Below are 60948 nucleotides of genomic sequence, written 5' to 3' on the forward strand. Positions count from 1 at the left end.
CATCCACCTCCTGCCCCACAAGTGCCAATTACTGCCCCACAAGTGCCAGCTCATGCCCCACAAGTGCCACCTCCTGCCCCACAAGAGCCACCTCCTGCCCCACAAGAGCCACCTCCTGCCCCACAAGAGCCACCTCCTGCCCCACAAGAGCCACCTCCTGCCCCACAAGAGCCACCTCCTGCCCCACAAGAGCCACCTCCTGCCCCACAAGAGCCACCTCCTGCCCCACAAGTGCCACCTCCCACCCCACAAATGCCACCTCCTGCCCTGCAACTTCCACCTCCTGCCCCACAAATGCCAGTTCATGCCCCACAAGTGCCAGTTCATGCCCCACATCATCCACCTTCTGCCCCACAAGTGCCACCTCCTGCCCCACAAGTGCCACCTCCTGCCCCACAAGTGCCACCTCCTGCCCCACATCATCCACCCCCTGCACCACAAATGCCAGCTCATTCCCCTGAAGTGCCAGCTCCTGCCCAACAAGAGCCACTTCCTGCCCCACAAGTACCTCTTCCCTCCCAACAAGTTCCAATTTCCGCCCCACAAGTGCCACCTCCTGCCCAACAAGTGCAACCTCCTGCCCCAAAAATGCCACCTTTCTCCCCACAAGTGCCACCTCCTGCCCCACAAGTGCAACCTCCTGCCCCACAAATGCCACCTTTCGCCCCACAAATGCCACCTCCCGCTCCACAACTTCCACCTCCTGCCCCACAAGTGCCACCTCCCGACCCACAAGTGCCACCTCACGCCCAACATCTACCACCTCCCACCCCACAAGTGCCACCTCCCGCCCTACAACTTCCATCTCCTGGCCCACAAGTGCCACCTCCTGCCTCAAAAGAGCCACCTCCCGCCCCACAACTTCCACGTAACGCCCCATAAGTTCCACCTTCCGCCCAACAAGTGCCACCTCTCGTCCCACAAGGACCACCTCCTGCCCCACAAGTGCCACCTCCTGCCCCACAAGTGTCACCTCCTGCCCCACAAGTGCCACCTTCCGCCCCACAAGTGCCACATCACACCCCAACAATGTCAACTTCCGCCCCACAAGTGCCACCTCACGCCCCACAACTTCCACATCCCTCCCCACAAGTGCCAAATACTTCCCCACAACTTCCACCTTCTGCCCCACTAGTGCCAACTCCAATTCCACAAGTGCCACCTCCAGCCCTACAACTGCCACTTCCAGCCCCACAAGTGCCACCTCCCGCCCAACAACTTCAACATCCCATCACACAAGTGCCAACTCCTGCCCGTGTGCCACATCCTGCCCCACAAGTGCCAACTCCTGCCGCACAACTGACAATTCCTGCCCCACAAGTGCCAGCTCATGCTTCACAAGTGCCAGCTCCTGCCCCACAAGAGCCACTTCCTTCACCACAGGTACCCCATCCCACCCCGCAAGTTTCAATTCCTGCCATACAAGTGCCATCTCCTGCCCCACAAGTGCCACCTCCTGCCCAACAAGTGCCAGTTCATGCCCCACAAGTGCAAGGTCGTGTCCCACATCATCCATCTTCTGCCCCACAAGTGCCACCTCCTGCCCCACATCATCCACCCCCTGCCCCACAAGTGCCACCTCCTGCCCCACAACGACCACCCCCTGCACCACAAGTGCCAATTCCTGCCCTACAAGTGCCACATTTTGCCACACCACTGCCACCTCCCCCCCAAATAATCCACCTCCTGCCCCACAAGTGTCACTGACCGCCCAACTTCCTCCTCCTGACACACAAGTGCAACCTCCTGCCCCACAAGTGCCAGCTCGTACCCGACAAGAGCCACTTCCTGCCCAACAAGTACCTCTTCCCTCCCAACAAGTTCCAATTTCCGCCCCACAAGTGCCACCTCCTGCCTCACAAGTGCAACCTCCTGCCACACAAGTGCCACCTTTCGCCCCACAAGTGCCACCTCCCGCTCCACAACTTCCACCTCCTGCCCCACAACTTCCACCTCCCGACCCACAAGTGCCACCTCACGCCCAACATCTACCACCTCCCACCCCACAAGTGCCACCTCCCACCCTACAACTTCCATCTCCTGGCCCACAAGTGCCACCTCCTGCCTCAAAAGAGCCACCTCCCGCCCCACAACTTCCACGTAACGCCCCATAAGTTCCACCTCCTGCTCAACAAGTGCCACCTCTCGTCCCACAAGGACCACCTCCTGCCCAACAAGTGCCACCACCCTCCCCAAAATGCCAACTCCCGCCCCACAAGTGCCACGTCCAGCCCCACAACTTCCACCTCCTGCCCCAAAAGTGTCAACTCCTGCCCTATAAGTTCCATATCCCGCCCCACAAGTGCCACTACCTGCCCCACTAGTGCCATCTCCATTTCCACAGGTGCCACCTCCCGCCCCACAACTTCCACGTAACGCCCCATAAGTTCCACCTCCTGCCCAACAAGTGCCACCTCTCGTCCCACAAGGACCACCTCCTGCCCCACAAGTTCCACCTCTTGCCCCACAAATGCCAAATACTTCCCCACAACTTCCACCTTCTGCCGCACTAGTGCCAACTCCAATTCCACAAGTGCCACATCCCGCACCTCAAGTGCCACCACCTGACCCACAAGTGCCAACTCCTGCCCCACAAGTGCCATTTCTTGCCCCACAAGTGCCACCTCCTGCCCCACAAGTGCCATTTCCTACCCTATAACTTCCACCTCCTGCCCCACAAGAGCCAGTTCCAGCCCCACAAATGCCACCTCCCGCCCCACAACTTCAACATCCCTCCATACAAGTGCCACCTCCAGCCCCACAAGTGCCACATCCCTCCCCAAAAGTGCCACCTCCTGCCCCACAAGTGCCACCTCCCGCCCAACAATTGTGGCCATAGATATGTGCCACGTCTGCCCCACAGCAGCTCCTGCGACATAGATCTTACCCAGATCTGCTCCACAGCAGCTCCTGCCCCAAAGATCTGACCAACATCAGCCCCACAGCAGCTCCTGCCCCATAGACCCTACCAACATGTGCAGCACAGCAGCTCCTGCCCATAGATCTGACCCACATCTGCCCCACAGCAGCTCCTGCCCCATAGATCTGACCCCCATCTGCCCCACAGCAGCTCCTGCCTCATACATCTGACTCACAGCATCTCCTGCCCCATAGAACTGGCCCACATCAGCCACAGCAGCTCCTGACCTATAGATCTGACCCACATCTGACCCACAGCAGCTCCTGCCCTATAGATCTGACCCACATCTGCCACACAGCAGCCTTTGCCCCATAGATCTGACCCACATCTGCCCCACAGCAGCTCCTAACACATAGATCTGACCCACATGTGCCCCAGAGCTGCTCCTGCCCCATAGATCTGAACCACAGCAGCTCCTGTCTCATAGATCTTACCCACATCAGCCCCACAGCAGATTTTGCCCCATAGTTATGTCCCACATCTGCCCAACAGCAACTCCTGCCCCATAGATCTGACCCACATGCGCCCCACAGCAGCTCCTGCCCCATAGGTCTGACCCACATGCGCCTCACAGCAGCTCCTGCCCCATAGGTCTAACCACCATCAGCCCCAAAGCAGCTCCTGCCCCATAGATTTGACCCACATCAGCCACACAGCATCTCCCGCCCCATAGATGTGACCCACATCTGCACCACAGCAGCTCCTCCCCATAGATCTAACACCCATCAGCCTCACAGCAGCTCCTGCCCCATAGATATGCCCTACATCTGCCCCACATCAGCTCCTGCAACATAGATCTGACCCACATCTGCAACACAGCAGCTCCTGCTCCATAAATCTGACCAACATCAGGCCCACATTTGTTCCTGCCCCATAGATCTGACCCACAGCAGCCCCTGCCTCATAGATCTGACCCACAAGTGCCCCACAGCAGCTCCAGCCCAATAGACCTGACCCACATCTGCCCCAAAGCATCTCCTGCCCCATAGATCTTTCCTACATCAGCCCCACAGCACCTCCGGACCAATAGATCTGACCCACATGTGCCCCACAGCAGCTCCTGCCCCATAGATCTGACCCACATCAACCATGTTGATAAACATGAAAACATACAACATGGGTTGTATCAACCATGTAATCCATGGTGTCCCTATGTGTCCCAATGTCACCCTATGGGTCCCAGTGTCTCCCTATGGGTCACTATGTGTCCCTATGTGTCCCAATGTCCCCCCTATGGGTTGCTATGTGCCTCTATGGGTTCTCTATGGGGCTCTATGGGGTGCCTATGGAGCTCTATGGGGCGTTCTGAGGTTTCTATGGGGTGTCTATGGAACGCTATAGTGTGTCTATTTGGTAAATTAGTTTCTATGGGTGGCTATGGGAGCTCTATGGGGCACAATGGGTTGCCTACGGGGCTCTATGGGATGTCTGTGGGGCTCTATGGCGCGGCTATATGTCCTTATGTGGTGTCTATGTGGCACTATGTTGTGCTATGGGGTGCTGTGAGGCACTATGGGGTGCTATGGGGCTCTATGGAGCAGTATAGGGTGTCTATGGGTCTCTATGGGGTGCAATGGGGCGCTGTGGGGCACAAGAGAGTGTCTATGAGGCTCCATGGGCTGCTATGGGGCACTATGGAGTAGCTATGGGGTGCTATGGGGTCTCTTTGGGCCCCTATGGGTCACTATAGGTCACTATGTGGTGTCTATGGGGCTCTATGGGGGGGCTATGCGGTACTTTGGGGTATCCTTGGTTTCCTATGGGGCGCTATGGGTGACTATGGGGTGCTATGGTTTGCTATGGGGCTCTATGCGGAAGAATGGGGTTTCTATGGGGCACTATGAGGTCCCTATGGGGCTCTATGGGGAGTCTACAGGCACTATGGGGCGATATGGGGTGTCTATGTGGTTCAATTGGGCTCTATGGTGTGGCTGTAGGGCCTTATGTGGTGTCTATGGGGCACTGTGGGCTGCTATGGGGTGCTGTGGGGAACTATGGGGTGTCTATGGGGCTCTATGGAGCAGTATGCTGTGTCTATGGGTCCCTATGGGGTGCAATGGGGTGCTGTGGGGCACAATGGAGTATCTATGAGGCTCCATGGGCTGCTATGGGGCACTATGGAGTAGCTATGGGGTGCTATGGGGTCTCTTTGGGCCCCTATGGGTCACTATGGGGCTCTATGGGGTATCTTTGTGTTCCTATGGGGCGCTATGGGTGACTATGGGGTCGCTATGGGTTCTTTTGGGGCATTATGGGCCACTACGGGTCTGAATTTATTCCTTATGGCTCCCAATGACTGTCTATGGGTCTCTATGTGTCCCTATGGGTCCCAGTGTCTCTCTATGTGTCCCTATGGGTCCCAGTGTCTCTCTATGGGTCCCAATGTCTTCCTCTGGATCTCTATGGGTCCCTATGGGTCCCAGTGTCTCTCTATGTCCCCCTGTCTAGGTGGTAACTATACAGATGGTAACAAAGATGGTAACAAATGTACAGAGGTTCTAAGCGAGAGAGAAACTCACCAGTGGTGATGCCTTCGCTGAGGAAGCTGGGGCGGTCTTCACTGCAGAGCGATGTCCAAGAGATGCTGCCTCACAGAATCACAGAATTCTCAAGGTTGGAAAAGGGCTGCCAGCTTTTGTAGGAGAATAGCATGGGAGACAGTTGTGAAGGCTTTGCTGAAGTCCAAGTAGAGCACATCAACAGCCTTTCTTTCTTTCCTTCATCCATCAGATGGGTCACAGGATCGTAGAAGGAGATCAGATTGGTCAAGCAGGAGCTGCCCTTCACGAACCCATGCTGGCTAGGTCTGATCTCCTGCTCATCCCACACCTGCCGCATCTCCCTCAAGACAATTTGTTCCATTCCCTTCCCTGGCACCGAGGTCAGGCTAACAGGCCTGGAGTTGCCCGGATCCTCCTGACAACCTTGCTTGGAAATGGGAGTCACGTTGGCAAGCCTCCAGTCTTCTGGGACCTCACCCGGTAACAGGGAGCTCGGAAAGATAATGGAAAGCGGCTCGAGTGAGGGTCAGCCCTTAAATGAGGTCTCAGAGGAGGTGGAGTCGAGCTCCAGCCCTCCCAGGAGCACAGCTCCATTACTCTCACCTGTGCTCCCGCAGCTGACCCCACACTTGCCTCAGCTGATTAATCAGAGGTTCAGGCTGTGATTACCAATCTCCCACACAGCCCCTGTGGGTCCCAATGTTTCCCTATGGATCTCTGGGTGTCCCTATAGGACTCTATGGGGTTATTATGCCTCTAAATGGGTCCCTATATGTCTCTATGTCTCTCTATGGGGTCCCTATGTGTCCCAATGTCCCCACTATGGTTTGCTATGTGCCTCTATGGGGTCTCTATGGGGTCTTTTATGGGTAACTATCGTCCCAAATGTATTCCTAAGGGTATCTATGGGTTTCAATGTGGTCCCTATGTGCCTCTATGGGGTCTCTTATGGGTCTCAACGAAGTCCCTATGTGTCTCTATGGGTCTCACTGTCCACCACTGTAATCCATGTGGTCCCTATGTGTCCCAATATCCCCATATGGGTCCCAGTGTCTCCCTATGGGTCACTATGTGTCCCAATGTCCCCCCTATGGGTTGCTATGTGCCTCAATGGGCTCTCTTATGGATAGCTCTGGGCCCAAATGTCTCCCTGTGGGTATCTATGGGTTACATTAGGTCCCTATGTGCCTCTATGGGGTCTCTTATGGGTCTCAGCGGGTTCCCTATGTGTCTCTATGGGTCTCAGTGTCCCCCACTGTAATCCATGGGGTCCTTATGTGTCCCATTGTCCCCCTATGGGATCCAGTGTCTCCTCATGGGTCACGGTGTGTCCCTATGTCCCCCCTATGGGTTGCTATGTTCCTCTATGGGGTCTCTTATGGGTCTCAGCAGGGTCCCTATGTGTCTCGATGGATCTGACTGTCCCCCACTTTAATCCATGGGGTCACTATGTGTCCCAATGTCCCCCTATGGGTCCCAGTGTCTCCCTATGTGTACCTATGTGTCCCAATGTCCCCCTATGGGTCACTATGTGTCCCAATGTCCCCCCTATGGGTTGCTATGTGCTTGTATGTGGTTTCTTATGGGTATCTCTGGGCCCAAATATCTTCCTATAGCTATCTATGGGTTTCAATGTGGTCCCTAGGTGCCTCTATGGGGTCTCTTATGGGTCTCAGCGGGGTCCTTATGTATCTCTATGGGTCTCACTGTCCCCCACTGTAATTCATTGGGTCCCTATGTGTCCCAATGTCCCCCTATGGGTCCCAGCGTCTTCCTACGGGTCACAATGTGTACCTATGTGTCCCAATGTCCCCGCTATGGGTTGCTATGTGCCCCTATGGGGTCTCTATGGGGTCTCTTATGGTTATCTCTGGGCCCAAATGTCTTCCTTTGGGTATCTATAAGTTTCAAAGTCGTCCTATGTGTCCCTATGGGTCTTAATGGCTCCTAATGTGTCCCTATGAGTCTATATGTGGTCTCACTGTCCCAGTGGGTCTCTATGTGTTCCTATGTGTCTATATGGAGTCTCTATCTGGTTTCTATGGGTCTTGGTGTCCCTCTATGTGTCACTTTGTGCCTCTATGGGGTCTCCATGGGTTTCTATGGGGTCTCTATGTCTCTCTTTGGGTCCCTATTGGTCCCAATAGGTCCCTATGAGTCTCTATGATGTCTCCCTTTGTCCCCATATGGGTCCCAGTGTGACCCACATGTGCCCACAGCAGCTCCGGCCCCATAGACCTGACCCACATGTTCCCCACAGCAGCTCCTGCCCCATAGATCTGACCCACAGCATCTCCTGCCACATAGATCTGACCCAAATCAGCCCCACAGCATCTCCTGCCCCATAGATCTGACCCACATGTGCCCCACAGCAGCTCCAAACTCATAGATCTGACTCACATCAGTCCAACAGCAGATTTTGCACCATAGATATGTCCCTCATATTCCCCACAGCAACTCCTGCCCCATAGATCTGACCTACATCATCCCCTCTGCAGCTCCTGACCCATAGGTCTGACCCACATGTGCCCCACAGCAGCTCCTGCCATATAGATCTAACCACCATCAGCCCCAAAGCAGCTCCTGCCCCATAGATCTGACCCAAGTCAGCCCCACAGCAGCTCCTGCCTTATAGATCTAACGACCATCAGCCCCACAACAGCTTCTACCCCATAGATCTGACCCACATGTGCTCCACTGCAGCTCCAGTCCCGTAGATCTGAACCACAGCAGCCCATGCCCCATAGATCTGACCCTCATCAGCCACACAGCAGCTCCTGACCCATACATCTGACCCAAATCTGCCCCACACCATCTCCTGCCCCATAGATCTAACTCACATGTGCCCCACAGCAGCTCCTGCCCATAGATCTGACCCACAGCAGCTCCTGCCCTATAGATCTGATTCAAATCTGCCCCACAGCAGCTCCTGCTCCATAGATCTGACCCACATGTGCCCCAGAGCAGCTCTGCCCCATTGATTTGACGCACATCAGCCCCACAGGAGATCCTGCCCCATAGATCTGACCCACATCAGCCCCACAGCAGATTTTGCCCCATAGATATGTGCCACGTCTGCCCCACAGCAGCTCCTGCCCCATAGATCTGACCCACATCTGCTCCACAGCATCTCCTGCCCCATAGATCTGACCCCCATCTGCCCCACAGCAGCTCCTGCCTCATAATTCTGACTCACAGCATCTCCTGCCCCATAGAACTGGCCCACATCAGCCACAGCAGCTCCTGACCTATAGATCTGACCCACATCTGACCCACAGCAGCTCCTGCCCCATAGATCTGACCCACATCTGCCACACAGCAGCCTTTGCCCCATAGATCTGACCCACATCTGACCCACAGCATCTCCTGCCCCATAGATCTGACCCACATCTTCCCCACAGCAGCTCCTGCCCCATAGATCTGACCCACATCTGCCACACAGCAGCCTTTGCCCCATAGATCTGACCCACATCTGCCCCACAGCAGCTCCTAACACATAGATCTGACCCACATGTGCCCCAGAGCTGCTCCTGCCCCATAGATCTGAACCACAGCAGCTCCTGTCTCATAGATCTTACCCACATCAGCCCCACAGCAGATTTTGCCCCATAGTTATGCCCCACATCTGCCCAACAGCAACTCCTGCCCCATAGATCTGACCCACATGCGCCCCACAGCAGCTCCTGCCCCATAGACCTGACCCACATGTTCCCCACAGCAGCTCCTGCCCCATAGATCTGACCCACAGCATCTCCTGCCACATAGATCTGACCCAAATCAGCCCCACAGCATCTCCTGCCCCATAGATCTGACCCACATGTGCCCCACAGCAGCTCCTACCTCATAGATCTGAATCACAGCATCTCCTGCCCCATAGAACTGGCCCACATCAGCCACAGCAACTCCTGACCTATAGATCTGACCCACATCTGCCCCACAGCAGCTCCTGCCCCATAGATCTGACCCACATCTGCTCCAAAGCATCTCCTGCCCCATAGATCTGACCCCCATCTGCCCCACAGCAGCTCCTGCCTCATACATCTGACTCACAGCATCTCCTGCCCCATAGAACTGGCCCACATCAGCCACAGCAGCTCCTGACCTATAGATCTGACCCACATCTGCTCCACAGCATCTCCTGCCCCATAGATCTGACCCCCATCTGCCCCACAGCAGCTCCTACCTCATAGATCTGAATCACAGCATCTCCTGCCCCATAGAACTGGCCCACATCAGCCACAGCAGCTCCTGACCTATAAATCTGACCCACATCTGACCCACAGCAGCTCCTGCCCCATAGATCTGACCCACATCTGACCCACAGCAGCTCCTGCCCCATAGATCTGACCCACATCTGCCCCACAGCATCTCCTGCCCCATAGATCTGACCCACATGTGCCCCACAGCAGCTCCTAACACATAGATCTGACCCACATGTGCCCCAGAGCTGCTCCTGCCCCATAGATCTGAACCACAGCAGCTCCTGTCTCATAGATCTTACCCACATCAGCCCCACAGCAGATTTTGCCCCATAGTTATGCCCCACATCTGCCCAACAGCAACTCCTGCCCCATAGATCTGACCCACATGCGCCCCACAGCAGCTCCTGCCCCATAGACCTGACCCACATGTTCCCCACAGCAGCTCCTGCCCCATAGATCTGACCCACAGCATCTCCTGCCACATAGATCTGACCCAAATCAGCCCCACAGCATCTCCTGCCCCATAGATCTGACCCACATGTGCCCCACAGCAGCTCCTACCTCATAGATCTGAATCACAGCATCTCCTGCCCCATAGAACTGGCCCACATCAGCCACAGCAACTCCTGACCTATAGATCTGACCCACATCTGCCCCACAGCAGCTCCTGCCCCATAGATCTGACCCACATCTGCTCCAAAGCATCTCCTGCCCCATAGATCTGACCCCCATCTGCCCCACAGCAGCTCCTGCCTCATACATCTGACTCACAGCATCTCCTGCCCCATAGAACTGGCCCACATCAGCCACAGCAGCTCCTGACCTATAGATCTGACCCACATCTGCTCCACAGCATCTCCTGCCCCATAGATCTGACCCCCATCTGCCCCACAGCAGCTCCTACCTCATAGATCTGAATCACAGCATCTCCTGCCCCATAGAACTGGCCCACATCAGCCACAGCAGCTCCTGACCTATAAATCTGACCCACATCTGACCCACAGCAGCTCCTGCCCCATAGATCTGACCCACATCTGACCCACAGCAGCTCCTGCCCCATAGATCTGACCCACATCTGCCCCACAGCATCTCCTGCCCCATAGATCTGACCCACATGTGCCCCACAGCAGCTCCTAACACATAGATCTGACCCACATGTGCCCCAGAGCTGCTCCTGCCCCATAGATCTGAACCACAGCAGCTCCTGTCTCATAGATCTTACCCACAGCAGCTCCTGCCCTATAGATCTGATTCAAATCTGCCCCACAGCAGCTCCTGCTCCATAGATCTGACCCACATGTGCCCCAGAGCAGCTCTGCCCCATTGATTTGATGCACATCAGCCCCACAGGAGATCCTGCCCCATAGATCTGACCCACATCAGCCCCACAGCAGATTTTGCCCCATAGATATGTGCCACGTCTGCCCCACAGCAGCTCCTGCCCCATATATCTGACCCACATCTGCTCCACAGCATCTCCTGCCCCATAGATCTGACCCCCATCTGCCCCACAGCAGCTCCTGCCTCATAATTCTGACTCACAGCATCTCCTGCCCCATAGAACTGGCCCACATCAGCCACAGCAGCTCCTGACCTATAGATCTGACCCACATCTGACCCACAGCAGCTCCTGCCCCATAGATCTGACCCACATCTGCCACACAGCAGCCTTTGCCCCATAGATCTGACCCACATCTGACCCACAGCATCTCCTGCCCCATAGATCTGACCCACATCTTCCCCACAGCAGCTCCTGCCCCATAGATCTGACCCACATCTGCCACACAGCAGCCTTTGCCCCATAGATCTGACCCACATCTGCCCCACAGCAGCTCCTAACACATAGATCTGACCCACATGTGCCCCAGAGCTGCTCCTGCCCCATAGATCTGAACCACAGCAGCTCCTGTCTCATAGATCTTACCCACATCAGCCCCACAGCAGATTTTGCCCCATAGTTATGCCCCACATCTGCCCAACAGCAACTCCTGCCCCATAGATCTGACCCACATGCGCCCCACAGCAGCTCCTGCCCCATAGACCTGACCCACATGTTCCCCACAGCAGCTCCTGCCCCATAGATCTGACCCACAGCATCTCCTGCCACATAGATCTGACCCAAATCAGCCCCACAGCATCTCCTGCCCCATAGATCTGACCCACATGTGCCCCACAGCAGCTCCTACCTCATAGATCTGAATCACAGCATCTCCTGCCCCATAGAACTGGCCCACATCAGCCACAGCAACTCCTGACCTATAGATCTGACCCACATCTGCCCCACAGCAGCTCCTGCCCCATAGATCTGACCCACATCTGCTCCAAAACATCTCCTGCCCCATAGATCTGACCCCCATCTGCCCCACAGCAGCTCCTGCCTCATACATCTGACTCACAGCATCTCCTGCCCCATAGAACTGGCCCACATCAGCCACAGCAGCTCCTGACCTATAGATCTGACCCACATCTGCTCCACAGCATCTCCTGCCCCATAGATCTGACCCCCATCTGCCCCACAGCAGCTCCTGCCTCATACATCTGACTCACAGCATCTCCTGCCCCATAGAACTGGCCCACATCAGCCACAGCAGCTCCTGACCTATAGATCTGACCCACATCTGCTCCACAGCATCTCCTGCCCCATAGATCTGACCCCCATCTGCCCCACAGCAGCTCCTACCTCATAGATCTGAATCACAGCATCTCCTGCCCCATAGAACTGGCCCACATCAGCCACAGCAGCTCCTGACCTATAAATCTGACCCACATCTGACCCACAGCAGCTCCTGCCCCATAGATCTGACCCACATCTGACCCACAGCAGCTCCTGCCCCATAGATCTGACCCACATCTGCCCCACAGCATCTCCTGCCCCATAGATCTGACCCACATGTGCCCCACAGCAGCTCCTAACACATAGATCTGACCCACATGTGCCCCAGAGCTGCTCCTGCCCCATAGATCTGAACCACAGCAGCTCCTGTCTCATAGATCTTACCCACATCAGCCCCACAGCAGATTTTGCCCCATAGTTATGCCCCACATCTGCCCAACAGCAACTCCTGCCCCATAGATCTGACCCACATGTGCCCACAGCAGCTCCTGCCCCATAGACCTGACCCACATGTTCCCCACAGCAGCTCCTGCCCCATAGATCTGACCCACAGCATCTCCTGCCACATAGATCTGACCCAAATCAGCCCCACAGCATCTCCTGCCCCATAGATCTGACCCACATGTGCCCCACAGCAGCTCCAAACTCATAGATCTGACTCACATCAGTCCAACAGCAGATTTTGCACCATAGATATGTCCCTCATATTCCCCACAGCAACTCCTGCCCCATAGATCTGACCTACATCATCCCCTCTGCAGCTCCTGCCCCATAGGTCTGACCCACATGTGCCCCACAGCAGCTCCTGCCATATAGATCTAACCACCATCAGCCCCAAAGCAGCTCCTGCCCCATAGATCTGACCCAAGTCAGCCCCACAGCAGCTCCTGCCTTATAGATATGACCCCCATCAGCCCCACAACAGCTTCTACCCCATAGATCTGACCCACATGTGCTCCACTGCAGCTCCAGTCCCGTAGATCTGAACCACAGCAGCCCATGCCCCATAGATCTGACCCTCATCAGCAACACAGCAGCTCCTGACCCATACATCTGACCCAAATCTGCCCCACACCATCTCCTGCCCCATAGATCTAACTCACATGTGCCCCACAGCAGCTCCTGCCCATAGATCTGACCCACAGCAGCTCCTGCCCTATAGATCTGATTCAAATCTGCCCCACAGCAGCTCCTGCTCCATAGATCTGACCCACATGTGCCCCAGAGCAGCTCTGCCCCATTGATTTGACCCACATCAGCCCCACAGGAGATCCTGCCCCATAGATCTGACCCACATCAGCCCCACAGCAGATTTTGCCCCATAGATATGTGCCACGTCTGCCCCACAGCAGCTCCTGCGACATAGATCTTACCCACATCTGCTCCACAGCAGCTGCTGCCCCAAAGATCTGACCAACATCAGCCCCACAGCAGCTCCTGCCCCATAGATCTGACCCACATCTGCCCCACAGCAGCTCCTGCCCCATAGACCCTACCAACATGTGCAGCACAGCAGCTCCTGCCAATAGATCTGACCCACATCTGCCCCACAGCAGCTCCTGCCCCATAGATCTGACCCACATCTGCTCCACAGCATCTCCTGCCCCATAGATCTGACCCACATCTGCCCCACAGCAGCACCTGCCCCATAGATCTGACCCACATCTGCTCCAAAGCATCTCCTGCCCCATAGATCTGACCCCCATCTGCCCCACAGCAGCTCCTGCCTCATACATCTGACTCACAGCATCTCCTGCCCCATAGAACTGGCCCACATCAGCCACAGCAGCTCCGGACCTATAGATCTGACCCACATCTGCCCCACAGCATCTCCTGCCCCATAGATCTGATTCACATGTGCCCCACAGCAGCTCCTAACACATAGATCTGACCCACATGTGCCCCAGAGCTGCTCCTGCCCCATAGATCTGAACCACAGCAGCTCCTGTCTCATAGATCTTACCCACATCAGCCCCACAGCAGATTTTGCCCCATAGTTATGCCCCACATCTGCCCAACAGGAACTCCTGCCCCATAGATCTGACCCACATGTGCCCACAGCAGCTCCTGCCCCATAGACCTGACCCACATGTTCCCCACAGCAGCTCCTGCCCCATAGATCTGACCCACAGCATCTCCTGCCACATAGATCTGACCCAAATCAGCCCCACAGCATCTCCTGCCCCATAGATCTGACCCACATGTGCCCCACAGCAGCTCCAAACTCATAGATCTGACTCACATCAGTCCAACAGCAGATTTTGCACCATAGATATGTCCCTCATATTCCCCACAGCAACTCCTGCCCCATAGATCTGACCTACATCATCCCCTCTGCAGCTCCTGCCCCATAGGTCTGCCCCACATGTGCCCCACAGCAGCTCCTGCCATATAGATCTAACCACCATCAGCCCCAAAGCAGCTCCTGCCCCATAGATCTGACCCAAGTCAGCCCCACAGCAGCTCCTGCCTTATAGATATGACCCCCATCAGCCCCACAACAGCTTCTACCCCATAGATCTGACCCACATGTGCTCCACTGCAGCTCCAGTCCCGTAGATCTGAACCACAGCTGCGCATGCCCCATAGATCTGACCCTCATCAGCAACACAGCAGCTCCTGACCCATACATCTGACCCAAATCTGCCCCACACCATCTCCTGCCCCATAGATCTAACTCACATGTGCCCCACAGCAGCTCCTGCCCATAGATCTGACCCACAGCAGCTCCTGCCCTATAGATCTGATTCAAATCTGCCCCACAGCAGCTCCTGCTCCATAGATCTGACCCACATGTGCCCCAGAGCAGCTCTGCCCCATTGATTTGACCCACATCAGCCCCACAGCAGCTCCTGCCCATAGATCTGACCCACAGCAGCTCCTGCCCCATAGATCTTACCCAGATCCGCTCCACAGCAGCTGCTGCCCCAAAGATCTGACCAACATCAGCCCCACAGCAGCTCCTGCCCCATAGATCTGACCCACATCTGCCCCACAGCAGCTCCTGCCCCATAGACCCTACCAACATGTGCAGCACAGCAGCTCCTGCCCATAGATCTGACCCACATCTGCCCCACAGCAGCTCCTGCCCCATAGATCTGACCCACATCTGCTCCACAGCATCTCCTGCCCCATAGATCTGACCCACATCTGCCCCACAGCAGCTCCTGCCCCATAGATCTGACCCACATCTGCTCCACAGCATCTCCTGCCCCATAGATCTGACCCCCATCTGCCCCACAGCAGCTCCTGCCTCATACATCTGACTCACAGCATCTCCTGCCCCATAGAACTGGCCCACATCAGCCACAACAGCTCCTGACCTATAGATCTGACCCACATCTGCTCCACAGCAGCTCCTGCCCCATAGATCTGACCCCCATCTGCCCCACAGCAGCTCCTGCCTCATACATCTGACTCACAGCATCTCCTGCCCCATAGAACTGGCCCACATCAGCCACAGCAGCTCCTGACCTATAGATCTGACCCACATCTGCCCCACAGCAGCTCCTGCCCCATAGATCTGACCCACATCTGCTCCAAAGCATCTCCTGCCCCATAGATCTGACCCCCATCTGCCCCACAGCAGCTCCTGCCTCATACATCTGACTCACAGCATCTCCTGCCCCATAGAACTGGCCCACATCAGCCACAGCAGCTCCTGACCTATAGATCTGACCCACATCTGCCCCACAGCATCTCCTGCCCCATAGATCTGATTCACATGTGCCCCACAGCAGCTCCTAACACATAGATCTGACCCACATGTGCCCCAGAGCTGCTCCTGCCCCATAGATCTGAACCACAGCAGCTCCTGTCTCATAGATCTTACCCACATCAGCCCCACAGCGGATTTTGCCCCATAGTTATGCCCCACATCTGCCCAACAGCAGCTCCTGCCCCATAGATCTGACCCACATGCGCCCCACAGCAGCTCCTGCCACATAGATCTGACCCACAGCATCTCCTAACACATAGATATGACCCAAATCAGCCCCACAGCATCTCCTGCCCCATAGATCTGACCCACATGTGCCCCACAGCAGCTCCAAACTCATAGATCTGACTCACATCAGTCCAACAGCAGATTTTGCACCATAGATATGTCCCTCATATTCCCCACAGCAACTCCTGCCCCATAGATCTGACCTACATCATCCCCTCTGCAGCTCCTGCCCCATAGGTCTGACCCACATGTGCCCCACAGCAGCTCCTGCCATATAGATCTAACCACCATCAGCCCCAAAGCAGCTCCTGCCCCATAGATCTGACCCACGTCAGCCCCACAGCAGCTCCTGCCTTATAGATATGACCCCCATCAGCCCCACAACAGCTTCTACCCCATAGATCTGACCCACATGTGCTCCACTGCAGCTCCAGTCCCGTAGATCTGAACCACAGCAGCCCATGCCCCATAGATCTGACCCTCATCAGCAACACAGCAGCTCCTGACCCATACATCTGACCCAAATCTGCCCCACACCATCTCCTGCCACATAGATCTAACTCACATGTGCCCCACAGCAGCTCCTGCCCATAGATCTGACCCACAGCAGCTCCTGCCCTATAGATCTGATTCAAATCTGCCCCACAGCAGCTCCTGCTCCATAGATCTGACCCACATGTGCCCCAGAGCAGCTCTGCCCCATTGATTTGACCCACATCAGCCCCACAGGAGATCCTGCCCCATAGATCTGACCCACATCAGCCCCACAGCAGATTTTGCCCCATAGATATGTGCCACGTCTGCCCCACAGCAGCTCCTGCCCCATAGATCTTACCCAGATCTGCTCCACAGCAGCTGCTGCCCCAAAGATCTGACCAACATCAGCCCCACAGCAGCTCCTGCCCCATAGATCTGACCCACATCTGCCCCACAGCAGCTCCTGCCCCATAGACCCTACCAACATGTGCAGCACAGCAGCTCCTGCCCATAGATCTGACCCACATCTGCCCCACAGCAGCTCCTGCCCATAGATCTGACCAACATCAGCCCCACAGCAGCTCCTGCCCATAGATCTGACCCACATCTGCCCCACAGCAGCTCCTGCCCCATAGATCTGACCCACATCTGCTCCACAGCATCTCCTGCCCCATAGATCTGACCCACATCTGCCCCACAGCAGCTCCTGCCCCATAGATCTGACCCACATCTGCTCCACAGCATCTCCTGCCCCATAGATCTGACCACCATCTGCCCCACAGCAGCTCCTGCCTCATACATCTGACTCACAGCATCTCCTGCCCCATAGAACTGGCCCACATCAGCCACAGCAGCTCCTGACCTATAGATCTGACCCACATCTGACCCACAGCAGCTCCTGCCCCATAGATCTGACCCACATCTGCCCCACAGCATCTCCTGCCCCATAGATCTGACCCACATGTGCCCCACAGCAGCTCCTAACACATAGATCTGACCCACATGTGCCCCAGAGCTGCTCCTGCCCCATAGATCTGAACCACAGCAGCTCCTGTCTCATAGATCTTACCCACATCAGCCCCACAGCAGATTTTGCCCCATAGTTATGTCCCACATCTGCCCAACAGCAACTCCTGCCCCATAGATCTGACCCACATGTGCCCCACAGCAGCTCCTAACACATAGATCTGACCCACATGTGCCCCAGAGCTGCTCCTGCCCCATAGATCTGACCCACATGTGCCCCACAGCAGCTCCTGCCCCATAGATCTGACCCACATGTGCCCCACAGCAGCTCCTAACACATAGATCTGACCCACATGTGCCCCAGAGCTGCTCCTGCCCCATAGATCTGACCCACATCTGCCCAACAGCAACTCCTGCCCCATAGACCTGACCCACATGTTCCCCACAGCAGCTCCTGCCCCATAGATCTGACCCACAGCATCTCCTGCCACATAGATCTGACCCAAATCAGCCCCACAGCAGCTCCTGGCCCATAGATCTGACCCACATGTGCCCCACAGCAGCTCCAAACTCATAGATCTGACTCACATCAGTCCAACAGCAGATTTTGCACCATAGATATGTCCCTCATATTCCCCACAGCAACTCCTGCCCCATAGATCTGACCTACATCATCCCCTCTGCAGCTCCTGCCCCATAGGTCTGACCCCCATCAGCCCCACAGCAGCTTCTACCCCATAGATCTGACCCACATGTGCTCCACTGCAGCTCCAGTCCCGTAGATCTGAACCACAGCAGCCCATGCCCCATAGATCTGACCCTCATCAGCAACACAGCAGCTCCTGACCCATACATCTGACCCAAATCTGCCCCACACCATCTCCTGCCCCATAGATCTAACTCACATGTGCCCCACAGCAGCTCCTGCCCATAGATCTGACCCACAGCAGCTCCTGCCCTATAGATCTGATTCAAATCTGCCCCACAGCAGCTCCTGCTCCATAGATCTGACCCACATGTGCCCCAGAGCAGCTCTGCCCCATTGATTTGACCCACATCAGCCCCACAGGAGATCCTGCCCCATAGATCTGACCCACATCAGCCCCACAGCAGATTTTGCCCCATAGATATGTGCCACGTCTGCCCCACAGCAGCTCCTGCCCCATAGATCTTACCCAGATCTGCTCCACAGCAGCTGCTGCCCCAAAGATCTGACCAACATCAGCCCCACAGCAGCTCCTGCCCCATAGATCTGACCCACATCTGCCCCACAGCAGCTCCTGCCCCATAGACCCTACCAACATGTGCAGCACAGCAGCTCCTGCCCATAGATCTGACCCACATCTGCCCCACAGCAGCTCCTGCCCCATAGATCTGACCCACATCTGCTCCACAGCATCTCCTGCCCCATAGATCTGACCCACATCTGCCCCACAGCAGCTCCTGCCCCATAGATCTGACCCACATCTGCTCCACAGCAGCTCCTGCCCCATAGATCTGACCCCCATCTGCCCCACAGCAGCTCCTGCCCCATAGATCTGACCCACATCTGCTCCACAGCATCTCCTGCCCCATAGATCTGACCCCCATCTGCCCCACAGCAGCTCCTGCCTCATACATCTGACTCACAGCATCTCCTGCCCCATAGAACTGGCCCACATCAGCCACAGCAGCTCCTGACCTATAGATCTGACCCACATCTGCTCCACAGCGTCTCCTGCCCCATAGATCTGACCCCCATCTGCCCCACAGCAGCTCCTACCTCATAGATCTGAATCACAGCATCTCCTGCCCCATAGAACTGGCCCACATCAGCCACAGCAGCTCCTGACCTATAGATCTGACCCACATCTGCCCCACAGCAGCTCCTGCCCCATAGATCTGACCCACATCTGCTCCAAAGCATCTCCTGCCCCATAGATCTGACCCCCATCTGCCCCACAGCAGCTCCTGCCTCATACATCTGACTCACAGCATCTCCTGCCCCATAGAACTGGCCCACATCAGCCACAGCAGCTCCGGACCTATAGATCTGACCCACATCTGCCCCACAGCATCTCCTGCCCCATAGATCTGATTCACATGTGCCCCACAGCAGCTCCTAACACATAGATCTGACCCACATGTGCCCCAGAGCTGCTCCTGCCCCATAGATCTGAACCACAGCAGCTCCTGTCTCATAGATCTTACCCACATCAGCCCCACAGCAGATTTTGCCCCATAGTTATGCCCCACATCTGCCCAACAGCAACTCCTGCCCCATAGATCTGACCCACATGTGCCCACAGCAGCTCCTGCCCCATAGACCTGACCCACATGTTCCCCACAGCAGCTCCTGCCCCATAGATCTGACCCACAGCATCTCCTGCCACATAGATCTGACCCAAATCAGCCCCACAGCATCTCCTGCCCCATAGATCTGACCCACATGTGCCCCACAGCAGCTCCAAACTCATAGATCTGACTCACATCAGTCCAACAGCAGATTTTGCACCATAGATATGTCCCTCATATTCCCCACAGCAACTCCTGCCCCATAGATCTGACCTACATCATCCCCTCTGCAGCTCCTGACCCATAGGTCTGACCCACATGTGCCCCACAGCAGCTCCTGCCATATAGATCTAACCACCATCAGCCCCAAAGCAGCTCCTGCCCCATAGATCTGACCCAAGTCAGCCCCACAGCAGCTCCTGCCTTATAGATATGACCCCCATCAGCCCCACAGCAGCTTCTACCCCATAGATCTGACCCACATGTGCTCCACTGCAGCTCCAGTCCCGTAGATCTGAACCACAGCAGCCCATGCCCCATAGATCTGACCCTCATCAGCAACACAGCAGCTCCTGACCCATACATCTGACCCAAATCTGCCCCACACCATCTCCTGCCCCATAGATCTAACTCACATGTGCCCCACAGCAGCTCCTGCCCATAGATCTGACCCACAGCAGCTCCTGCCCTATAGATCTGATTCAAATCTGCCCCACAGCAGCTCCTGCTCCATAGATCTGACCCACATGTGCCCCAGAGCAGCTCTGCCCCATTGATTTGACCCACATCAGCCCCACAGGAGATCCTGCCCCATAGATCTGACCCACATCAGCCCCACAGCAGATTTTGCCCCATAGATATGTGCCACGTCTGCCCCACAGCAGCTCCTGCGACATAGATCTTACCCACATCTGCTCCACAGCAGCTGCTGCCCCAAAGATCTGACCAACATCAGCCCCACAGCAGCTCCTGCCCCATAGATCTGACCCACATCTGCCCCACAGCAGCTCCTGCCCCATAGACCCTACCAACATGTGCAGCACAGCAGCTCCTGCCCATAGATCTGACCCACATCTGCCCCACAGCAGCTCCTGCCCCATAGATCTGACCCACATCTGCTCCACAGCATCTCCTGCCCCATAGATCTGACCCCCATCTGCCCCACAGCAGCTCCTGCCTCATACATCTGACTCACAGCATCTCCTGCCCCATAGAACTGGCCCACATCAGCCACAGCAGCTCCTGACCTATAGATCTGACCCACATCTGACCCACAGCAGCTCCTGCCCCATAGATCTGACCCACATCTGCCACACAGCAGCCTTTGCCCCATAGATCTGACCCACATCTGCCCCACAGCATCTCCTGCCCCATAGATCTGACCCACATCTGCCCCACAGCAGTTCCTGCCTCATAGATCTGACTCACAACATCTCCTGCCCCATAGAACTGGCCCACATCAGCCACAGCAGCTCCTGCCCCATAGATCTGACCCACATCTGCCCCACAGCAGCCTTTGCCCCATAGATCTGACCCACATCTGCCCCACAGCATCTCCTGCCCCATTGATCTGACCCACATCTGCCCCACAGCAGCTCCTAACACATAGATCTGACCCACATGTGCCCCAGAGCTGCTCCTGCCCCATAGATCTGAACCACAGCATCTCCTGCCACATAGATCTGACCCAAATCAGCCCCACAGCATCTCCTGCCCCATAGATCTGACCTACATCATCCCCTCTGCAGCTCCTGCCCCATAGGTCTGACCCACATGTGCCCCACAGCAGCTCCTGCCATATAGATCTAACCACCATCAGCCCCAAAGCAGCTCCTGCCCCATAGATCTGACCCAAGTCAGCCCCACAGCAGCTCCTGCCTTATAGATATGACCCCCATCAGCCCCACAGCAGCTTCTACCCCATAGATCTGACCCACATGTGCTCCTCTGCAGCTCCAGTCCCGTAGATCTGAACCACAGCAGCCCATGCCCCATAGATCTGACCCTCATCAGCAACACAGCAGCTCCTGACCCATACATCTGACCCAAATCTGCCCCACACCATCTCCTGCCCCATAGATCTAACTCACATGTGCCCCGCAGCAGCTCCTGCCCATAGATCTGACCCACAGCAGCTCCTGCCCTATAGATCTGATTCAAATCTGCCCCACAGCAGCTCCTGCTCCATAGATCTGACCCACATGTGCCCCAGAGCAGCTCTGCCCCATTGATTTGACGCACATCAGCCCCACAGGAGATCCTGCCCCATAGATCTGACCCACATCAGCCCCACAGCAGATTTTGCCCCATAGATATGTGCCACGTCTGCCCCACAGCAGCTCCTGCGACATAGATCTTACCCACATCTGCTCCACAGCAGCTGCTGCCCCAAAGATCTGACCAACATCAGCCCCACAGCAGCTCCTGCCCCATAGATCTGACCCACATCTGCCCCACAGCAGCTCCTGCCCCATAGACCCTACCAACATGTGCAGCACAGCAGCTCCTGCCCATAGATCTGACCCACATGCGCCCCACAGCAGCTCCTGCCCATAGATCTGACCCACATCTGCCCCACAGCAGCTCCTGCCCCATAGATCTGACCCACATCTGCTCCACAGCATCTCCTGCCCCATAGATCTGACCCCCATCTGCCCCACAGCAGCTCCTGCCTCATACATCTGACTCACAGCATCTCCTGACCTATAGATCTGACCCACATCAGCCACAGCAGCTCCTGACCTATAGATCTGACCCACAGCTGCTCCTGCCCCATAGATCTGACCCACATCTGCCCCACAGCATCTCCTGCCCCATAGATCTGACCCACATGTGCCCCACAGCAGCTCCTGCCGCATAGATCTGACCCACATCAGCTCCTGCCCCATACATTTTACCCAGATCTGCCCCACAGCAGCTCCTACCCAAAGATCTGACCCACATCATCTCGACAGCAGCTCCTGCCCCATAGATCTGTCGCATATGTGCCCCACAGCAGCTCCTAACACATAGATCTGACCCACATGTGCCCCAGAGCTGCTCCTGCCCCATAGATCTGAACCACAGCAGCTCCTGTCTCATAGATTTTACCCACATCAGCCCCACAGCAGATTTTGCCCCATAGTTATGTCCCACATCTGCCCAACAGCAACTCCTGCCCCATAGATCTGACCCACATGCGCCCCACAGCAGCTCCTGCCCCATAGTTCTGACCCACATGCGCCTCACAGCAGTTCCTGCCCCATAGATCTAACCACCATCAGCCCCAAAGCAGCTCCTGCCCCATAGATTTGACCCACATCAGCCACACAGCATCTCCCGCCCCATAGATGTGACCCACATCTGCACCACAGCAGCTCCTCCCCATAGATCTAACACCCATCAGCCTCACAGCAGCTCCTGCCCCATAGATATGCCCTACATCTGCCCCACATCAGCTCCTGCAACATAGATCTGACCCACATCTGCAACACAGCAGCTCCTGCTCCATAAATCTGACCAACATCAGGCCCACATTTGTTCCTGCCCCATAGATCTGACCCACAGCAGCCCCTGCCTCATAGATCTGACCCACAAGTGCCCCACAGCAGCTCCAGCCCAATAGACCTGACCCACATCTGCCCCAAAGCATCTCCTGCCCCATAGATCTTTCCTACATCAGCCCCACAGCACCTCCGGCCCAATAGATCTGACCCACATGTGCCCCACAGCAGCTCCTGCCCCATAGATCTGACCCACATCAACCATGTTGATAAACATGAAAACATACAACATGGGTTGTATCAACCATGTAATCCATGGTGTCCCTATGTGTCCCAATGTCACCCTATGGGTCCCAGTGTCTCCCTATGGGTCACTATGTGTCCCTATGTGTCCCAATGTCCCCCCTATGGGTTGCTATGTGCCTCTATGGGTTCTCTATGGGGCTCTATGGGGTGCCTATGGAGCTCTATGGGGCGTTCTGAGGTTTCTATGGGGTGTCTATGGAACGCTATGGTGTGACTATTTGGTAAATTAGTTTCTATGGGTGGCTATGGGAGCTCTATGGGGCACAATGGGTTGCCTACGGGGCTCTATGGGATGTCTGTGGGGCTCTATGGCGCGGCTATATGTCCTTATGTGGTGTCTGTGTGGCACTATGTTGTGCTATGGGGTGCTGTGAGGCACTATGGGGTGCTATGGGGCTCTATGGAGCAGTATAGGGTGTCTATGTGTCTCTATGGGGTGCAATGGGGCGCTGTGGGGCACAAGAGAGTGTCTATGAGGCTCCATGGGCTGCTATGGGGCACTATGGAGTAGCTATGGGGTGCTATGGGGTCTCTTTGTGCCCCTATGGGTCACTATGGGTCACTATGTGGTGTCTATGGGGCTCTATGGGGTGGCTATGCGGTGCTGTAGGGTGGCTATGGGGTGCTTTGGGGTATCCTTGGGTTCCTATGGGGCGCTATGGGTGACTATGGGTTGCTATGGTTTGCTATGGGGCTCTATGCGGAAGAATGGGGTCTCTATGGGGCGCTATGAGGTCCCTATGGGGCTCTATGGGGAGTCTATGGGGTGTCTTTGGGGATCTATGGGTTGTCTGTGGGGCTCTATGGGGTCTGCATGGGGTCTGTATGGGGTTCAGTGAGTTTCTATGGGGCTCTATGGGGTGTCTACAGGCACTATGGGGCGATATGGGGTGTCTATTTGGTTCAATTGGGCTCTATGGTGTGGCTGTAGGGCCTTATGTGGTGTCTATGGGGCACTGTGGGCTGCTATGGGGTGCTGTGGGGAACTATGGGGTGTCTATGGGGCTCTATGGAGCAGTATGCTGTGTCTATGGGTCCCTATGGGGTGCAATGGGGTGCTGTGGGGCACAAGGGAGTGTCTATGAGGCTCCATGGGCTGCTATGGGGCACTATGGAGTAGCTATGGGGTGCTATGGGGTCTCTTTGGGCCCCTATGGGTCACTATGGGGCTCTATGGGGATCTATGGGGTATCTTTGTGTTCCTATGGGGCGCTATGGGTGACTATGGGGTCGCTATGGGTTTCTTTGAGGCACTATGGCTCTCAATGGGGTCTCTGTGGGTCTCAATTTATCCTTATGGCTCCCAATGACTGTCTATGGGTCTCTATGTGTCCCTATGGGTCCCAGTGTCTCTCTATGTGTCCCTATGGGTCCCAGTGTCTCTCTATGGGTCCCAATGTCTTCCTCTGGATCTCTATGGGTCCCTATGGGTCCCAGTGTCTCTCTATGTCCCCCTGTCTAGGTGGTAACTATACAGATGGTAACAAAGATGGTAACAAATGTACAGAGGTTCTAAGCGAGAGAGAAACTCACCAGTGTTGATGCCTTCGCTGAGGAAGCTGGGGCGGTCTTCACTGCAGAGCGATGTCCAAGAGATGCTGCCTCACAGAATCACAGAATTCTCAAGGTTGGAAAAGGGCTGCCAGCTTTTGTAGGAGAATAGCATGGGAGACAGTTGTGAAGGCTTTGCTGAAGTCCAAGTAGAGCACATCAACAGCCTTTCTTTCCTTCATCCATCAGATGGGTCACAGGATCGTAGAAGGAGATCAGATTGGTCAAGCAGGAGCTGCCCTTCACGAACCCATGCTGGCTAGGTCTGATCTCCTGCTCATCCCACACCTGCCGCATCTGTCATCTCCCTCAAGACAATTCGTTCCATTCCCTTCCCTGGCACCGAGGTCAGGCTAACAGGCCTGGAGTTGCCCGGATCCTCCTGACAACCTTGCTTGGAAATGGGAGTCACGTTGATAATTGAATTATTATGCCTCCCAAAGTGTCCCTATGTGTCTCTATGTCTCTCCATGGGGTCCCAATGTGTCCCAATGTCCCCCTATGGATCTCTATGTCCCCCTATGGGTCCCAGTGTCTCCCTATGGGTCACTATGTGTCCTTACGTGTCCCAATGTCCCCCCTGTGTGTTGCTATGTGCCTCTATGGGATCTCTTAAGATTATCTCTGGGCCCAAATGTCTTCCTACAGGTATCTAAGGGTTTCAATGTGGTCCCTATGTGCCTCTATGGGGTCTCTTATGGGTCTCAGCAGGGTCCCTATGTGTCTGTATGGGTCTCACTGTCCCCCACTGTAATCCATGGGTTCCCTATGTGCTCCATTTTCCCCCTATGTGTCCCAGTGTCTCCCTATGGGTCACTATGTGTTCCTATGTGTCCCAATATCCCCCCTATGGGTTGCTATGTGCCTCTATGGGGTCTCTTATGGGTATCTCTGGGCCAAATGTCTTCCTATGGGTATCTATGGGTTTCAATGAGGTCCCTATGTGCCTCTATGGGGTCTCTTATGGGTATCAGTGGAGCCCCTATGTGTCTCTACGGGTCTCGCTGTTCCCCACTGTAATCCATGGGGTCCCTCTGTGTCCCAATGTCCACACTATGGGTTGCTCTGTACCTCTATGGGGTCTCTATGTGGTCTCTTATGGGTATCTCTGGGCCCAAATGTCTTCCTATGTGTATCTATGGGTTTCAACGTGGTCCCTATGTGCCTCTATGGGTCTCACTGTCCCCCACCTTAATCCATGGGGTCTCTATGTGTCCCAATGTCCCCCTATGGGTCCCAGTGTCTCCCTATGGGTCACTATGTGTCCCTATGTGTCCCAATATCCCCCCTATGGGTAGCTATGTGCCTCTATGCGGTCTCTTATTTGTATCTATGGGCTTAAATGTCCTCCTATGGGTATCTATGGGTTTCAATGTGGTCCCTATGTGCCTCTATAGGGTCTCTTATGGGTCTCAGCAGAGTCTCTATGTGTCTCTACGGGTATCACTGTCCCCCACTTTAATCCATGGTGTCCCTATGTGTCCCAGTGTCACCCTATGGGTCCCAGTGTCTCCCTATGGGTCACTATGTGTCCCTATGTGTCCCAATGTCCCCCCTATGGGTTGCTATGTGCCTCTATGGGTTCTCTATGGGGCTCAATGGGGTGCCTATGGAGCTCTATGGGGTTCTATGGGGCGTTCTGAGGTTTCTATGGGGTGTCTATGGAACGCTATGGTGTGTCTATGTGGCAAAATGAGTTTCTATGGGTGGCTATGGGAGCTCTATGGGGCACAATGGGTTGCCTACGGGGCTCTATGGGATGTCTATGGGGCTCTATGGCGCGGCTATATGTCCTTATGTGGTGTCTATGTGGCACTATGTTGTGCTATGGGGTGCTGTGAGGCACTATGGGGTGCTATGGGGCTCTATGGAGCAGTATAGGGTGTCTATGGGTCCCTATGGGGTGCAATGGGGCGCTGTGGTGCACAAGGGAGTGTCTATGAGGCTCCATGGGCTGCTATGGGGCACTGTGGAGTAGCTATGGGATGATTTGGGGTCTCTTTGTGCCCCTATGGGGCGCTATGGGTCACTATGTGGTGTCTATGGGAATCTATGGGGTGGCTATGCAGTGCTGTAGGGTGGCTATGGGGTGCTTTGGGGTATCCTTGGGTTCCTATGGGGCGCTATGGTTCACTATGGGTTGCTATGGTTTGCTATGGGGCTCTATGCGGAAGAATGGGGTCTCTATGGGGCGCTATGAGGTCCCTATGGGGCTCTATGGGGAGTCTATGGGGTGTATTTGGGGATCTATGGGTTGTCTGTGGAACTCTATGGGGTCTGCATGGGGTCTGTATGGGGTTCAGTGGGTCTCTATGGGGCTCTATGGGGTGTCTACAAGCACTATGGGGCGATATGGGGTGTCTATGTGGTTCAATTGGGCTCTATGGTGTGGCTGTAGGGCCTTATGTGGTGTCTATGGGGCACTGTGGGCTGCTATGGGGTGCTGTGGGGAACTATGGGGTGTCTATGGGGCTCTATGGAGCAGTATGCTGTGTCTATGGGTCCCTATGGGGTGCAGTGGGGTGCTGTGGGGCACAATGGAGTGTCTATGAGGCTCCATGGGCTGCTATGGGGCACTATGGAGTAGCTATGGGGTGCTATGGGGTCTCTTTGGGCCCCTATGGGTCACTATGGGGCTCTATGGGGATCTATGGGGTATCTTTGTGTTCCTATGGGGCGCTATGGGTGACTATGGGGTCGCTATGGGTTTCTTTGAGGCACTATGGGTCTCAATGGGGTCTCTGTGGGTCTCAATTTATCCTTATGGCTCCCAATGACTGTCTATGGGTCTCTATGTGTCCCTATGGGTCCCAGTGTCTCTCTATGTGTCCCTATGGGTCCCAGTGTCTCTCTATGGGTCCCAATGTCTTCCTCTGGATCTCTATGGGTCCCTATGGGTCCCAGTGTCTCTCTATGTCCCCCTGTCTAGGTGGTAACTATACAGATGGTAACAAAGATGGTAACAAATGTACAGAGGTTCTAAGCGAGAGAGAAACTCACCAGTGGTGATGCCTTCGCTGAGGAAGCTGGGGCGGTCTTCACTGCAGAGCGATGTCCAAGAGATGCTGCCTCACAGAATCACAGAATTCTCAAGGTTGGAAAAGGGCTGCCAGCTTTTGTAGGAGAATAGCATGGGAGACAGTTGTGAAGGCTTTGCTGAAGTCCAAGTAGAGCACATCAACAGCCTTTCTTTCTTTCCTTCATCCATCAGATGGGTCACAGGATCGTAGAAGGAGATCAGATTGGTCAAGCAGGAGCTGCCCTTCACGAACCCATGCTGGCTAGGTCTGATCTCCTGCTCATCCCACACCTGCCGCATCTGTCATCTCCCTCAAGACAATTCGTTCCATTCCCTTCCCTGGCACCGAGGTCAGGCTAACAGGCCTGGAGTTGCCCGGATCCTCCTGACAACCTTGCTTGGAAATGGGAGTCACGTTGATAATTGAATTATTATGCCTCCCAAAGTGTCCCTATGTGTCTCTATGTCTCTCCATGGGGTCCCAATGTGTCCCAATGTCCCCCTATGGATCTCTATGTCCCCCTATGGGTCCCAGTGTCTCCCTATGGGTCACTATGTGTCCTTACGTGTCCCAATGTCCCCCCTGTGTGTTGCTATGTGCCTCTATGGGATCTCTTAAGATTATCTCTGGGCCCAAATGTCTTCCTACAGGTATCTAAGGGTTTCAATGTGGTCCCTATGTGCCTCTATGGGGTCTCTTATGGGTCTCAGCAGGGTCCCTATGTGTCTGTATGGGTCTCACTGTCCCCCACTGTAATCCATGGGTTCCCTATGTGCTCCATTTTCCCCCTATGTGTCCCAGTGTCTCCCTATGGGTCACTATGTGTTCCTATGTGTCCCAATATCCCCCCTATGGGTTGCTATGTGCCTCTATGGGGTCTCTTATGGGTATCTCTGGGCCAAATGTCTTCCTATGGGTATCTATGGGTTTCAATGAGGTCCCTATGTGCTCTATGGGGTCTCTTATGGGTCTCAGCGGTGTCCCAATTTGTCTTTATGGGTATCACTGTCCCCCACTGTATTCCATGGGGTCCCTATGTGTCCCAGTGTCCCCTTATGGGTCCCAGTGTCTCCCTATGGGTCACTATGTGTCCCTATGTTTCCCTATGTCCCCACTATGGGTTGCTATGTGCCTCTATGGGGTCTCTAAGGGGTCTCTTATGGGTATCTCTGGGCCCAAATGTCTTCAGATGGGTATCTATGGGTTTCAGTGTGGTCCCTATGTGCCTCCATGGGGTCTCATATGAGTCTCAGCATGGTCCCTATGTGTCTCTATGGGTCTCACTGTCCCCCACTGTAATCCATGGTGTCCTTATGTGGACCAGCGTCACCTAATGTGTCCCAGTGTCTCCCTATGAGTCACTATGTGTCCCTGTGTATCCCAACGTCCCCCCTATGCGTTGCTATGTGCCTCTATGGGGTCTCTATGGGGTCTCTTATGGGTAGCTCTGAACCCAAATGTCATCCTATGGGTATCTATGGGTTTCAGTGTGGTCCCTATGTGCCTCCATGGGGTCTCATATGAGTCTCAGCATGGTCCCTATGTGTCTCTATGGGTCTCACTGTCCCCCACTGTAATCCATGGTGTCCTTATGTGGACCAGCGTCACCTAATGTGTCCCAGTGTCTCCCTATGTGTCACTATGTGTCCCTATGTGTCCCAATGTCCCCCATATGCGTTGCTATGTGCCTCTATGGGGTCTCTATGGGGTCTCTTATGTGTATCTCTGTGCCCAAATGTCTACCTATGGGTATCAAAGTGTTTCAGTGTGGTCCCTATGTGCCTATATGGGGTCTCTATGGGGTCTCTTATGGGTATCTCTGGGCCAAATGTTTTCATATGGGTATCTATGGGATTCAACGTGGTCCCTATGTGCGTCTATGGGGTCTCTTACGGGTCTCAGCGGTGTCCCTATGTGTCTCTATGGGTCTCACTGTCCCCCACTGTAATCCATGGTGTCCTTATGTGGACCAGTGTCACCTAATGTGTCCCAGTGTCTCCCTATGGGTCACTATGTGTTCCTAGGTGTCCCAATGTCCCCACTATGGGTTGCTATGTGCCTCTATGGGGTCTCTATGGGGTCTCTTATGTGTATCTCTGTGCCCAAATGTCTACCTATGGGTATCAAAGGGTTTCAATGTGGTCCCTATGTGCCTATATGGGGTCTCTATGGGGTCTCTTATGGGTATCTATGGGCCCAAATGTTTTCATATGGGTATCTATGGGATTCAACGTGGTCCCCATGTGCCTCTATGGAGTCTCTTAAGGGTCTCATCGAGGTGAGGACATTGGGACACCTAGGGACTTCATTGATTTCAGTGGGGGACAGTGAGACCCATAGAGACACATAGGGACCTCGCTGAGACCCATACGAGACCCCATAAAGGCCCATAGCAACACATAGGGAGGACATTGGGCCACATAGGGACACATAGTGACCCATAGGGAGACACTGGAACCCATAGGGGTACATTGGGACACATAGGGACCCCATGGATTACAGTGGGAGACAGTGAGACCCAGACACATTTGTAGAGAAAAGGATTTCTATTGGGGATGAAAACCACTCTTTTGTAGAAAATGCTACTTGTAATGATGAAAAGCTTTGTATTGGTAAGAAAATGAATTTTTTGCAAGATTCAAGAGTGATACCTAAGAGAGAACACATTTTTCCTGGTGTAAGTCTTGATATTAGTGTGAAATACATCGGAAATTTGTCTGAAATGGATAATTCTTATGTTAATGTCATTATTTTGTAGGGGAAGACAGATATTCTGGAATCAATGAGTCATAATTTGTTACAAAGCATCATTTTAAAGAGAATGTGTCTTCTTTTGGGGATGAAAACCAGTAATTTAGGGAGAAAGTGCTATTTGTAGGGATGAAAAGCATTAGTTTGGGAAGAAAACCATAGCTTTGCAAGGATGAAGAGTGATACCTAAGAGTGTACTTTTCATTTCTGGGATAAGTATTGATATTCATGTGACCTACTTCTAAAATTTGTCAGAAATCGATATTTCTGTTGGAAATGTCATTCTTTTTTAGATGAAAAGAGTTATTCTGGAAACAATGTGTCATATTTGGCTACAAACGATAATTTTGTAGAGAAATCCATTTCTTTTGGTGATGAAATGCAGCGACTCGGCACGGACTCAGATGTGAACGATCCAAATCGTTTATTACAAGTTCTCACATCCCTTATATACCTTCACAAGTTGTTATTTTCTAACTTTCCCATCTGCCCTTACAACTTTCCCAAACATCTTACATGTCAACAAAGCATTCTACAAAACACTTTTCAACTGTCCATGCAGGCACATAACCAATCAGAGCTGTGAGACTCTTCTTCTCCTTGCAGAGGTGTCTTTGGTTCCCATGCTGTTTATCTTGCTCCACAGCTGCTGCTCTGAACAGCTTTTCTTGTATCCCCACAATGAAAACCACCTTTATGTTTAGAAAATGTGTTTGTAGAGATGAAAAACATTCTTTTGGTAAGAAAACCGTATTTTTGCAAGGGTAAAGAGTGGTACCTAAGAGAGACCTTTTTATTTCTGGTATAAGTATTGATATTCCTGTGAAATTTTTCTTAAATCTGTCAGAAAAGTATATATCTGTTGGAAATGTCCTTATTTTGTAGAGGAGAAAAGGTATTTCTGTTAGTAATGTCCTCAATTTGTAGAAGAGAAAAGGTATTCTGGAAACAATGTGTCCTATTTTGCTAGAAAGCTTCATTTTGTAGGGAAAATGTCTTCTTCTGGGGATGAAAACCAGTATTTCTGGGAAACAACGCTATTTTAAAGGGATAAAAAGCATTATTTTGGTGAGAAATCCATGTCTTTGCAAGGATAAAAATGATTATTAGGAGAAAACTTTTTATTTCTGGGATAGGTACTGATATTTGTGTGACATTCTTCTAAAATTTGTCAGAAATCGATATTTCTGTTGGAAATGTCCTTATTTTGAAGAGGGAAAGAGGTATTCCAATAACAGTGTTTCATATGTTGCTACAAGGGACCATTTGTAGAGAAAAGGATTTCTATTGGGGATGAAAACCACTTTTTTGGGTAGAAAATGCTACTTGTAATGATGAAAAGCTTTGTATTGGTAAGAAAATGAATTTTTTGCAAGATTCAAGAGTGATACCTAAGAGAGAACACATTTTTTTCTGGTGTAAGTCTTGATATTAGTGTGAAATACATCGGAAATTTGTCTGAAATGGATAATAAAATGCTGTTTGTAGAGATGAAAAGCATTAGTTTGGGAAGAAAACCATATTTTTCCAAGGGTAAAGAGTGGTACCTAAGAGAGACCTTTTTATTGAAATGGATAATTCTTTGTACTTCTCTTAGAAGAAAACAACAGAACCAATGTTAGGGAACCTGCAGGAGGACAGGATTAACTAAAACAACTACCATCACCATTTGTGGAAACTCACAGCTCAATATTAGTCTTCATTGTTGGTGTGAGATATTTTTGGCATGTTTCTTTATCCTGAGATCTCCAAGCAACTTCAGAGTGCTTTTGTCTTGCATGCTTTGTTCTGTTCTCCTCATGCTTCCCACCTGATTCATCCACCAACAGCAAGGGAGAGAAGCAAACGCGGTCCTTCTCACACTGATGCTTGAGAAGACTCTGTTTCACCTCTGGGCCGTGGTGGTGATGGCGTCCACGATCTCTATGATGCGGTGCAGTGCTGAGTCGGTGCCGATGGTCCTGTCGGTGCCACAGAAGTCGTTGTCGATAGAGCCCACCATGCCCACGATGTTCAGGTAGCTCGACTTCTTCGCCTCCTCCGCCGTGATCCCCCCTAGAAGAGGGCTCTCCTCCTCTTCTAGAGATGCCCTTGGTTCTCAGCCTTGCTTCCACCTGCTGTTCATCTCGCTCCAATAGCCTTCCATGCACCCCCACGCTCACAAGGCCGATTGTTTTCTGTAACAGGAGAAGAACTCTTCAAAAACAGGGCGGGTTTGGAGAGCTCTTTGCCCACTAACAGACCCCGTCGGAGACTTCAGCTCAGGATGCTGAGGGCAGGGCAGCCATTTCACTCCCTCTCTCTCCCTCCCCCCTCGGTGTCCAGCTGAATTACTTTGCTCCTGAGCAACCCCCCCACCCCCAAAACATCAGGGAACTGGAGGAGCTACGAGCTGGAAAGCAGTGGGTTCCTCTCCAACCCTGAGCAGACTCACACTTAGCTGGGCCTTCCACATGCTGCAGAATCAGCCTTGGTGTGCTGGGTGTGCCAACAGAGCACAGCGTGGCATTGGAGGAGGAGGAACTCTCCTCTAGTGTCGCAGCAGCCCAAGGCTGGAGGGAATTCAGCCATCCCATCCCTCAGAGCCAAGGGGTCTCAGGAGAGTCCCCCCACCCTGTTCCTCCACCCCTGCTTTCCTACAGGGATATGGCAACCTACAGCGATACGGGTAGGAATCACACACCTCTTTTGTGCCCTGTCTCGGGACCGTTGTTGGCGCTTGAAGCTGCGTGGTGGTGGCATCAAAAGGGATCTGTCGTAGATGGGCTTCCCAGGCAGGCTGCCCTCAGAGCTCGATGGCGATTCAATCACTATCTTGGGTATTATCCATGGAGGCCGGGCTGCATGAGGGCCACTCAGCTCCGCCTTGTTTGCCTCCGGCACTCTGCCATCACTGAGGGTTTTCTCTGCTCCTCGTCCTTCTCTGATGCTCTGAGACTGCACTGCCTGGGCTCCACCTGCCTTTGGTACTGGAGCTTTGGCTATGGATTTGCCCACAAACTGACTCATTGGTGCCGGTCTCACCACCCCTCTTTCTTCTTTCAAACTCTGAGGCTGTGCTGGACGTATTTCTGGAGCCTTCCCTTTGGTGATGACTTTGCCCTGAAGCTGGCTGCTCAGTGCTGGCTTCACTGCTTGTTTTCTGACCCACTGAGCTCCAGCAGCCTGAGCCCGACCCAAGCCTTGTGCTGGAGCTCTGGCTGTGTGTTTCCCATCACTTTTGCTGCTCAGCACCGGCTTTGCTGCTCCTCTTCCTTCCTGGCAGCTCTGAGGTTCCACTCCACGAGTGCGGCCTGGCTCTGCTGCTTTACTTTGTGCTGTCAGCTTGTGCTGACCTTGGCTGCTCAGTGCCGGCCTCACCGCACCTTGTTCCTCTGTGCACCTGTGGGGTTTTATTGCCCGTGCTGGACCCGTGGGTGGTGCAGTGCTTTTGGTCGTGCCTTCCCTCTGGGTTTTGCTGGGCACAGCCATCTTTTTGGGTGAAGACACCGCCGGGAGCGCTGGAACTTGACTGAAAGAGAAGAGCAGAGCAGAGGAGATGCTTTACAGTGTGTGACATTTTTGGGGCCACATCCTGCAGCCACCTTTGGGGCCACATCCTGCAGCCTTGGCTGCAGCACAGCCTTCCCCAAGCAGAGCTCACAGGCTGCCCTTGGGTTCTCTTGAGGGCCAGAAGGGAACCAGCCCTGTGATCTCACAGCAGCCACATACTACCCATCCATGCTCTGCATTCAGCAGTGCCGGACAGCCCCAGGCAGTGGGGCTGGAGAATGGGCCCTTGCTGGTTCAGCCCCATGAGGATCCCAACCCCGAGCACCCAGCCTCACCTGGGCACAGAGCTCTTCTTCTGCTCCACCCTTGTTTTGGGAAAAGAACCTGTGCCTCCTCTATGGGCAGTGCTCCGTCGGCCATGTAAGGATGGCTGCTCAGGGATCTTTCCTGGCCCTGGGAAGAAGACATCTCATCAGAGGGGATTCGCTGTCAATCTGCCATCTCTGGGACATGCAGGGCTGCTCAGGCCTGTCCCAAACCATCCAGGGGGGCCGCTCCACTTCCCTGGCAGATGCTCCCTCCCTCCAGGGACGTCTGTCCCTCTTGCCCAGCTCCTCCTCTCAGGGGTGCAGCTCAGATTTGGGCCCGCTTTCCTGACCTTTGCTTTGGGAAAGAGGAGCTGAGTGGTGTCTGTGAGCTGACAGCCTCTTCTAGGGGCTCGTTGCCCAAAGGGAGGACGGGGCCGAGGATCCCCCCCCCCTCCTGCCACACCCAGGGATGGGGGCACGTGGGAACATCGCATCCTGCACCTTAGATTTTATGAGGCATCCTCATTTCATGAGACCAACATGTGGCTGGGAGAGGCATGAATCTTTGCATGAGTTGGAGCCATTGGGTGATCACTGAGTGGGGCTTTTCCCACGGCAGCTTGGTTGTGTGGGGCACGGAAAGGAGCTGGCTGCTGCTTTACCTTTCTTGTCCCGGCCAAGAGGTGGCACACCCAAACCCTCTTCTTTCTCCATCTTGCCCTCACCAGGCACTTCCCTGGATGCCTTGGATGGTTTCCTGGGAGGTGGTTTGTGGATAAACTCCAACTTAAACCTGTACAGAAGGAGAGGATGGAGGCGTGACTCAGCAGCCTTTGCTGCCCACCGGGATTGCCTGCTCACAGCTTGATTTTCACACTGCATCAAGGTCCAGCATCCCCCAAAGCTGCCTGTGCCCCAATTCCAGGGGCTGTGCTGGGAAATGGGGTCACCCAGCTGAGAAATCCAGGCCTCAAAAGGATGAAAACATCACCTAAATTCCTTCATCTCTACCATCAGATCTTCCTCACAGAAACCTCTACAGCTCTGGGACGTGTAAATAGGTCCCAAGGGTGGATTCTCAAAGTGCCCACCTCTGGAGAGAAGGTAAAGGCTCCAGGAGGAAATGCTGTGGATCATCTGCTCCATTATAGTTCCCTAAGCAACAGCACAACCTGAGTCCTGAGCTGTCAGCAGACCCCAGGGGAGCCTGATATACTGACTTCAACAGCAAACACCCCTCTGGTTGTGGAGCTGGGTGAAGGCCCCGTGCCCAGATTCGGTGACTTTCTCCACCCTGCTTAACTCCCCCCCATGTGGGGTCACCTGTCGGGTCTGATTTGCACACACAGTCAAATCAGGCTGTTTTCCCCAGGTAAACCAGCAATCTCTATGGGGTAATGCCATCATTCCATGGGACTGCAGGCAGCTGCATTACTCAGGTCATTGGTTAACGGCACATCCTTTGCAGACAGCACAGTTATGACTGGCAATCCAGACAGACTTACAGCACCAAATGAGGCATCCCCCCAGTGCTCAGCCTCCCCCCAGCCCCTCTGATGGCTGAGGACAAGCTGCAACACAAGAGGCTGCCACCAGACTTGTTTGCCCATCCCATGTGGCAGCACAGAAACAACACTGGCTGCCCAGAGTCCTCATGGCAGGACAGCTGTGGTCACAAGGAGGAAACGATAGCAAGGGAGAGCCGAGCAGCTGCGCTGAGCAGAGGCTCCATCCACAAACATACTCACTCAGGAAAGACGATGACCCGGCCAGAGAGTGTCAGGGAGGCCACCTCTGCCACCCGGGACACCACCATGTCCAGCAGCCAGGGGACCTGCAGGGGAGGATCAGGGAGGCGGTGGAACATCCTTGTGATGGCTGAAGCACTCGGGAGCGGAGGGAGAGCTGACAGCACCATAGCTCTCTTGGCTGCCTGAGCAGCTGGCCGGGTTCTGGCAGGCCATATGCAGGCAGGGTAAGGGCTGTGGGACTGCCCGGGTCAGGCAGAACCCAAAAGCTCACCTTGAAAACTGCTGTTTCCAGACTGGCTTTCCCACAGACCTTCTCGAGGAAGTCGTAGTAGAATTTCATTTGAACTCGTGCTCCTTCTAAGAAGAGGACCCCGATGTCCTTCAGGACAAAGGCAACGCTCTCCCCGTTCCTCAGGCAGTGGGAGATGAGGGATGTGGTGCTGCATATGCAGGTCTCCACTCTGTGCCGGGACACCGATGCAGTTGAGGCCACCTCGGTGTACTTGAGGGGCTCCACTTCCTTATGGCCTGTAAAATCACACCAGGTGGTCAGAATTGGTCACTTAGCAGCCCTCCTGCCCCTACTTCTGAGTGCTACTTGTATTCACCACCCAGGACGGCCCTGTGTTTGGATGGGCTCCATGGAAGGGCTGGTTTGCTTCTGAAAGTGGAGGCAGCCATCCTGTTTGCCAGCAAGGGTTGAATTCTCCTCCTACCTGTCAGGAGTTCCTCATCACCTGTCAGACTGTGGACGTCCAGAAGGTTCCTGGCCAGGCGAAACGCCGGCCACTGCACAACCAGGGTGCCCTCCTTAGCCCTGATCTCTTTGAAGACGATGTCGAAGGAACCGAAGGTAGGAATTCGGATCCCCTACGAGTGGAAGAGAACGGAAGGGCCCAAGGGTTAAGGCTGAAGGAGGGCCTGGGAGTTTCCCTGCACAGGGACCGTGCTTCAGGCCCTGCTGTATCATCTGCCACTGTTGAGAGGTGCTGGCCTGGGGACTGGGAGTCATTTGGGAAGGAACTGCCCACCCCTCTCCTTCCCACCACCCTCCAAACTGCAGCATGGCAGCCCCAGCAGAAGCAGCTTCATGGAATCCAGGATTCCAGCAGCTGGGAGCAGCGCTGAGATCCAGCACCTCCTGCCACAAGCAGTGCTGCACCTGTGGGAGGCCCACTGGGACTTCATAGGGACTTTTGGGGGGGATGTCCCTATGAAGAACCTCATATGGACTTCAAGGGGGGGACATCCCTATGAAGAACCTCATAGGGACTTCAAGAGGGGAACATCCCTATGAAGAACCTCATAGGGACTTCAAGGGGGGGATATCCCTATGAAGAACCTCATAGGGACTTTGGAGTGGGACATCCCTATGAAGAACCTGCATTCTGGGGAGGGGAAGAGTCACTGCATCGCACAGCCCAGGGCCAAGGGGACTGCCCAGCTCTCCAAGGGGACCGGCAGGAAACAGGTGCTGACCCACCTTGTGCAGCAGGAGTTGTTGTTGCACACAGACGGCCACGGAGTCCCAGACGGCCACTCGCTCTGCAGAGCAAAGGTAAAGCAGGTTGCAGCCCATCTACCCCTTCCCAGCATCCCGACTGCCTCAGAGCGGGATGGCAGGTGAAAAGGGTCAGCGTCATCCCTGATCCCAAAGAGAGACAGCCCCGAGGAAGAGTGCTGGTTCCGGCCCACTCGCTGCCAGGACCCATTGGCAGCGGTGCCGTGTGCTGGCTGTGGATCCCCGTACCTTTGGTGGTGCCATATGGACTCCTGGAGGCACAGCCCGTTGCGGGGCCGTCCTCCCACCAGCTTAACTTGGTACGTATCACACGCGCAGGTTGCTCCTTGTTGGCAGCAGCCATGTGGGAGCTCACCCCTTCCAGATGCTTCCAGTCGTCTGCCAGAAGCTCCTCCAGGATGTGGCACCCACCACCCTGCAGCCGCTCTGATGCTGCTCCTGGGTTCCATGTCACACAGCAGCCCATTGTGACGCAATGGAATGCAGCCGGTGATGGCTGCTGCCCATTCTGTGCCTGCCTGCTGCCTGCCCTGCCTGCAGGAGCCCAGCTCTGCTCTTTTCAGGCTGATGCTCATCCCCTGTGTGCCATGGCCCCCACCAGAAGGGATGGAGGTGGCTCTGGGCCCAAGGCACGTTCACCTGCAGCCCTCCCGCTGCCCTCTCCTCCTTGCTCCACTCCCAGCCCAGCTCTTCTCACCATCTCACCCACACTTGAACTCCTCCTTGTGGGTAGATGAGAAGCTGAAGAGCACGACATGGCTGCCCACATGCAGCTGCACTTCCCAATGCAAACAGCAACAGACAGTGCATCAGAACCCTGAAAAGCCAACAGGGAAGAGAGGCAAGCTCAAGGCTCAGGGATACCTTTCTTCCTCCCGCACTGCTTTTGTTTCTCTCAGCCCTCACAGAGCAGGGGATGCTCACAGTCCATCGCCAGCAGTTCCAGCTGAGCTGAAAGGCCACCAGTTGGGAACACCAACACGGAAACGTGGGACAAGCAGCTCCATTTCCAGGGAGGGACGTGAAGCCAAACACTTCATGTGTGTTCACATGTAATCACATGAAGCCTGTGATTACAAGCACGAGCCAGGCACGTTTTGAGCGGCTATTGAAAGAGGCAGCACCACTATTCAAATGTTTGTTTCGCTTTTATTTGCAACAAAGAGATGCAAAATGCATCCAAAATACATTTCAATATGAAATCAAATAGGCGGGATACTGGTAATGAATAAAGACACAGCTTCCATAGTTCCTCTCTGCAGTCCACGAAAGGGAAAGCACAGCCAGGTGTGAAAACCGGACCACACAGTGTGTGTCCTTTGGTGCACCTCTGAGGAAGCATTCCAGGCGATTCTGCTGTCCTTTGTGCCTTCCTGCTCAAGCCCTTATCGTTTCTTTTTGCTTTCCTTCTTGGCTTTCTTGCTCAGCTGAGCAGCACTTGCCTTGGGTTTCTTCACCGTCTCCCAAGTCTTAGACTCAAAACCCTCCGAGTCCTACAAGAATCAATTGGGAAACAGTCAGGGAGCTTTCTAACAACTGAAAGGGAAGAGAAGCAAGAGAGGATGGGTGGATGTCAAATAAGGGAAAAGCTCAACAGGCAAGAATAAAACTATCCCTGAGCTCCAGCACACACGCGTGACCACTGCCTTATTAATAATAACAGCAATCTTATTCTAACCATTGAAGTTTCCCATGTTCACATACCTGGTTGTACACGTGTTCGCGGCCTTGCTGCTGCTGTGCTCTACAATGCCAGTCACAGAAATAGAGTGCAGAAAGCTGATCTGTTGAAGACAGAGGAGTGAGCTGTGCTTAACCAACACTGCTTCAGTGCACGCTTACAGTAAGGCACACCTACCTTACAATGGCCACGCACGAAGCTCCAGACACAGCTCCAGACTGTTTCCATGAAGCCCAATTGCATTTCACAGCCACTCACGCTCTGCTCCTTGACAATCTTCAACAGAAAAGTCACAAGATGCAAAACCCATCCCTCGGAGATGTCACAGACCTCTGCACTCATGAAGCAGCACTCATGGCATTGGGTGAGAAAGCAGACGTGTGCTTATCAAGTGAGCTCTGTTTGCTGCCAGCTGCTGGTAGGAACCCACCCAGCTCTAAGTACGAACAGTAACCTATGTCTAACTCTAAAACAGGAACAAAAACCTACACCTAACAATAAAACGTGAACAATAACCTACTCCTAACACCTAATCCTAACTAACTAAATTTAACAATAAAAATAGGATTCAGATGGAACTGGGGGCCCGCAAGGTCTCAGAAGAGGAGATGATGTTAAATGAAGCCACCCGGCTAATGCCGGGGGCTGGGGCCACGCAGACGGTACGGAGCCCAGCGCCTGGACCAGTGATGCTGCAGCTGAGGTGGTACTGCTTGTCATGGTTTTGTAATTTCGTAATTTTGCTATCAGTATTCCACATCATAACATCATGTAAAGTATGGATACTTCTATTGAATGTGCAGTCCACAGAAGAAGACTACATATCCCAGAGAACAACAGGGGTAATGATAAGTCACAGGACCAGGACGCTATATAATCTCGTTCCCAGGCTGGAGTGCCCTCCTTCTTCTCTTGAACTTCTCGGAGAGTGGGAAGCGTTCCAGCCGTGTCGCCTAGAGTTCACAGTAGGCCTCTCGGTTTTCGGGGACTCTCTCTCTCTGTTTCGTTCGATTTGTTAGCCTCAATTATATTATATTGTGTTATCTTGTATTTTGATATCATATTTAGTAAAATAAGTTTTTCCTCCTTAGATTGTCACTGTTTTATCCCACTCCCCTTTTCCCCCTCCTTTCCGGGCCCCGGGGAGGGGGGCTCACGGGTTGGCTTCCCCTGTCACAGGCATAGGTAAATCTAAGTAACCCGTGACACTGCTGCAGGGCCTGGCACGGTGGTGTGGTGCCAGGCCAGCTGTGCATCGGGCGGATCCACCTCCATGGGCTCGTCCTCAGGTGGATCCACCTCCATGGGTTCATCCTCAGGTGGATCCACCTCCATGGGTTCATCTGGAGGTGGATCCACCTCCATTGGTTCATCCTCAGGTGGATCCACCTCCATGGGTTCATCCTCAGGTGGATCCACCTCCATGGGCTCCACAGAGGTGGTCACGCGCCTGGTCCAGGCGCGATGGCAATGGGCTCGCTTGCGTGTCTGCCGCCTGATGGTCCTGGTGGGCCCCCTCCTCCTCCTCCTCGACCCCACGGTCCCCAGAACCATCTTCCCACCTAAATGTTGGGTTTCCTCCTGCCTCGCTCTCTTAGGCCCCCACATGGCTGTTAATGGCCAGAGCTCTAAGAGGCGAGTGCATTGCGTGGGGCAGTGGTGAACAAGGTGACATCTGAGGCCAGGGTTCTAACATGGCCCAACAGGGTTCTAACTGCTGGCACTGCTGGCACTGGCGTTCCACATGGCATGAGGAGGGGGCTGGAGGACAGGGCACGGCACGGGAGCCAGAAGGCACTGCCTGTGCCCAGCGGGCAGCCCTTCTCTCCGGCCAGCAAGAGGCCACAGAGGAGCCGGCCCTGAGCAAAGGGCCCTCGGCCTCCTTCATCCTCCCCCTTCTTCCACAAGGGAATCTCTTGGCGCTGCCATACGCAGCACGCAGCACCACGCTGATGGGGCTCCTGAGCTCAGCGCCAACAACAGCAGGCTCCAAAGGGCACCTGACTACGCCTGCCTGCTGGGACACACCAGCTCTGCTCTCCATGTTCCAATCCAGAGCATCTCCTTGTAACACCTCCGACTCCATTTGCATCCACTCGTTCTGATTGGAAAGCAGGTTGCAGCCCATCTACCCCTTCCCAGCACCCCGACTGCCTCAGAGCGGGATGGCAGGTGAAAAGGGTCAGCGTCGTCCCTGATCCCAAAGAGAGACAGCCCCGAGGAAGAGTGCTGGTTCCGGCCCACTCGCTGCCAGGACCCATTGTCTATGGAACGCTATGGTGTGTCTATGTGGCAAAATGAGTTTCTATGGGTGGCTATGGGAGCTCTATGGGGCACAATGGGTTGCCTACGGGGCTCTATGGGATGTATAGGGGCTCTATGGCGCGGCTATATGTCCTTATGTGGTGTCTATGTGGCACTATGTTGTGCTATGGGGTGCTGTGAGGCACTATGGGGTGCTATGGGGCTCTATGGAGCAGTATAGGGTGTCTATGGGTCCCTATGGGGTGCAATGGGGCGCTGTGGGGCACAAGGGAGTGTCTATGAGGCTCCATGGGCTGCTATGGGGCACTGTGGAGTAGCTATGGGATGATTTGGGGTCTCTTTGTGCCCCTATGGGTCACTATGGGTCACTATGTGGTGTCTATGGGGCTCTATGGGGTGGCTATGCTTTGCTGTAGGGTGGCTATGGGGTGCTTTGGGGTATCCTTGGGTTCCTATGGGGCGCTATGGGTGACTATGGGGTGCTATGGTTTGCTATGGGGCTCTATGCGGAAGAATGGGGTTTCTATGGGGCGCTAAGGGGTCCCTATGGGGCTCTATGGGGAGTCTATGGGGTGTCTTTGGGGATCTATGGGTTGTCTGTGGGGCTCTATGGGGTCTGCATGGGGTCTGTATGGGGTTCAGTGGGTCTCTATGGGGCTCTATGGGGTGTCTACAGGCACTATGGGGCGATATGGGGTGTCTATGTGGTTCAATTGGGCTCTATGGTGTGGCTGTAGGGCCTTATGTGGTGTCTATGGGGCACTGTGGGCTGCTATGGGGTGCTGTGGGGAACTATGGGGTGTCTATGGGGCTCTATGGAGCAGTATGCTGTGTCTATGGGTCCCTATGGGGTGCAATGGGGTGCTGTGGGGCACAATGGAGTGTCTATGAGGCTCCATGGGCTGCTATGGGGCACTATGGAGTAGCTATGGGGTGCTATGGGGTCTCTTTGGGCCCCTATGCGTCACTATGGGTCACTATGTGGTGTCTATGGGGCTCTATGGGGTGGCTATGCGGTGCTGTAGGGTGGCTATGGGGTGCTTTGGGGTATCCTTGGGTTCCTATGGGGCGCTATGGGTGACTATGGGGTGCTATGGTTTGCTATGGGGCTCTATGCGGAAGAATGGGGTTTCTATGGGGCGCTAAGGGGTCCCTATGGGGCTCTATGGGGAGTCTATGGGGTGTCTTTGGGGATCTATGGGTTGTCTGTGGGGCTCTATGGGGTCTGCATGGGGTCTGTATGGGGTTCAGTGGGTCTCTATGGGGCTCTATGGGGTGTCTACAGGCACTATGGGGCGATATGGGGTGTCTATGTGGTTCAATTGGGCTCTATGGTGTGGCTGTAGGGCCTTATGTGGTGTCTATGGGGCACTGTGGGCTGCTATGGGGTGCTGTGGGGAACTATGGGGTGTCTATGGGGCTCTATGGAGCAGTATGCTGTGTCTATGGGTCCCTATGGGGTGCAATGGGGTGCTGTGGGGCACAATGGAGTGTCTATGAGGCTCCATGGGCTGCTATGGGGCACTATGGAGTAGCTATGGGGTGCTATGGGGTCTCTTTGGGCCCCTATGCGTCACTATGGGGTGTCTATGGGGATCTATGGGGTATCTTTGTGTTCCTATGGGGCGCTATGGGTGACTATGGGGTCGCTATGGGTTTCTTTGAGGCACTATGGGTCTCAATGGGGTCTCTGTGGGTCTCAATTTATCCTTATGGCTCCCAATGACTGTCTATGGGTCTCTATGTGTCCCTATGGGTCCCAGTGTCTCTCTATGTGTCCCTATGGGTCCCAGTGTCTCTCTATGGGTCCCAATGTCTTCCTCTGGATCTCTATGGGTCCCTATGGGTCCCAGTGTCTCTCTATGTCCCCCTGTCTAGGTGGTAACTATACAGATGGTAACAAAGATGGTAACAAATGTACAGAGGTTCTAAGCGAGAGAGAAACTCACCAGTGGTGATGCCTTCGCTGAGGAAGCTGGGGCGGTCTTCACTGCAGAGCGATGTCCAAGAGATGCTGCCTCACAGAATCACAGAATTCTCAAGGTTGGAAAAGGGCTGCCAGCTTTTGTAGGAGAATAGCATGGGAGACAGTTGTGAAGGCTTTGCTGAAGTCCAAGTAGAGCACATCAACAGCCTTTCTTTCCTTCATCCATCAGATGGGTCACAGGATCGTAGAAGGAGATCAGATTGGTCAAGCAGGAGCTGCCCTTCACGAACCCATGCTGGCTAGGTCTGATCTCCTGCTCATCCCACACCTGCCGCATCTGTCATCTCCCTCAAGACAATTCGTTCCATTCCCTTCCCTGGCACCGAGGTCAGGCTAACAGGCCTGGAGTTGCCCTAATCCTCCTGACAACCTTGCTTGGAAATGGGAGTCACGTTGATAATTGAATTATTATGCCTCCCAAAGTGTCCCTATGTGTCTCTATGTCTCTCCATGGGGTCCCAATGTGTCCCAATGTCCCCCTATAGATCTCTATGTCCCCCTATGGGTCCCAGTGTCTCCCTATGGGTCACTATGTGTCCTTACGTGTCCCAATGTCCCCCCTGTGTGTTGCTATGTGCCTCTATGGGATCTCTTAAGATTATCTCTGGGCCCAAATGTCTTCCTACAGGTATCTAAGGGTTTCAATGTGGTCCCTATGTGCCTCTATGGGGTCTCTTATGGGTCTCAGCAGGGTCCCTATGTGTCTGTATGGGTCTCACTGTCCCCCACTGTAATCCATGGGTTCCCTATGTGCTCCATTTTCCCCCTATGTGTCCCAGTGTCTCCCTATGGGTCACTATGTGTTACTATGTGTCCCAATATCCCCCCTATGGGTTGCTATGTGCCTCTATGGGGTCTCTTATGGGTATCTCTGGGCCAAATGTCTTCCTATGGGTATCTTTGTGCTTCAATGTGCTCCCTATGTGCGTCTATGGGGTCTCTTATGGGTCTCAGCGGTGTCCCAATTTGTCTTTATGGGTATCACTGTCCCCCACTGTATTCCATGGGGTCCCTATGTGTCCCAGTGTCCCCTTATGGGTCCCAGTGTCTCCCTATGGGTCACTATGTGTTCCTAGGTGTCCCAATGTCCCCACTATGGGTTGCTATGTGCCTCAATGGGGTCTCTATGGGGTCTCTTATGGGTATCTCTGGGCCCAAATGACTTCCTGTGGGTATCTATCTGTTTCAATGTGCTCGCTACGTTTCTCTATGGGGTCTCTTATGGGTCCCAGCAGAGTCCCTATGTGTCTCTATGCGTCTCACTGTCCCCCACTGTAATCCATGGGGTCCCTATATGTCCCAATATCCCCCTATGGGTCCCAGTGTCTCCCTATGGGTCACTATGTGTCCCTATGTTTCCCTATGTCCCCACTATGGGTTGCTATGTGCCTCTATGGGGTCTCTAAGGGGTCTCTTATGGGTATCTCTGGGCCCAAATGTCTTCAGATGGGTATCTATGGGTTTCAATGTGGTCCCTATGTGCCTCTATGTGGTTTCTTATGGGTCTCAGCTAGGTTCCCTATTTGTCTTTATGGGTATCACTGTCCCCCACTGTAATCCATGGGGTCCCTATATGTCCCAATGTCCCCCTATATGTGTCCCAGTGTCTCCCTATGAGTCACTGTGTGTCCCTGTGTATCCCAACGTCCCCCCTATGCGTTGCTATGTGCCTCTATGGGGTCTCTATGGGGTCTCTTATGGGTAGCTCTGAACCCAAATGTCATCCTATGGGTATCTATGGGTTTCAGTGTGGTCCCTATGTGCCTCCATGGGGTCTCATATGAGTCTCAGCATGGTCCCTATGTGTCTCTATGGGTCTCACTGTCCCCCACTGTAATCCATGGTGTCCTTATGTGGACCAGCGTCACCTAATGTGTCCCAGTGTCTCCCTATGTGTCACTATGTGTCCCTATGTGTCCCAATGTCCCCCATATGCGTTGCTATGTGCCTCTATGGGGTCTCTATGGGGTCTCTTATGTGTATCTCTGTGCCCAAATGTCTACCTATGGGTATCAAAGGGTTTCAATGTGGTCCCTATGTGCCTATATGGGGTCTCTATGGGGTCTCTTATGGGTATCTATGGGCCCAAATGTTTTCATATGGGTATCTATGGGATTCAACGTGGTCCCCATGTGCCTCTATGGAGTCTCTTAAGGGTCTCATCGAGGTGAGGACATTGGGACACCTAGGGACTTCATTGATTACAGTGGGGGACAGTGAGACCCATAGAGACACATAGGGACCTCGCTGAGACCCATACGAGACCCCATAAAGGCCCATAGCAACACATAGGGAGGACATTGGGCCACATAGGGACACATAGTGACCCATAGGGAGACACTGGAACCCATAGGGGTACATTGGGACACATAGGGACCCCATGGATTACAGTGGGAGACAGTGAGACCCAGACACATTTGTAGAGAAAAGGATTTCTATTGGGGATGAAAACCACTCTTTTGGGTAGAAAATGCTACTTGTAATGATGAAAAGCTTTGTATTGGTAAGAAAATGAATTTTTTGCAAGATTCAAGAGTGATACCTAAGAGAGAACACATTTTTCCTGGTGTAAGTCTTGATATTAGTGTGAAATACATCGGAAATTTGTCTGAAATGGATAATTCTTATGTTAATGTCATTATTTTGTAGGGGAAGACAGATATTCTGGAATCAATGAGTCATAATTTGTTACAAAGCATCATTTTAAAGAGAATGTGTCTTCTTTTGGGGATGAAAACCAGTAATTTAGGGAGAAAGTGCTATTTGTAGGGATGAAAAGCATTAGTTTGGGAAGAAAACCATAGCTTTGCAAGGATGAAGAGTGATACCTAAGAGTGTACTTTTCATTTCTGGGATAAGTATTGATATTCATGTGACCTACTTCTAAAATTTGTCAGAAATCGATATTTCTGTTGGAAATGTCATTCTTTTTTAGATGAAAAGAGTTATTCTGGAAACAATGTGTCATATTTGGCTACAAGCGATAATTTTGTAGAGAAATCCATTTCTTTTGGTGATGAAATGCAGCGACTCGGCACGGACTCAGATGTGAACGATCCAAATCGTTTATTACAAGTTCTCACATCCCTTATATACCTTCACAAGTTGTTATTTTCTAACTTTCCCATCTGCCCTTACAACTTTCCCAAACATCTTACATGTCAACAAAGCATTCTACAAAACACTTTTCAACTGTCCATGCAGGCACATAACCAATCAGAGCTGTGAGACTCTTCTTCTCCTTGCAGAGGTGTCCTTGGTTCCCATGCTGTTTATCTTGCTCCACAGCTGCTGCTCTGAACAGCTTTTCTTGTATCCCCACAATTCCCCCTTTTTTGTTTATTGACAAGCTACTGCCATACTATAAAATAATAATACTAATTATATTAATAACATAATCATTATAACTCAATCAAGGCCTCGATTGACAATATTCTGAAAATGAAAAAGGAGATAAGGCAAATGACAAAATATATGGTTAAATCCACTAAAATATCAGACGCATTTTGCCTGCGGCCTAAGTTCCTACAACCTGGAAAAGAACCCCTGAGAATCCAATTCTGTGTAAATTTGAAATAGGTTAGAAAAGACTTCAATTTCGTGTTATCCATCCCGTTAGCATGAAGCAAATACTCCCTAAGCTAGCACATTATTACTTATTGTCCCTGGAGAGGCAGAAAACTGCAGAAAAGGAGAGAGAAGGATCATGTTGGCGGTGGATGCGATAGGCAGCGCCAGCAGGGCGTCCCCTGCTTCAAGGTGCACTTTCCCTTTCTCATCCACCACGGATTCTCTCTTGCTCTTTTCCTACTCAGGGTCTGAATGGTATTTTCCATTTGTACACTGCATCCGCATGGCCAGTGCATGGTACAGAGTCCAAGTGGAACACCTGCTTACAAAACAGAATAAATTGCCGAGGTTAGCTTTTTTTTGCAAGCACCTTTGTTTCAATTGATGCATGGTCATATTTTGAAAATCCCAATTAGTGAGATGAAAAAGAGTTAATAACTGTTATGTTTAAGAATCATCCGTTTGTCCAGGATTCTTTTCCAGGGTCTTATTTTTACAAACTAAGAAGAGGCTAGTTGATAGGCTAATAAAATCATAACTGAACATTACTAATACACTAGAAGAGCTATTCCCATAATTTCCAGCATTGGTAACATCAAATCCTATTTAACTTATATTCTATCTACTGCCAAAATAGGAAAGACACACAATAATCTAAATAATGCTTAATAATTCTAATTCTTAAATTTATACCAGTAATGTGGAAGAGTTACCTACTATGTCTTACCATTACTAAAATTATTATTTGCAATACAACAAATTACAAAGCAATATCAATGAAGTAAGAGGCGTATAATCACAATCATTATTAAGGCTGGGTGTTATTTTCTGCCTTGAGATGAGGCCGAACATATCTTGCCGGAACCCATGTAGGGCCAGTCCTTGTAGAAACACAAGCATATCCACGACCCCAGGTTATCAATGGTAAGGGACCTTCCCAGTGCCCTGTGGCCATATTTCGAATGTTAACCATTGGCCGTTCCTTGAGCACTGGGGAACCCTCAAAATGACGATCCACACGAGTTGTATTTGTATGATCACGATTCAAAAAATTCAGCACAAACAAAGCCTTACATAATCTTTCTTGTGGTGTGTCTCCCGTATTCCCCCTTTTTTGTTTATTAAGAACAGATTTCAGTGTTTGATGAGTACGCTCAATGATAGCTTGTCCAGTGGGAGAATGAGGGATGCCTGTAATATGTCTAACTTCCCATTCTTGAAGGAAAGTTTGAGTGGCCTTAGAAGTATAAGCGGGCCCATTATCTGTTTTTACCGTATGAGGGATTCCCATAGCAGCATAAGCAGATAACCAGTGTTTACGGGCGTCACGACTGCGTTCACCTGTATGTGCTGTGGCAAATATGTAAGAAGAATGAGTATCTATCGTTACATGTACGTATTTTAGACGGCTGAATTCAGGAACGTGAGTGACATCTGTCTGCCAGAGTTGAAGAGGGGCTGTTCCACGTGGATTTGTCCCAGTTTGAGGCAAAGGGGCAATTGCCTGGCAGTCTGGGCATGTTAAAATAATGTTACGGGCTTGATCTACTATCAGTTGGAATTGTTTTTGTAAGGCTCTCCTGTTCTGATGGAAAAATTGATGGGAGAGTCGTGCTTGCTCAAATAATTGAGGAGTAGCAAAAGCGACTGTGGCTTGATCAGCCTTACGGTTGCCCTCAGTTAAAGGACCAGGCAATGTAGTATGCGATCGAATGTGCATAATAAAATAAGGAAGAGTACGGTGAGAAACATAATGCAAGACTCGTTTGAGCTGTACAAACAAAACCGGATTATCAACTTCCTTAAGAAAGGATCCTTCAATCCGCTGAATGATACCTGTAACATACAAAGAGTCAGTTATTATATTAAGCTTTTGGTCTGAAAAAATTTGGAAAGCTCGAGCTACTGCAGCAAGTTTTACAACTTGAGGTGATCCATCAACAACATGTACGTCTGACTGCCATTGTGTAGCAGTCGCACGCCAGAGAACCACTGCTTGGTGTGTCTTGCCAGAGCCATCTGTAAATACAGTAACAGCATTAGGTATTGGAACATGTGAAAGTAAAGTATTAGTAGCAATGGGGATATCAGCCAAATTATGTAGTAACTGATGTTTGGGAGGATGAGTGGACAATTGTCCGGTATAGTCTGCCATAGCAGTCTGAAAAGGAAGTGACTGCGCAAGCATCCAATCTAAATCTTTTTTAGTAGCAGGTACGTATATGCAATCAGGGTCAAGAGCTCGTAGAATTTGTAGACGATGACGACCTCGCTGTATTAGCATAGCAAACATTTCCACTCGTGATGTAATAGTTTTTGAAAATGTATGAGGTAAAAATACCCATTCGAGAATAATGAGAGGATCCTTTTTTGAGGTATCCCATTGACATAACAAGCTATATGGCTGATAGAAGTTGGATATTATTATGAGATGTACTGGAAGTGATAAACAAACACGATGGCTGTATCGATTTTGCACTGATGTTATTACAGAGTCTAAGCATTGTTGTGCTTCTGGTGTTAATTGTCTTTTAGAAGTTAGATCTGGGTCTCCTTTCAGTAGTTTGAATAAAGGATGCAGCTCTTGAGTAGTAATTCCCAAAAGTGGCCGCAACCAATTGATGGTTCCTAATAACTTTTGCAGATCATTTAATGTCCATACGTGAGGTACTATTTTGAGGATTTGTGGCTGAATAGTGTGAGATGCAATTTTCCATCCTAAATATTTCCATGGAGAACTAAGTTGCACTTTTTCTTCTGCTATTTATAAGCCTATAGATTGGACTGCCTCCCGGACGAGCAGTAAAGCGTCCTTTAGACCCTCTTCTTGTTCTGCTGCTATTAAAATATCATCCATGTAATGATAAATAAGGACATGAGGTCTAGCCTTTCGTACTGGTTGTAATGCATTTGCTGCAGTCAATTGACATATCGTTGGACTATTAAGCATTCCTTGTGGTAACACTGTCCAATGATACCGCTGAACAGGGCTTTGTAGGTTGATAGAGGACACTGAGAAAGCAAATCGTGGTGCATCTTTTGGATGAAGCTGAATGGTAAAAAAACAGTCTTTCAAATCAATGACTGCTATAGGCCAATCCGAAGGTAACATTGAGGGTGAAGGAAGGCCAGGCTGCAACGCTCCCATAGGCTCAATTACTGCATTGACAGCACGCAAGTCCTGTAAAAGTCTCCATTTTCCACTCTTCTTGAGGATAACAAAAACCGGAGTATTCCAAGGGCTGGTAGTAGGCACTATGTGACCAGCAGCTAGCTGTTCTTGAACTAACTCATGTAAGTGCAGCAACTTTTCTCTTTTTAAGGGCCACTGATCTACCCAAATAGGTTGTTCTGTTTTCCAAGCTAAGGGTATAGGTTGCTGCCGATCAATGGCCCTTACTGAAAATTTGTCTGCAAAATCATACCCCACTGACTTAAGAGATCACGACCCCACAAAGTACAGGGAATTGGTAAAATGTAAGGAGCAGCGTGAGCAATGCGACCATCAGGCCCTTCAAAAGATAAAATTCGGGCACTTTGTTTTGGCTGCTGTAGGCCCCCAACCCCCACAATAGCAGAATTAGGGTCTCTTAGTGGCCACTCAGAGGGCCAATCACTGGACTTAATGATGGTAACATCAGCTCCAGTATCCACTAGTCCTAATAACTGCCTGCCATTTACTAAGCATGGTAATAAAGGTTTGTCTTTTGACAGTTGTGTGGTCCATAGCACAACAGGTTTATCTGTGCTCCCAAATCCACCGGTTCGATCTCTAATACCAGGTTTGGTCATAGAATGAAAAGGGACTAATTGTGCTATTTTTTGGCCTTTTGGAATAAAACAGGGGGGTGAGGGTGTCCATGCCATTATCTTAATTTCCCCGGTATGGTCAGCATCTATAACTCCAGGTAAAACAAAAAGTCCCATCCTTGTAACAGAAGAACGTCCTAACAAGAGGGCGCTACGCCCGTCCCCAAGGGGACCCATTACCCCTGTTGGAATGAGAGTCACGGTGCTATCAGTCAGCGTCACTGACTGGGCAGTGGACAAATCCACTCCTGCGCTGCCAATGGTGGCTGGTCTGAGTGAGCTGGCCAGACAGCATCTGGCTGAGTCGGGACCGTATTTGCTGTCATAGCGCGCGGTCTCGCGCTCCTCTTGCCGTTTCCCGGCAGATCGCAGGGCTGTGCAGCAACAGGAAGTTTGGATCGGCAGTCTCTAGCCCAGTGTAGCCCCTTCCTGCACCGTGGACAGGGTCGAGTTGGAACAGCAGAAGCATTTTTATTTACTCGCTTGGGCTTTTTACAGTCCCGTTGGACACGACCTGGTTCTCCACAATTGTAACACTTTACTTTTTGAGCTGTCCCTGCATCAAGTTGGGTGGCCAATGAATCTGCTAGCAGGGCCATTTTATGACTTTCTGTGCCTACATCTTGACAGGCTTTAATCAAGTCAGTAATTGATGGGTCTGCATTCCTTAGGGACTTTAAAACCTTTCGACAGTCTGCATTTGCGTTTTCTACTGCTAATTGCTTAAGCAAGACATTTCGGGCAGCTTCATTTTCTACTTGTCTCTCTAATGAATTTTGTAAACGGTCAAGAAATTTAATGTAAGGCTCAGTAGCCTCTTGCCTAATTGAAGTAAATGAAGCATCGGGTGAATTAATATCAGGAACCCGACGGACAGCACGCAACACCAAAGTCTTAACTTGTTCCAGGCATTGCCTGTCCAGCTGTGCCTGTGCCTGAGGTGTTGCCCGGACCCCCTCCCCCATGAGTTCCTCTAGGCCAATGTGATTTAGATTGTTCAAATTATTCAAGGCCTGGACAGCAGCCTGATCCCGGTATTCAGTCATGAACACGGTGTATTGCATGGGAGAGAGGATCATTCGTAACACACTTTTCCAGTCATGAGGGGTCATAACATAACTATCACCAATTGCAACCAAAAGATTATATGTAAAGGTAGACTGAACTCCGTATGTTCTCACTGACTTCCTTAGCTCTTTCACTGCCTCATAAGGCAGGGGTTCCCAACGGGGGACCTGATTCGGCTGATACAACACAGGAAAGGCTTGCAATGTGTCACCATCACCCCTTAATATTGCTTCTTTTCTGCACTGCTCTAAGACACCACAGTACGCTGTAGGGAAATTTGTCGTTTCTGCTCCCTTCAAATTATCATCAGGAAGAAATGCGCCCGATTCGCATTCCGGATATACTGGACCTGGGTCACAACGATCCCCTGGTTTCGATCCGTCCGTGTCTTTAATCACGTTACACGCCGGCTGCACAGACGCTGCCGCGCACGACGTGGGGGGGGCGGAGGGCGGCGGCGCAGAGAACGTCATGGGCGGAGCGGAGGGCGGGGGCGCGGCGAGCGTCGTGGGCGGAGCGGGGGGCGGAAGCGGCGCGACGAACGTCGTAGGCGGGGCGAAGGGCGGGGGCGCCGTAGAGGGCGGCAACGCGGCGAACGTCGGGGGAGGAGCGAACGGCGGGAGCGCGAGGGGGGGCGGTTGCGGCTTTTCGTCTCCCCGAATCGCGGGGGGGTCGGAGCCGCCGGTCGGATCCGGGCACGGGCCGCTTCCCGCAGCGAGAGGCAGCGGCGGGGTTGGGACGGACGGCGGCAGGGAATGGTCGGAAGAAATTCTTTCCCGTCGTGATTGCTTAATCCCTTCCATTATCCGGCTCCAAACGGGCAACAGCTTAGCAGCCGTTCTGTCTTTAGCGAGAGAAGCCTCGTAGAGTTTTGAGCCGATTTTGTCCCAAAGTTCTCCATCTAGAGAGAACTCAGTTTTTGGAAATTCAGGGACGTTTTTGCTTATCCATTTAAGAAGAGTAGCTAATGCCTTAGTAGACACAGTCTTATCCTGATACGGTAACACTGACCGCAATACTTCGAGATTTACTTTCTGCTCCTTCGGTAGTGAGCTCCCCATAGTTCCCGACTGCTCACCTTCTGTCCTGCAGAACGGGGCGGGTGCGCGCCAAACAGTCTCTCCGAAGTTCAGTCGGGCGACGCTGCCGGACCGGGCTCGCTCAGCCGCGGGTTGATTTGCCCCACGTTGTGGGCGCCATTTGCAGCGACTCGGCACGGACTCAGATGTGAACGATCCAAATCGTTTATTACAAGTTCTCACATCCCTTATATACCTTCACAAGTTGTTATTTTCTAACTTTCCCATCCGCCCTTACAACTTTCCCAAACATCTTACATGTCAACAAAGCATTCTACAAAACACTTTTCAACTGTCCATGCAGGCACATAACCAATCAGAGCTGTGAGATTCTTCTTCTCCTTGCAGAGGTGTCCTTGGTTCCCATGCTGTTTATCTTGCTCCACAGCTGCTGCTCTGAACAGCTTTTCTTGTATCCCCACAATGAAAACCACCTTTATGTTTAGAAAATGCTGTTTGTAGAGATGAAAAACATTCTTTTGGTAAGAAAACCATATTTTTGCAAGGGTAAAGAGTGGTACCTAAGAGAGACCTTTTTATTTCTGGTATAAGTATTGATATTCCTGTGAAATTTTTCTTAAATCTGTCAGAAAAGTATATATCTGTTGGAAATGTCCTTATTTTGTAGAGGAGAAAAGGTATTTCTGTTAGTAATGTCCTCAATTTGTAGAAGAGAAAAGGTATTCTGGAAACAATGTGTCCTATTTTGCTAGAAAGCTTCATTTTGTAGAGAAAATGTCTTCTTCTGGGGATGAAAACCAGTATTTCTGGGAAACAACGCTATTTTAAAGGGATAAAAAGCATTATTTTGGTGAGAAATCCATGTCTTTGCAAGGATAAAGAATGATTATTAGGAGAAAACTTTTTATTTCTGGGATAGGTACTGATATTTGTGTGACATTCTTCTAAAATTTGTCAGAAATCGATATTTCTGTTGGAAATGTCCTTATTTTGAAGAGGGAAAGAGGTATTCCAATAACAGTGTTTCATATGTTGCTACAAGGGACCATTTGTAGAGAAAAGGATTTCTATTGGGGATGAAAACCACTTTTTTGGGTAGAAAATGCTACTTGTAATGATGAAAAGCTTTGTATTGGTAAGAAAATGAATTTTTTGCAAGATTCAAGAGTGATACCTAAGAGAGAACACATTTTTTTCTGGTGTAAGTCTTGATATTAGTGTGAAATACATCGGAAATTTGTCTGAAATGGATAATAAAATGCTGTTTGTAGAGATGAAAAGCATTAGTTTGGGAAGAAAACCATATTTTTCCAAGGGTAAAGAGTGGTACCTAAGAGAGACCTTTTTATTGAAATGGATAATTCTTTGTACTTCTCTTAGAATAAAGCAACAGAACCAATGTTAGGGAACCTGCAGGAGGACAGGATTAACTAAAACAACTACCATCACCATTTGTGGAAACTCACAGCTCAATATTAGTCTTCATTGTTGGTGTGAGATATTTTTGGCATGTTTCTTTATCCTGAGATCTCCAAGCAACTTCAGAGTGCTTTTGTCTTGCATGCTTTGTTCTGTTCTCCTCATGCTTCCCACCTGATTCATCCACCAACAGCAAGGGAGAGAAGCAAACGCGGTCCTTCTCACACTGATGCTTGAGAAGACTCTGTTTCACCTCTGGGCCGTGGTGGTGATGGCGTCCACGATCTCTATGATGCGGTGCAGTGCTGAGTCGGTGCCGATGGTCATGTCGGTGCCACAGAAGTCGTTGTCGATAGAGCCCACCATGCCCACGATGTTCAGGTAGCTCGACTTCTTCGCCTCCTCCGCCGTGATCCCCCCTAGAAGAGGGCTCTCCTCCTCTTCTAGAGATGCCCTTGGTTCTCAGCCTTGCTTCCACCTGCTGTTCATCTCGCTCCAATAGCCTTCCATGCACCCCCACGCTCACAAGGCCGATTGTTTTCTGTAACAGGAGAAGAACTCTTCAAAAACAGGGCGGGTTTGGAGAGCTCTTTGCCCACTAACAGACCCCGTCGGAGACTTCAGCTCAGGATGCTGAGGGCAGGGCAGCCATTTCACTCCCTCTCTCTCCCTCCCCCCTCGGTGTCCAGCTGAATTACTTTGCTCCCGAGCGACCCCCCCACCCCCAAAACATCAGGGAACTGGAGGAGCTACGAGCTGGAAAGCAGTGGGTTCCTCTCCAACCCTGAGCAGACTCACACTTAGCTGGGCCTTCCACATGCTGCAGAATCAGCCTTGGTGTGCTGGGTGTGCCAACAGAGCACAGCGTGGCATTGGAGGAGGAGGAACTCTCCTCTAGTGTCGCAGCAGCCCAAGGCTGGAGGGAATTCAGCCATCCCATCCCTCAGAGCCAAGGGGTCTCAGGAGAGTCCCCCCACCCTGTTCCTCCACCCCTGCTTTCCTACAGGGATATGGCAACCTACAGCGATACGGGTAGGAATCACACACCTCTTTTGTGCCCTGTCTCGGGACCGTTGTTGGCGCTTGAAGCTGAGTGGTGGTGGCATCAAAAGGGATCTGTCGTAGACGGGCTTCCCAGGCAGGCTGCCCTCAGAGCTCGATGGCGATTCAATCACTATCTTGGGTATTATCCATGGAGGCCGGGCTGCATGAGGGCCACTCAGCTCCGCCTTGTTTGCCTCCGGCACTCTGCCATCACTGAGGGTTTTCTCTGCTCCTCGTCCTTCTCTGATGCTCTGAGACTGCACTGCCTGGGCTCCACCTGCCTTTGGTACTGGAGCTTTGGCTATGGATTTGCCCACAAACTGACTCATTGGTGCCGGTCTCACCACCCCTCTTTCTTCTTTCAAACTCTGAGGCTGTGCTGGACGTATTTCTGGAGCCTTCCCTTTGGTGATGACTTTGCCCTGAAGCTGGCTGCTCAGTGCTGGCTTCACTGCTTGTTTTCTGACCCACTGAGCTCCAGCAGCCTGAGCCCGACCCAAGCCTTGTGCTGGAGCTCTGGCTGTGTGTTTCCCATCACTTTTGCTGCTCAGCACCGGCTTTGCTGCTCCTCTTCCTTCCTGGCAGCTCTGAGGTTCCACTCCACGAGTGCGGCCTGGCTCTGCTGCTTTACTTTGTGCTGTCAGCTTGTGCTGACCTTGGCTGCTCAGTGCCGGCCTCACCGCACCTTGTTCCTCTGTGCACCTGTGGGGTTTTATTGCCCGTGCTGGACCCGTGGGTGGTGCAGTGCTTTTGGTCGTGCCTTCACTCTGGGTTTTGCTGGGCACAGCCATCTTTTTGGGTGAAGACACCGCCGGGAGCGCTGGAACTTGACTGAAAGAGAAGAGCAGAGCAGAGGAGATGCTTTACAGTGTGTGACATTTTTGGGGCCACATCCTGCAGCCACCTTTGGGGCCACATCCTGCAGCCTTGGCTGCAGCACAGCCTTCCCCAAGCAGAGCTCACAGGCTGCCCTTGGGTTCTCTTGAGGGCCAGAAGGGAACCAGCCCTGTGATCTCACAGCAGCCACATACTACCCATCCATGCTCTGCATTCAGCAGTGCCGGACAGCCCCAGGCAGTGGGGCTGGAGAATGGGCCCTTGCTGGTTCAGCCCCATGAGGATCCCAACCCTGAGCACCCAGCCTCACCTGGGCACAGAGCTCTTCTTCTGCTCCACCCTTGTTTTGGGAAAAGAACCTGTGCCTCCTCTATGGGCAGTGCTCCGTCGGCCATGTAAGGATGGCTGCTCAGGGATCTTTCCTGGCCCTGGGAAGAAGACATCTCATCAGAGGGGATTCGCTGTCAATCTGCCATCTCTGGGACGTGCAGGGCTGCTCAGGCCTGTCCCAAACCATCCAGGGGGGCCGCTCCACTTCCCTGGCAGATGCTCCCTCCCTCCAGGGACGTCTGTCCCTCTTGCCCAGCTCCTCCTCTCAGAGGTGCAGCTCAGATTTGGGCCCGCTTTCCTGACCTTTGCTTTGGGAAAGAGGAGCTGAGTGGTGTCTGTGAGCTGACAGCCTCTTCTAGGGGCTCGTTGCCCAAAGGGAGGACGGGGCCGAGGATCCCCCCCCCCTCCTGCCACACCCAGGGATGGGGGCACGTGGGAACATCGCATCCTGCACCTTAGATTTTATGAGGCATCCTCATTTCATGAGACCAACATGTGGCTGGGAGAGGCATGAATCTTTGCATGAGTTGGAGCCATTGGGTGATCACTGAGTGGGGCTTTTCCCACGGCAGCTTGGTTGTGTGGGGCACGGAAAGGAGCTGGCTGCTGCTTTACCTTTCTTGTCCCGGCCAAGAGGTGGCACGCCCAAACCCTCTTCTTTCTCCATCTTGCCCTCACCAGGCACTTCCCTGGATGCCTTGGATGGTTTCCTGGGAGGTGGTTTGTGGATAAACTCCAACTTAAACCTGTACAGAAGGAGAGGATGGAGGCGTGACTCAGCAGCCTTTGCTGCCCACCGGCATTGCCTGCTCACAGCTTGATTTTCACACTGCATCAAGGTCCAGCATCCCCCAAAGCTGCCTGTGCCCCAATTCCAGGGGCTGTGCTGGGAAATGGGGTCACCCAGCTGAGAAATCCAGGCCTCAAAAGGATGAAAACATCACCTAAATTCCTTCATCTCTACCATCAGATCTTCCTCACAGAAACCTCTACAGCTCTGGGACGTGTAAATAGGTCCCAAGGGTGGATTCTCAAAGTGCCCACCTCTGGAGAGAAGGTAAAGGCTCCAGGAGGAAATGCTGTGGATCATCTGCTCCATTATAGTTCCCTAAGCAACAGCACAACCTGAGTCCTGAGCTGTCAGCAGACCCCAGGGGAGCCTGATATACTGACTTCAACAGCAAACACCCCTCTGGTTGTGGAGCTGGGTGAAGGCCCCGTGCCCAGATTCGGTGACTTTCTCCACCCTGCTTAACTCCCCCCCATGTGGGGTCACCTGTCGGGTCTGATTTGCACACACAGTCAAATCAGGCTGTTTTCCCCAGGTAAACCAGCAATCTCTATGGGGTAATGCCATCATTCCATGGGACTGCAGGCAGCTGCATTACTCAGGTCATTGGTTAACGGCACATCCTTTGCAGACAGCACAGTTATGACTGGCAATCCACAGACTTACAGCACCAAATGAGGCATCCCCCCAGTGCTCAGCCTCCCCCCAGCCCCTCTGATGGCTGAGGACAAGCTGCAACACAAGAGGCTGCCACCAGACTTGTTTGCCCATCCCATGTGGCAGCACAGAAACAACACTGGCTGCCCAGAGTCCTCATGGCAGGACAGCTGTGGTCACAAGGAGGAAACGATAGCAAGGGAGAGCCGAGCAGCTGCGCTGAGCAGAGGCTCCATCCACAAACATACTCACTCAGGAAAGACGATGACCCGGCCAGAGAGTGTCAGGGAGGCCACCTCTGCCACCCGGGACACCACCATGTCCAGCAGCCAGGGGACCTGCAGGGGAGGATCAGGGAGGCGGTGGAACATCCTTGTGATGGCTGAAGCACTCGGGAGCGGAGGGAGAGCTGACAGCACCATAGCTCTCTTGGCTGCCTGAGCAGCTGGCCGGGTTCTGGCAGGCCATATGCAGGCAGGGTAAGGGCTGTGGGACTGCCCGGGTCAGGCAGAACCCAAAAGCTCACCTTGAAAACTGCTGTTTCCAGACTGGCTTTCCCACAGACCTTCTCGAGGAAGTCGTAGTAGAATTTCATTTGAACTCGTGCTCCTTCTAAGAAGAGGACCCCGATGTCCTTCAGGACAAAGGCAACGCTCTCCCCGTTCCTCAGGCAGTGGGAGATGAGGGATGTGGTGCTGCATATGCAGGTCTCCACTCTGTGCCGGGACACCGATGCAGTTGAGGCCACCTCGGTGTACTTGAGGGGCTCCACTTCCTTATGGCCTGTAAAATCACACCAGGTGGTCAGAATTGGTCACTTAGCAGCCCTCCTGCCCCTACTTCTGAGTGCTACTTGTATTCACCACCCAGGACGGCCCTGTGTTTGGATGGGCTCCATGGAAGGGCTGGTTTGCTTCTGAAAGTGGAGGCAGCCGTCCTGTTTGCCAGCAAGGGTTGAATTCTCCTCCTACCTGTCAGGAGTTCCTCATCACCTGTCAGATTGTGGACGTCCAGAAGGTTCCTGGCCAGGCGAAACGCCGGCCACTGCACAACCAGGGTGCCCTCCTTAGCCCTGATCTCTTTGAAGACGATGTCGAAGGAACCGAAGGTAGGAATTCGGATCCCCTACGAGTGGAAGAGAACGGAAGGGCCCAAGGGTTAAGGCTGAAGGAGGGCCTGGGAGTTTCCCTGCACAGGGACCGTGCTTCAGGCCCTGCTGTATCATCTGCCACTGTTGAGAGGTGCTGGCCTGGGGACTGGGAGTCATTTGGGAAGGAACTGCCCACCCCTCTCCTTCCCACCACCCTCCAAACTGCAGCATGGCAGCCCCAGCAGAAGCAGCTTCATGGAATCCAGGATTCCAGCAGCTGGGAGCAGCGCTGAGATCCAGCACCTCCTGCCACAAGCAGTGCTGCACCTGTGGGAGGCCCACTGGGACTTCATAGGGACTTTTGGGGGGGATGTCCCTATGAAGAACCTCATATGGACTTCAAGGGGGGGACATCCCTATGAAGAACCTCATAGGGACTTCAAGAGGGGAACATCCCTATGAAGAACCTCATAGGGACTTCAAGGGGGGGATATCCCTATGAAGAACCTCATAGGGACTTTGGAGTGGGACATCCCTATGAAGAACCTGCATTCTGGGGAGGGGAAGAGTCACTGCATCGCACAGCCCAGGGCCAAGGGGACTGCCCAGCTCTCCAAGGGGACCGGCAGGAAACAGGTGCTGACCCACCTTGTGCAGCAGGAGTTGTTGTTGCACACAGACGGCCACGGAGTCCCAGACGGCCACTCGCTCTGCAGAGCAAAGGTAAAGCAGGTTGCAGCCCATCTACCCCTTCCCAGCATCCCGACTGCCTCAGAGCGGGATGGCAGGTGAAAAGGGTCAGCGTCATCCCTGATCCCAAAGAGAGACAGCCCCGAGGAAGAGTGCTGGTTCCGGCCCACTCGCTGCCAGGACCCATTGGCAGCGGTGCCGTGTGCTGGCTGTGGATCCCCGTACCTTTGGTGGTGCCATATGGACTCCTGGAGGCACAGCCCGTTGCGGGGCCGTCCTCCCACCAGCTTAACTTGGTACGTATCACACGCGCAGGTTGCTCCTTGTTGGCAGCAGCCATGTGGGAGCTCACCCCTTCCAGATGCTTCCAGTCGTCTGCCAGAAGCTCCTCCAGGATGTGGCACCCACCACCCTGCAGCCGCTCTGATGCTGCTCCTGGGTTCCATGTCACACAGCAGCCCATTGTGACGCAATGGAATGCAGCCGGTGATGGCTGCTGCCCATTCTGTGCCTGCCTGCTGCCTGCCCTGCCTGCAGGAGCCCAGCTTTGCTCTTTTCAGGCTGATGCTCATCCCCTGTGTGCCATG

General features: G+C 52.7%; 2 protein-coding genes across 2 annotated transcripts; both read right to left on the bottom strand.

The window, feature by feature from the left end:
* Positions 1 to 32174: 32174 nt before the first annotated feature.
* On the bottom strand, positions 32175 to 38432 carry LOC146759867 (uncharacterized). The gene is made up of 9 exons (XM_085509717.1): positions 38312 to 38432; positions 38045 to 38106; positions 37278 to 37431; positions 36833 to 37089; positions 36559 to 36644; positions 35473 to 35603; positions 34838 to 34955; positions 33694 to 34521; positions 32175 to 33187 (listed from the first exon to the last, which is right to left on the bottom strand). Exons 1-9 carry the CDS (start codon positions 38424 to 38426, stop codon positions 33169 to 33171), a joined length of 1770 nt encoding a protein of 589 aa, XP_085365843.1. The 5' UTR covers positions 38427 to 38432; the 3' UTR covers positions 32175 to 33168.
* Positions 38433 to 55192: 16760 nt separating this feature from the next.
* Positions 55193 to 60701, bottom strand: LOC146759868 (uncharacterized). The gene is made up of 9 exons (XM_085509718.1): positions 60587 to 60701; positions 60320 to 60381; positions 59553 to 59706; positions 59108 to 59364; positions 58834 to 58919; positions 57750 to 57880; positions 57115 to 57232; positions 55971 to 56798; positions 55193 to 55464 (listed from the first exon to the last, which is right to left on the bottom strand). The coding sequence occupies exons 1-9, from the start codon at positions 60699 to 60701 to the stop codon at positions 55446 to 55448; spliced, it is 1770 nt and encodes a 589-aa protein (XP_085365844.1). The 3' UTR covers positions 55193 to 55445.
* Positions 60702 to 60948: the final 247 nt, after the last annotated feature.

The sequence above is a fragment of the Coturnix japonica genome, chromosome 9 (assembly GCF_054131305.1).
Source record: "Coturnix japonica strain WE chromosome 9, WE-NBRP24, whole genome shotgun sequence".
NCBI classification, from domain to species: domain Eukaryota; kingdom Metazoa; phylum Chordata; class Aves; order Galliformes; family Phasianidae; genus Coturnix; species Coturnix japonica.

What these genes read in the sequence shown, in the direction of transcription:
- LOC146759867 (XM_085509717.1), bottom strand. Translation starts at nt 38,426, where the DNA reads ATGGCTGCTGCCAACAAGGAGCAACCTGCGCGTGTGATACGTACCAAG. An exon ending in TCCATATGGCACCACCAAAG is followed by an intron (nt 38,107 to 38,311) that starts GTACGGGGATCC and finishes TTTGCTCTGCAG; the next exon opens with AGCGAGTGGCCGTCTGGGAC. An exon ending in TCTTGGCCGGGACAAGAAAG is followed by an intron (nt 34,956 to 35,472) that starts GTAAAGCAGCAG and finishes TCTTCTTCCCAG; the next exon opens with GGCCAGGAAAGATCCCTGAG.
- LOC146759868 (XM_085509718.1), bottom strand. Translation starts at nt 60,701, where the DNA reads ATGGCTGCTGCCAACAAGGAGCAACCTGCGCGTGTGATACGTACCAAG. An exon ending in TCCATATGGCACCACCAAAG is followed by an intron (nt 60,382 to 60,586) that starts GTACGGGGATCC and finishes TTTGCTCTGCAG; the next exon opens with AGCGAGTGGCCGTCTGGGAC. An exon ending in CGGGTCATCGTCTTTCCTGA is followed by an intron (nt 57,881 to 58,833) that starts GTGAGTATGTTT and finishes CCTTCTGTACAG; the next exon opens with GTTTAAGTTGGAGTTTATCC.